This window comes from Ochlerotatus camptorhynchus, unplaced genomic scaffold (assembly GCF_037179485.1).
Source record: "Ochlerotatus camptorhynchus isolate MF236.1 unplaced genomic scaffold, CSIRO-AGI_Acam_v1.1 ptg000801l, whole genome shotgun sequence".
NCBI lineage: Eukaryota > Metazoa > Arthropoda > Insecta > Diptera > Culicidae > Ochlerotatus > Ochlerotatus camptorhynchus.
This window is the reverse complement of record NW_027041265.1, coordinates 65,631-137,719: the sequence shown is the minus strand read 5'-3', so window position 1 is coordinate 137,719 and position 72,089 is coordinate 65,631. Positions and strand designations below refer to the sequence as shown.

Genomic DNA, 72,089 nt, shown 5'->3' with positions numbered 1-72,089 from the left:
TCACACACATTTTGACAGTTCCTTATGGGGTTTTGCGTTGGAGTGAGAGAATAAGAAAAAGTCCGCCATGTTTCACACATAGACTGACAGTTGAGATTTCTCCATATGAGTAAAGAGTTATAGAGCTCTCGTCAACGCCAATAATAGAGTTCTCAACCGCCGTTAGTATTAGTGAGAAGTTTCACTAATACATGCATTTTACTGGTTGAAAATAAAAAACAAACCGCTGTCAAATCGAACACTTTGACAGCTGATTTTGTGGTTGAAAATAATAAATAAATCGATTTTACACGGCTACGCTAGCTAGGTTGTATTAGTGAGATCTTACGTCGAGAAGTCAATTGTCGCATTTACACAGCAAAAAAAGTTGTAGAATATTACATTGAAACCAAAGATGAATACTAAGATGAAACTGTCGGAAGAAAAACTTTCTATTTTAGTGTCCTCTTTCATGGTCCCTTTCATCCAATGAATACCCCCCGTATTCAAGGTAATTTTGTGGTTTTGCTGCCCCCTCGGTAGAGATGAAATTTTGCGCTCATTTTGATCAAAACAAACACACCAAAAACAGGTGTCCCATTTTTTAATTACTCAGTTAACAACTAATCGATTTTTTTTTGTTCGCTGTACTGCCATTTTTCCACCAATGAGAGTGCAGCACATGTTTGAAACGATCGGTGATGATCCTCTGGAGAAGTTAATGCTTATATCGGCATGATATAACCGATTACAAATATTTTACTTTTCGGTTCGTTAATCGATTAATCGATAATTAACCACTTCATTCGAGCAGATAAAATGACGTTTACTACCACTCGAACTTTGAAATGAAACATTATTTTGAGATTTTTTCTTCTAGAACCTCGAAAAAAGTAGCCAACATTTGTGCGTTTCACAAAAAAATAGAAATTAGTTGGTCCAGTTTTGTGAAATCGCTGGTAGAAAGTCACGCCAAAACTGCTTGACAAAGTGGTCAATTCGAATGAAAATCGGCCATCACTAGATGAATGTGAAACGTCATTTCAAATATATGGACCGTACATAAATAATGATACAATTTTAAAGGGACCGGGGCTCATCACAAATTATGTCCACACGGTAACTGAAATAAACACGAGTGTTCACCGGTTGTTTGAAACTGCTGCAACCTAAAGCCCTACAGTAAAAGTATGGACGTCTGTCAAAAGTTGTTCCAATCGAACCGTCAAAATGCAGCGCTTTGCTCGATTGGAACAGCTTTTTTTCAATTTTGTGGTGACAGTCGTCCATACTTTTACTGTAGGGCTTTACTGCAACCAGGTCAATCCATTGATTGTGTAATATCACATTGTACGATGTACATCGATTTTGCAAACAAAATTACATCCATTGATGTAATATTGTATCTGCTTTTTGCTATTACACCATTATTTCATACATCAGCTTGAAATACGTTGATCGATATTACAATTTTTTTTTTATTTTTGCTGCACAGCAAAAAAAATGTAATAGCGATCAACGTAATTCAAGCTGATGTATGAAATAATTATGTAATAGCAAAAAGCAGATACAATATTACATCAATGGATGTAATTTTGTTGGCAAAATCGATGTACATCGAACAACGTAATATTACACAACCGGCGGAATGATCTCTGTGCAGCTGTTTGGATGTAATATTCAACAACTTTTTTTCTGTGTATGTAGTCAACTGCTTGTTCCTTCTCCTGCAATCCTTCCGAAAAGTCGCTGAGAGCTGGCTTGCGGAAACCAGGGACCAAACGACAGTCAATCAGTGAGGTGAGTAAAATTAATTGAAGATTAAAGATTGAAAAGACCTCATCAGCTTTTGTAAACAAAACATCTTGCGTCATTTTCTCGAGGATCGGAGCTCACCTGTGCAAACCTGTGAAAGCTTCTCCTATCTGATAGCATTGTTGGTATGCCTCAGTTTTGTTTACAAAAGCTGATGAGGCCATTTCAACTGTTGATTCTAAATTACAAACCGGATCAAGCAAAAAACACACTGATATATTGTTTGTTGTCAGCATCCCGCGGCATCCCTACCGTTCATGTAGCAGGCATCTCCTCTGCTACCTTCCACTGCTGCAGAGTCGCGCTAAATTCAAAAAACAGAGTAGTCCTCGGAGTGGTGATTTTTCTTATCGGTGCTTAAGGGGGAACTACAAGAAACACGTCAAAAACTCGACGATCTTCGGAATTTTTTTGTTAGCAAATGAAACAACGCAAACGTTTGGGGTTTTTTGCATTAAATTGCTTAAACCTTCCTCTACATTTGAGATTTTTTTTTCATTGGTTTGTGACCTCTGTGGCTCCTTGGGGTCACATAGGAAAGAGGTCGCCTCCGGTGGGGATTAGTAATTGGCGGGCGTTCTAGAGACCTGAAAAATGGACAAAACTTACTTTTATCAATTGGACCTTATTCAGAAAAGATTTTTGTTCTATTTGAACCTCTAAAAAAAAGTGTTTTTTTTTTCATTTTAGGCAGACCTATATTATCGAGATGCAAATCGATTCCGGAGTGCAGTCGAACATCATTGATAACCAAACTTACATTTCTCGATGAACATTTCAAATGGTCCTATCTGCTTTGATCGATTCTCTTCATCGACTTTCTCTTTCGTCAATAACTCAGCTGCAAAACCTTTCCCTGTTGTATTTGACGTTTTGGACGCTAGATAAGAACCTCCTTTATCAAACTATGTGGTAGAATTAACGCGAAATCTGTTTGCATAGCAGTGGTTATGAAAAGAGAAAGTCGATTAAGAGAATCGATCAAAGCAGATAGGACCATTTGAAATGTTCATCGAGATTTATTTCCATTTCGTCAAGCCAGTGTAGACTACATACAATGATTATTACAATGTTTACTTACATACTATGCATTAATTCTATTCTGTTTTAGCTTAGTTTGTATTTGCTGCTTGGACATAGTCAGGGTTATTCTGCGTGGCGAATGAGGTGAGACGACTCGAGTCACTCGTGTCACCCGATTCCAGCTGGCGAGTGAGGTGAGAGAAGTCACTTGGGATGAACCCGGTGAACTTTCACCTTATTCTCACAGTCGTATTTCGGTGACAAAAGTCGTACTGAAGTGACGATTTTAAGTGACAAGAGTCGTAACCTCCGCTGCAGTCGACTGGAAGGAAAACCTTAGAGTTCTATAAGCTATGGTAGCGGTTTTCGGTAATTTATTACTTCTAAATTTGTTTCAAACAATTTTTTTTTGTTTCTTCGGCTTCCTCAATATGGGTATTTTTGGAATAGGAGTGACGTGTAGGAATCGGAAACCCATGTCTGAGGCCATTTTAAAATTCAATATGGCGGCTTCCGGTTTGAGAAAAATTTGGAAATTCTGCCAAATACCCCACAAAACTGGTATTTTTGGAGTCGGGATGACGTGTAGGGACCGGAAATCGATGTCTGAGGTCAATCTGAAATTCAAGATGGTGGCTTCCGGTTGGAGAAAAACTTGAAAATTCTGTCAAATACCCCTCAATATGGGTATTTTTAGAATTGGGGTGACGTATAGGGTCCGGAAATAGATGTCTGACGCCATTTTGAATTCAAGATGGCGGCTTCCGGTGGGAGAAAAACTGGGAATTATTGCCAAATTACCCACAGTAGGAGTATTTTTGGAATCTTAGTGACGTGTAGGGTTCGGAAATCGATGTCTGAGGCCATTTTGAAATTCAAGATGGCGGCTTCCGGTGGGAGAAAAACTGGGAATTATTGCCAAATTACCCACAGTATGAGTATTTTTGGAGTCTTGGTAACGTGTAGGGTCCAGAAATCGATGTCTGAGGCCGTTTTGAAATTCAAGATGGTGGCTTCCGGTTGGAGAAAAACTTGAAAATTCTGTCAAATACCCCTCAATATGGGTATTTTAAGAATTGGGGTGATGTGTAGCGACCGTAAATCGATGTCTGAGGCCATTTTGAATTCAATCTGGTGGCTTCCGATAGCTTGCTTGAGCTTGAGCTTGATTGACCGCCCACGGTTGCTACTCTGTTACTGCCAGATCAGCTGTAATTACACAGAGAACCAATAGACGATGCTTGGGACTAGCAATCATCCTCAATGTGTAAAAACTGGTGATCTTAAATTAGGCAATACCAGCGCCGGCCGCGCCCGAACACAGGTCAAGAAAGGAATGGGAAGGATTGTGTTGACATGACACTCGCTTTGATGGAAGCCGAGAACACCTCTGCACTTCCACGAGGAATCACTGGGATGTTGGATAAGAGGGTTGGGTTTGCAGCAGGGTTCGTTTTGGTAAACGATAAGCTGAATTGATGTCCTAACGATCATATAACGCGAAGGAGCTTGGGACTAAACCCACGGTCTTCTGCTCAGTAAGCAAAAACGTTTGCCACTAGGCAGACGAGCACCTTTTTAATCACCGAGTTGCTGTTATTACCATTTAGTCATATTAACAAATAAAACGATTGACGAATCTTGAATGTGGATGGGCCTGAGATTAGACTCATGATGTTCCGCTCAGTAAGCAAAAACGGTTGCTCTAAGGCCACCGAGCCCCTCATATCACATAATACCGTTGCTCAAATTTGTGTATCCATTCAAATCCGGAACCAACGACAACAACGAGTTTCGCAAAATACACGATACACAAGCGATTTTACCATAAATCTGACCTGGGACCGCGTTTTTCTGCTCAGTAAGCAGGCCACTGTAACCAACGATCTTTCAAATCCGAAAACTAAAAACTACGAAAAAGTACTTAGGCCTTCATTAAGTTCCACTTTCACGCGACGTTCAATGTTTCAATTTGCTCTTTACGTATTGTTCAGGCTATAAATAGGCCCTTTTCAAAAGTTACGCGAGAAATACGCACAATCGTCGCCTACCTCGCAAAACAATTCAATCTGGTGGCTTCCGATAGAAGACAAACTTGGAAACACTGTCAAATACACCACAATATGAATATTTTTGGAATCGGGTGACATGTAGGGTCCAGAAATCCATGTCTGATGCTATTTTGAAACTCAATATGGTGGCTTCCGGTTACAGAAAAATAGAAAAATACAGGCGGGTTTTACGTCCATACACGTCACTCCATTTCCAAAAATACCCATATTGGACAGAATTTCCAAGTTTTTTGCTAACGGAAAGCCACCATATTGAATTCAAAATGTCGTCAGCCATGCATTTCAATTTTCCTGTAACTGGAAGCCACCATCTTGAATATAAAAACCCGAATTTATCCACCTATGGTGTGAACAGACCCTTCTTACTTATTCAAGTTTATTTATTTTATTGTCATTATCAGTGACCAAGCCCCCCACCCCCGTGTCATCCAGTGACGATACGCCACTGCCTGGGGGTACCCGGAATATATCCGGGTGTAGTCTATTTGGTGAGGCTACCAATCACCTTATCATCGTATTTTAATGTGATTTAATGGGTTTTAATTCAATTCATATTCAAGCAACTCCCCCGGAGTACCCGGAACATGTCCAAGTGTGTCCAATGTGGTCTGGAACACTTAACACGACTTGCATTGATCTTATTTTTGAATTCTGTAGTAATTTGATGTGTCGCATGATGGTTTTGATACGTTTTCCGTTAAATCCAGCGTGAAGGCCCATATTCACCGGATCTTATTCCGGCCATATCTCCGGAACCGGTTCACCGATTCCAAAACCGTTCAATAGCGTTCAATGGGACCCCAAGACCTATCATTTGGCGCCGAGTTTGTCCAAATCGGTGGAGCGGTTGCTGAGAAACGTGAGCGCATTCATTTCGTTACATACACACACACATACACACATACACACATACACACACACACACAGACATGTTCCGATCTCGTCGAGCTGAGTCGAATGGTATATGACACTCGGCCCTCTGGGCCTCGGATCGATAGTGGGTTTTTCAAGTGATATCTATACCCTTCTTTGTAAGAAGGGTAAAAAGGCATTAGTTTACGGTCCCTACACGTCACCAAGATTCCTAAAATACTCATAATGTGGTGTATTTGACAATATCCCAGTTTTATTTAAACGGAAGCCGTTATCTTGGATATCAAAATGGCGCCAGGCATGGATTTCTGGTCGTCACCCCGATTCCAAAAATACCCCTAGATAAGGGGTATTTGACAAAATTTCCAATTTTTTCTCTAACTGGAAGCCACCATCTTTAATTTTAAAATGGCCGCAGACATCGATTTTAGGTCCTTACACGTTAATCCGACTCTAAAAATACAAATATTGTGAGGTATTTGAGAGAATTTACAAGTTTTTCTCTTGGCGTAAGCAGCCATCTTGAATTTCAAAACGCCAGACATCGATGTTCGGTCCCTACACGTCATCAAGACTCCAAAAATACCAATAATGTGGATAATTTGGCAGTAGTTCCCAGCTTTTCTCTAACCGAAAGCTGGCATATGGAATTCAAAATGGTATCAGACATGGGTTTCCAGTCCTTACACTTCACTAAGATTCCAAAAATACACACATTGAGAGGTATTTCACAGAATTTCCAAGTTTTTCTCGCACCGGAAGCCGCCATATTGAATTTCAAAATGGCCTCAGACATCGATTAAGGGTCCTTACACAGCACCCCGTCTACAAAAATACCCATATGGTGCGATATTTGAGAAAATTTCTAAGTTTTTCTCTAACCGGAAGCAACCATCTTGAATTCAAAATGGCTTAAGACATCGATTTCCGGTCCCTACACGTCATTCCGATTCCAAAAATACCCATATTGTGGGTAATTTGGCAGTATTTCCAAGTTTTTCTCTAACCGGAAGCCGCCATCTTGAATTTCAAAAAGGCGTCAGACATGGTTTTTTGGTCCCTACACATCACCAAGATTTCAAAAATACCCAATATTGTGGGTAATTTTGCAGTATTGCCCAGTTTTTCTCTAACCGGAAGCCACCATATTGGATTTCAAAAAAGCGTTGGACATCGATTTCCGGTCCCTAAACGTCACCCCGATTCCAAAAATACCCATATTGTGGGTAATTTCGCAGTATTGCCCAGTTTTTCTCTAACCGGAAGCCGCCATATTGGATTTCAAAAAAGCGTTAGACATCGATTTCCGGTCCCTACACGTCACCCCGATTCCAAAAATACCCATATTGTGGGTAATTTGGTAGTTTTTCCAAGTTTTTCTCTAACCGGATGCCACCATCTTGAATTTCAAAAAGGCGTCAGACATGGTTTTTTGGTCCCTACACATCACCAAGATTTCAAAAATACCCAATATTGTGGGTAATTTTGCAGTATTGCCCAGTTTTTCTCTAACCGGAAGCCACCATATTGGATTTCAAAAAAGCGTTAGACATAGATTTCCGGTCCCTAAACGTCACCCCGATTCCAAAAATACCCATATTGTGGGTAATTTGGCAGTACATATTGCCCAGTTTTTCTCTAACCGGAAGCCGCAATATTGGATTTCAAAAAAGCTTTAGTCATCGATTTCTGGTCCCTACACGTCATCAAGACTCCAAAAATACTCATATTGAGAGGTATTTCACAGAATTTCCAAGTTTTTCTCGCACCGGAAGCCGCCATATTGAATTTCAAAATGGCCTCAGACATCGATTAAGGGTCCTTACACAGCACCCCGTCTACAAAAATACCAATATGGTGAGGTATTTGACAGAATTCCCAAGTTTTCTCTAACCGGAAGCCACCATCTTGAAACTCAAAAAGGCGTCAGACATGGTTTTTTGGTCCCTACACATCACCAAGATTTCAAAAATACCCAATATTGTGGGTAATTTTGCAGTATTGCCCAGTTTTTCTCTAACCGGAAGCCACCATATTGGATTTCAAAAAAGCGTTGGACATCGATTTCCGGTCCCTAAACGTCGCCCGATTCCAAAAATACCCATATTGTGGGTAATTTTGCAGTATTGCCCAGTTTTTCTCTAACCGGAAGCCGCCATATTGGATTTCAAAAAAGCGTTAGACATCGATTTCCGGTCCCTACACGTCGCCCGATTCCAAAAATACCCATATTGTGGGTAATTTCGCAGTATTGCCCAGTTTTTCTCTAACCGGAAGCCGCCATATTGGATTTCAAAAAAGCTTTAGACTTCGATTTCCGATCCCTACACGTCACCCCGATTCCAAAAATACCCATATTGTGGGTAATTTGGCAGTATTGCCCAGTTTTTCTCTAACCGGAAGCCGCCATATTGGATTTCAAAAAAGCTTTAGACATCGATTTACGGTCCCTACACGTCATCAAGACTCCAAAAATACTCATATTGAGAGGTATTTCACAGAATTTCCAAGTTTTTCTCGCACCGGAAGCCGCCATATTGAATTTCAAAATGGCCTCAGACATCGATTTAGGGTCCGTACACAGCACCCCGTCTCCAAAAATACCAATATGGTGAGGTATTTTGCAGTATTTCCAAGTTTTTCTCTAACCGGAGGCCACCATCTTCAATTTCAAAACGGCCTCGTACATCGATGTCCGGTCCCTCCAAAAATACCAATATTGTGGGGTGTTTGACAGAATTTCCAAGTTTTTTTTCCAAGCAGAAGCCGCCATCTTGAATGTCAAAATGCCATCAGACATCGATATCCGGTACAGCATTTCACCAAGATTCAAAAAATAACAAAATTGTGGGTAATTTGGCAGTATTTCCAAGTTTTTCTCTAACCGGAAGCCACCATCTTAAATTTCAAAACGGCCTTGTACATCGCTGTCCGGTCCCTCCAAAAATACCAATATTGTGGGGTGTTTGATATCCGGTACAACATTTCACCAAGATTCCAAAAATAACAAAATTGTGGGTAATTTGGCAGTATTTCCCAGTTTTTCACTAACCGGAAGCCGCCATATTGAGTTTCAGAAGGACGTCAGACATGGTTTTCCAGTCCCTACACGTCACCCGGATTCCAAAAATACCCATATTGAGGGGTACTTGACCGAATTTCCAAGTTTTTCTTTAACCAGAATGGAATGTCAAAATGCCGTCAGACATCGATTTCCGGTCCTCAAACGTCACTCTGACTCCAAAAATACCCATATTGTGGAGTATTTGACAGAATGTACAAGTTTTTCTCGCACCGGAAGCAGCCATATTGAATTTCAAAAAGGCTTCAGACATCGATTTCCAGTCCCTACACGTCACCCGGATTCCAAAAATACCCATATTGAGGGGTACTTGACCGAATTTCCAAGTTTTTCTTTAACCAGAATGGAATGTCAAAATGCCGTCAGACATCGATTTCCGGTCCTCAAACGTCACTCTGACTCCAAAAATACCCATATTGTGGAGTATTTGACAGAATGTACAAGTTTTTCTCGCACCGGAAGCAGCCATATTGAATTTCAAAAAGGCTTCAGACATCGATTTCCAGTCCCTACACGTAACCAAGATTCCAAAAATACCCATGTTGTTGGTTATTTTGCAGTACTTCCCAGCTTTTCTCTAACCGGAAGCCGCCATATTGAAATAAAAATAACGTCAGGCGTTGATTTCCGGTCCCCGTACGTCACCCAGATACCAAAAAATACCCATTTTGTGCGGTATTCGACAAAATTTTCCAAAAACTTTTTAGGAAATAAATCGCAAATAATGTTTTTTACGTCTATTTCGATTTACGAACCGCCGGTGTGGTTCGTAAATGGAGGAATACACTGGAACCTGGACCCTAATTTAAAAAAAATAACGATTGGAAAAAAAAAAATCTTCGTCCGCAACCGAAAACAACAAACAGCCAAAACTGAAAGGGTCTAGCACAGGCCGAACATTTTCAATCCATTTAAATGATGTTTTTATGCATGATTTCGAACATGTGAACGCGGATTATGTTTAAGAAAATAATAAAATATTTCTAGATAGAGCTGGAATTAGGGCGTAACAGCCTTTGTAAACAATGACTTCTCTCGATGATTTCTACGAATTCAAGGCACGCCTACATAAAGCAACATATCCATCGAGTAGAGGAAGTCTTCCCCTAATCGCTGTGGATGTCGATTTGCAAGGGCGAGCAATGACTTTCGAGAAATCATCGAGAGAAGTCAATGTTTACAAAAGCTGTTTCGCCCTAATTCCAGCTCTATCTAGATTTAATCTATCTTGTTTGACATGAAATACGACTCGAACGCAAAATAAACCCTAGGTGCGATTAAACTGACTAATGAACCTACAAAAACTGCATGGGCCTTCTTCGGAAAACAAAGCAAACTGACATTTGGGCGAATGAACACCGAGTCACTTTGCAACTCACCTAAGAATGAACCTCTCACCTCACCCGAGTCGACTGTCGGAATAGAGTGAGAAGAGTCATGTGACTGCGAGGTGACAATTGTCGTCTCACCTCATACGCCACGCAGAATAACCCTGAGTGATGTCAATAGTTCCGCAATGCAAATTATATAGGCGCATCATTCGATTGATTGGGCTATTTTTTGCATAGTTTGTTCTGTACGATGTTTCTGAAAATAAATTCCGTGTTCTAAGATATCGACAAGGTGTGTAAAAATTTAATTGTGCGAGAATTTCTGCCGAATCTATGCGCATTGAAATAATGTCGTTGATGAAGAAAAGCATTGCAAATTGGCGGCGCTCCTTAAGTGTTTGTATATTGATGAGCATGCAGCGCGCTTCATAAGATGGTAATGGAAATGCAGTCCAATTCAATTTACGTAAAGCATATAAAAGGAATTGTTTTTGGACAGATTCTATGCGTTCTTCGTGTATGGAAATGTATGGATTCCATACTAGGTGGCAGTATTCCAGAATTGGCCTTACATATGTGATATATAATAGCTTAATAGTGTATGGGTCTTCGAAATTATGACTGAACCTTTTGATGAAGCCTAGCATTCTGTTTGCTTTACTAATGATAGTATTATAATGTTCTATAAAAGTTAGTTTGGAGTCTAGGATTACACCTAGATCTCTTACAATTTTGCTTTTTTCTACTATTTGGTTGCCTAATGATATTTGAATATGCGGTGTTTCAATTTTTCTGCTAAATGCTATTGCAGTACATTTTTTTACGTTCAGTTTAAGTAGACTTTTACTACACCAGGTGTGGAATATATTGATTTCATTCTGGAATTCTTCTGCATCGCTAGAATTACTTATTTCCATAAAGAGCTTCATGTCGTCTGCATATACAAGCAATTTTATTTTTTTTAAGTATGTAGGAAATGTCGTTTATGTACAAAATAAAAAGAAGTGGGCCTAAATGAGAACCCTGGGGTACCCCAGACGTGACTGAAATTGGTTCTGAAAGTTTATTTTGAAAGCGAACTATTTGTTTACGATGTGTTAGGTATGATTGAAGCCAATTCAAAAGTCCAGGCTCCATTCCTATTTTCTGCAATTTGAGGATTAATAATGGTATGTCGATGCGGTCAAATGCTTTACTGAAGTCGGTGTATAGCGCTTCAACGTGCTTGCCACTGTCCAACGCTTTAATAATGAAAGATACATATTCTAGAAGATTAGAGGTAGTTGAACGACCTTTAAAAAAGCCGTGCTGTTTACTTGTAATTAGATTTTTCACCTGCTGAAAAATATTGCCGTTTACGATTGATTCAAAAAGTTTTGGAATGCAAGAAATAATAGCAATTCCACGATAATTTCGAATGTCTGATTTTGCACCTGATTTGAAAATAGGTACCAAATAAGATGATTTCCAAATTTCAGGGAATTTTCCATTTTTCAGAGACATGTTGAAAAGACGCTCTAGAGGAAATGCGAGTTCTTCAGAAAGGTTTTTCAAAAATATGGGTGCGATGCCGTCAGGTCCAGACCCTTTCGACGCGTTTAAGTTTTTTAGTGCATTGAGGACTTCATGTTGAGAAAGTTGGTTGACAGAGATGTTTTTAGAAATTTCAGGAATGAATGCAAAGAAATCGCGGTCACGATCTTCTTCGGAAAATGTGGTGTATACTTCTTGGAAGAAATTTGCAAAGAGACTGCAAATTTCAGAAGAATTCTCACCTACATTTGCATCCAAATTCATTCGCGAAGGAAAATTGCTGCTTTTTAATTTCGTGTTTACATAATTAAAAAAGTTCTTAGGACATGATTTGACTTCATTTTCGACTTTGCGGTTATAGTCCTCATATGCAGAGTTGGTGGCTGTATGTAATTGGTTGCATAAGTTGTGATAGTTTCGCAAATTGGTTTCAGTTTTTTCTTTTTTGTATAGTTTATGAGCTTTCTGTTTTTTATTCTTCAAATTTTTCAGTTGTGGATTGAACCATGCGGGTAGTTTATTGTTTTGTGTTCGTCTTCTTTTTTTTTGATGGTGCAGTTTCTAAGATTAGGTTTTGTAGAATTAAGTGAAATTTTTCTACTTCAGTATCGACATTTCCTTCAATACTTATTAAATTTTGCCAATTTATTGTACATAGTCTACGTTTGGCTTCTTCGTAATTTGCTTTACGGTATTCCGGCACTTCCTCGTATTCCCAGTCGCTGGAGGAAGAAGAATTTTGTACGAAGATTGAGTATTCAATTGCTGTGTGAAACACTTCATTTTTCCATAAAGGTGCTAATGATGTATCCACACAGAAGTCTTCAGTACAATTTGTAAATAAAAGGTCTAAATATGAGTTTTGTTGATTTTTTACATGGTTTATTTCATTAAGACCAAAATAAGATATTTTGTCGAATAATAATTGTAGTGCTTCGTCTTCACCTACGACCGGGAGTAAAAATGATTCATTTTCAATGTCTGTAATAAAGTCTGCGTTTCGTAGATTGAAGTCGCCATAAATATGCAGTTTTACTTCTGGTTCCATATTTGACATTATTGTTTCAACAATTTGAAAAAATAGTTCAAAAGACTGCTTGTGGGCATGTTTAGGTGGAAAATACACAGAAGAAAAAATGTGTATTTCACCGGCAATAAGTGCTTTGACCCAGACATTTTCGAATTCCTTGTGCTTTTTTGTTATGATTTCTTCAGAAGTAAAGTCAGCATTGATGGCAATGAGCACTCCACCACCAGACTTTTTATTACAGAGTTGAAAATTCCTGTCGTGCCGGAATACATTAAAATTGTTTCCAAAAATTTCTTCGCTTCTGACGCTTTCGTCCCAGCTTGTTTCAGTTCCAAGAATTATTTGAAAAGAAGAAGATAGAATGTTCTGGTGGATTTCTTTCATTTTAGCTGGGCTTTTCATGCGATTGAAATTTTGGCAATACACCAAAATTTCAGTCGCATTCTGTTGAGGAAGTGAAGAGATTTTTGGAGGGTCAGTATTACTTACATTAGTAGGGTCTACCTCATGTAGAGTGTCGTCATTCGATAATAATAATTCCCTTGCATGGGAATAGTCGTCGTTATTTCCTTTAGTAGAGTGCGTCAGTGCCGTTGAAAATTTGGAGGACTGTAAAATTTGCGAGCGGCCTCCCTAGTTTGCTGCAGTCGTTGTGTGCGTTCACTAAGTAGGAACGCGCGGTGTGAATTCAGGTCTGCCAAAGCGTCGGTGCGTGGAATTCCGAGTTCTTCGTGAACGTCCAGGAAAATTTCGCGTAAAAGGGCTGTTTCCGTTGGTAGTCCTTCTGCTGCCAGCATTAAAGTTGCACTAGTTTTAGTGATTCCGCGAATACATACTTACTTAGAGCACTATGTTGCGGAACGGTGTGAACACTATTGGATCAATTAAGCATCCGGATAAGAAATTCAAGGCTTACGCACAGACAGAATGTCTCGAAGTACCAGCTATGTTTGATGCGGAAATTTTCATTTCAGATCAAAGTAAGCAATTGAGTAGCTAGGTTCTATGTTGTACAAGGAGGACCACAGTCTTTGTTGGGGAAAGTCATGTCGAAGGAATTGGGTGTGCTCATAGTAGGATTGCTAAGCCAGCAAGAAAGTATTCACCAGGTGAACGTGAGCAGACCATTTCCTTGTGTGCGTAACATCAAGATTCACATTCCTATTGACAAATCTGTAAAACCTGTTGCCCAGCGGTTGAGGTGTTTACCATTTGGAACACCCGACCGAGTGGAGGATAAACTCAAAGAATTGCAAGCGAAAGACATCGAGAAAGTTTCTGAACCGAGCTCATGGGTTTCCCCGTTGGTCGTGGTAGTGAAGGATACCGGAGATATTCGCGTCAACATGCGGCAAATTAATAAAGCGATATTGCGGGAGACTCATCCTTTGCCTACGATTGAGGACGTTAGATGGAAGTTAAACGGAGCTAAGTGTTTTTCTCGATTGGATATAAAAGACGCTTTCTATCAGCTTGAACTCGATGATGAGAGCAAACCGCTCACTACGTTTATTACGCATAAGGGTTAGTGTATTCTTTTGAAACAGAACAGATAAGTAAAATTTGTAATTTGGTTCCTCTGTGTTAAAGGACTCTTTCGGTATAAACGGCTTGTGTTCGGAATCTCTTGTGCACCAGAGATGTTTCAAAAGGTGTTAGAACATATTTTAGCGGGTTGCACTAATATGATCAACTTCATTGATGACATTATTGTAGCTGGAAAAACAGCTATTACAGTTATGGGTTTCATATGGTTTGAATGACTTTTATAAGTGAAAAGGAAGAAATCTTTATGAAATACATATAATTTTCATTGGGGCGCATTATGATTTTCTTTCCTGTAACCAATGCGAAAAAATCATAAAATTAATCTTATGAAAAAAAAGTATGGCGAACATTGTGTTGGACGAATTAAGGCTGATCGCAGATTTTCTTGCAGAAGCACCCGCAATTTGCTTGGATATTTTTAAAGGTAATGTTTAATAAAATAAATAAACAATTTACTTATTGCAAAATAAAATTTAATTGCAGGTGCTGGAATCAAAACCGTTCATTTATTGACGTATAGTGAGAGCGAGTTGAGTGCAGCCATCAGGGCTGGCCCTGATCCGACGCTCGAAATCGATCAATTATGGTCCTGGATAGAAGATTGGTGTAAAAGGAACGTAAGTATTCTATAATAGTATTAATAAGCTATCCTAATTAATCAAAATGAGATTTTTTATTTAATATATTTCAGGGTCTGGTTAATCTCACAATTATAAATAACGAGTTATCGGCACCAGCGGTTTCATATTCTGGAAACTGTGCCTTGGAAGACAGACAGTTGGAAGCAAGGCCGGATGCATATTTTGAACCTGAAAAATATTTCAGTCATATACCCTCGCAGCAAATAACATTGGCGGTTATCCAGTCGCAGAGGAGGAGGTCCGTCTGAAGAAGGTTTGGCCTGTATACGATTAGCATTTGTCATCGTCACAAACATAATTTTTCCAGTATTTTCAGCAGAACAAGCCACCGCCTGAGTCAACGGGACTCATCGAAAAGAAAAAACGAACTTGTGTACAAAGCGCAAGCGGTTACTGTGGTAAATCAATAACAAAGGTTGAAAATGTCAAATCAATCTTGCCAAACAATGAGATTAACGCACTATTTTGTGATTATATTTCAGAAAGCAGCCCCGGTTCAAGCAATAGTAAAGATAGAAGCCGCAGGGAGCAGTGCAAAATCAGTGTTGCATTTGCCTCCTAAAAAGCTACGAAAACTTCTGGACCAATCTGATCCCAAAGAACGAAAAGTCCGCCTTGATTCAGGATTCCGAAAGAGGACCAAGCGAGTCATCTGGACATGCTGCATCAGTCTTTGGGTATTGTGCACAATCACAACAACCAGAAGATTTTGAAGAAGACTCCAGCTGTTCTCATACAGCAAATAACACTGGCAGCTATCCAGTTGAACACGGTGAGGGTAGTATTGAAAAGGTATTTCTTGGGATCATCAAACGTAATCGCGACAAATTGTAACGTTCTCCGGCTTGTTGTAAAAATGTTGATGGATTATTTAAGTTTACTTCTACATTAGATTAAAAAATGATTATAATTTTTCATAAATATTTACATTTTTATATATAGGGTTACGGTATGTAATGTGGGTCTAGTCCTTTCATTCGGCCTATCACGCAAATAAATAATTAATTAAGGAATATTACACAAAAAATAAGGAAAATATTGATCACTGATGATTGATAAATGTGTACCACACACAAATCAATTTATATCACAACATTTCAATACATTTTCAGCTCTCGTAAGTAATAAAACTGGTTGAGAATATCACTCTGTTCGGAGTTTTTAGCCGCCATGACTTCTAAGGTTAAGATGGGAAGGTTGCACTGACGATCATCAAATGGCCTGATTATGGCATTTATTGAATGGAATTACCTGATAATACACACTAGACGTAAAACTCACAGTTACTGTTTGAATATTTTATGTTTATTTTAATTGTTTAACAACGTTTTCACAAGTAAATCATGGACCCAACTTTAGGGACACATTTCTTTTCTATGTTCCTAACTTTGGCCCATGAAATTCATTTGACAGCATATAGCAATAAGAGTAACGTCAACAATGTGGTTTGCATTTGGATGATAAGGAACGAACAGGAAGGGAGATTTTTTCTGCCAAATCTGTATAATGAACATCACAATGTTTTGATTTAGATATTCTGCGGTCGAAAGACGATAAGCGAAATTTTTAATTTTTAATTTTTAACTTGAGTGATTTAATGTAGTTTTCGTAAAATTTTCTCTAAGAAATGTTTTGAGGAATGAAGAGTATTAAGTTAACAGTGATAGTGATAAAAAAAAATACATAAGAAAACGTTACCAAGAGCGTTTTTTTTTGAGAATCAAACAGGATAGGACGAAGTTGCATCCATAAATAGACCCAATTTGGGGACAATAGACCGATATTACATACATTTCCCTGGTGAGTTTTTGTCTTAAAAAAAGTAAGTTTTTCAACTTTTTGCGGTTCCTGATAGCAAACGACATGATAAGCATATCTAAGCATACCATTTAGCAGTAGAATATCGTTTGCAGGTAAATTAATTGATGAGTTATGATTAAAAACGTAATCTATGGCTGCATATTAGACCGAGGTTAGGGACGTATACCCTATGCCAAAATTCTATAGCAGTAATTAAATTTAATGAACTGTAGATCCAGCTGCCTGATTCTCTCGCTATAAAAAGCTTATTAAATTTAGGGTAAAAGCTCTTGCGTATATTGTGTACAGATTATTAGTGTTAGGATTAAACGTAGATGGCCCACATATTTTAGAATTACGGTATACTGTGGTAATTCGTGCAATTTAATTGAATAAGTAGTTGTAAAGTCCAAGGAAAAAAAAACGATGACTATTAAATTTGAAGCTTGATAGTTGATTTTGATGATCATATAAATCATTTCAATTTCAAGTCGGCTTGTGAGCAGTAGTGAGCTCAGTGATTATAATTTATCTTTCTTTTTTTTTTGAATTTATCTTGAGGTGTGTAATTGGAAAGTGAAGCTAAAAGTAGGATCTTTGTTAAATATGCTAGAAGTGAACTAATTTCTATTGTATCTTTTGTGTTTTAATTTAATAATAGATTCCAGACTTTGTGTATCACGAAGGGTGAACACACTGCTCGCGTGAATTTTCAGTACTAAATTAAAAGGTAAATTATATTACAATTTATTTTGTGTGTACATTATTCTAATATTCTTTTCGCGTTGGACATCAGCGTCCAACGGGCGCTTTTAATATACGGCCTAAAGGCTCGTCTTTTTCCGCCATCTTTTGATTGAGTGCGCGTGACGAAGGACCGGTGTGGAGCTTCGCTTGGCCCGCCAGATTGCTGGTAGTCAAACGGGGTCGAGAAGAATCGACTGGCCTGCCTGCGTTCGGAAACGAATGATCGGGTAGAGTACCGGTCTTGCCGACATCCTCCCCCGCACCTTTAGTTCGGCCGCTGTTTGAAGAAGTATCCCCCGGCGACGCTAACGACTCGAAGCGTCCAGTTCGTTTTGGTCAGGAGACGAATTCGACCATCTCGGTGAACTCATCGCACGCCATCCGTGTGCCCCCGGCTGAAGATCACCAACTGACAGCCAACATAAATCCTGCGCAGGTATGTTCACTAAAGCCCTACAGTAAAAGTATGGACGACTGTCACCACAAAACTGAAAAAAGCTGTTCCAATCGAGCAAAGCGGTGCATTTTGACGGTTCGATTGGAACAACTTATGACAGACGTCCATACTTTTACTGTAGGGCTTTAATGTTCACCCATGGCCATGACACACAAATCAACACTCGCACTTACACATACACCGCTATGCTGAAAGAAAAAAAGAATTAATATACATGAAAATGAATTTAACATAACTTACCTTTTGTAATTCATTCCCGAACCAAGAGCCCTGTGGTGAATCAGTCCATACGGTAATTATTGCTTACCGTTCGCTTTGCAACATCTTCACTTCGAGCACATTCACTTTGCGTTCACTTTTCTTTATTTTACGTCCACCTCGGTTACCTTTATTAGGAAATTTGTGGCCATCTAGATGTGTTAGCTTCATTGAAAAAACCGTTGAGAATCCCTGGAGAATTTCGCTCATGCTCCTAGCAGTTAAGTCGGGCAACCTTATTAAACACGACCAGTGGTCTCTCGTTATCGAGAGTGGCGCATAAGCCACTGCGTTTGCAGCAGTTCTTACAGAGGACGTTCTACGATGGTTACATTGGCGCCCAACGCAAAATTGAATTACATTATTAATCTTGAACATTAAGTTTAAATTACACAACATTTCGAAATTTTTAAAATTTATTTTTAATTGGATGTACATTTTAACTCGGTTAAGTTAGAGCAATACTGGGTTTGATAATATTTTTTTTAATTTAATTTTTGTAGAATTAAGTTGAATTTATAATTGAATTTATTATTTTCTATTTTTTTTCTTCTTTGAAATCAACCACTTTTTAATTATAGCATCATATTTCTACCATAACAACATTATATTTCACATTTCTCTAGTATTAGCTTAATTTTTCTTCGTTTCTTCGGTCATTCTTGATTTTTTTTTCTTTTTGTTTATTTAGACTAGGGTTATTATATTGTTTTTTTTTTCTTTTTATTGAAATAATTTGAAGTTTGAACTGAAAATAAAAAATGGTTAGGTTTTAGATACTTCCGAATGCGGATCATTTGCAAGAGGAGGAACTAGATTTTGAATTTCGATTACGTAGCGTTGAAATAGAGCAAGACGCGAAAATTGAGGACAAGAAAAGAACATTGAGACATGCATACAAATATGAACGCCGTGAACCGAAACAATATGATTCTGGCTTTAATATTGTGAAAGAGGCTGAGGATGTAGATCAAGTAGTAAGAACATTAAGACATAGGTTGCGAGAACGGTTTGATTATGCTGTTGTCTCACGGCTTAGACATTATTTAATTAGATTGGCTTCAGCAGAAACCACTAATGATGAAGAAAAGGAGATGAAAGACGATTGCTGAAAACAGATAGAGGAGATTCTAAGGGCTTACAGACAAAGAGTAACATACGATCCAGAGCAGTCGAACGAAGAGACAGATTTAGACTTAGGAGAAGGAGCTAAAGCATTAAAAGAATCTTGGCGAAATCCGGATCCGAAAGCTATAGTTAAAGGAAAAAAAGGAGAGTCTAATAGTACAGGAACAAAACCAAAAGTAAAACAACAATCAGAGAAAAAGGGAGCTAAATCAGACAAACACTCAAAAACCCAGGGTATGGAGGAAAGTAGTGATACAGATTCAAAAACGAAAGATAAAATACTTACACCCAGAAAAAGCAGTCGTTGCAAAGACGATCACAAAAACAAACGCGGACGACATGTTTACGACAAGGAAGAAAAAAAGAATCACGATCGCAATAGACATTCAAACTACTCCACATCTGATTCTTCCGACTCTAGGGATGACTTTGCAGAAGACGAACAAAAAGTGAGGAAAAACAAGAAGTCCATAAAATCAAGAGGGAAATTTTCATCCACCTCGAGCAGCGTGAGCAGCTCAGAGCAAGAGGAACAAACAGGGCGGAACAGAAATAGGGATATTCGCAGGTCACAAACACCTATTAGACGGTATAGAGAAGATTATTATAGATCAGCACGCTCAAGAGTTGAAAATTGGGACATTAGTTTCAACGGAGACAGCAGATCAATGCAAGTGGAAGACTTTCTAAATACACGGACAGAAAATTGTTTGCATTGAACCAAAAAAAACTTTATTTGTATTTATACAAACAAATCCGGTTGAAATTTTATTGCATCTTATTTTTCGATAATACTTATTCAAATAAATTCAAAATAATATTCTTTTTGTTTTAATAAGCCACTCTTCAACTGCAACTTATTGTAAAAATAACAATATTCTTTTATTAAGCCAACAATAGTTAATTTAGCATTTATTTGTTGTGTCTGTTCCCCAGGCCATGAATGCAAAAATAACTACCAACCATTCCCTCGTTCGCGGACAAAAATGTACACAATAACACAAAACTGTTCTCGTTTGATTCAGCTCTTTTCCGCGTTCGACGTGATATTGTTTTTAATAGTGAATTTCGGGAAAAAAGTGCAAGATTTCCGAAAATCTTGAGACTTGAGGTAAGTAAGTATGCTGCAGTTGCTAAAGATAAACAGTTTTTTTTTCCTTGATTTTTTTTCGTCGATCTTGTTTTCAGTACTGAGTACCAATGCTCCCAACGCCAGGAAGGCCGCTCCCACTCCTGGACCCTACCTATCGACCCATCAACTCATGAACCGGAGAGATTTATGCATCAGAAAGGTTTTTTAAATTCAATTGTAATTCTGTTTATTACAAAAAGATAACAAAACATAAAAATAATCGCAAATTATTAAATATTGAATCAATAAACATATTTTTATTTCTACTGCGTATATTTTCAGGCTTAATAAAATAAATATGATTGAATCAACAAGAAATCTCTTTTAAAAACGAACATATTTTGTTGTTGACCAAGCTGCCAAATTTGACAGCTTACGTCAAAACCAAGAAAGCTCTTGTAAATTCGAAAAGATTTTCTTTTTGATTTAACAATCCATTTGTTTTTAGAAACAAAGATACTGGATTGTTGAAATAATAATGATTTCTTTTTGCAGCCAAAACAAAAGGAAATTCTTATTAATTTTACGTCAAATATTATTACGTTTAAAATATTTTTTTCTGCGTGTAGAATAAAAAAAATTGGCCAAACATGAAAAGGTAGGGAAAAATGAGTTATTGGACAGAATACACTATAAACTCAAAGGGGAGGCCAGTGACTGGTGGTTTACCAGAGAAAGCCACTGCACCACATGGAAGAGTTTTGAAACCGAAATATGGTTTAGGTTTGGTAACCCTAACCGTGACCGCGGCATAAGAAGTCAGTTACGGGAACTTAGGCAAAAGAGAGGTGAAACTTTCGTGGCATTTGTCACAGAAGTTGAAAAGCTTAACCTGTGCTTGAAACACCCTCACTCATCCCGACCAATTTTTGAAATAGTATGGGAGAACATGAGACCCCACTACAGGTCCAAATTAGCGACAACTCGAGTTCATAATTTGGAACATTTATTGGATCTCAATCATCGAATCGATGCCAATGATCCCAATTTATATCGGTCAAGTCAAAATGTTAGAAACGAAATGCATTACTTGGAGGCTCAAAGTAACTCTGACGATGAATATTCATCTCCGGATGAAGTAGCTATTAATGTACTTCAACGCAAGACTAAAACAGTACGGGACTCCCAAAAACCAAACCCCTCAACCAATACACAAACTTCTCAAGCATCAGATTTTTCAACAGTGAAATGCTGGAATTGTCAAAAGACAGGACACCACTGGAGATCCTGCAAGGAGCCAAAACTTATTTTTTGTTATGCTTGTGGAAACATTGGTCGAACCACAAGAACATGTGAGCGCAATCACCCCCAATCTTATCCTAACGCTAACAAACAAAATTCCACTAATTCTCAACAGCAACCGTTAAACTAGATGCGGGATGCACTGAAGGGAACCCGTCCATCTCGCAAATGTTAAAAGTGGTCCCTAAAACCAACAGCTCTGAGCAATTTAAAAAGTATCAAGAAACCTTGCATATAAAGGTCAACCCTAACGTTTGTCCAAGAATACGCGTTGCTATTTTGGACACAGATATAATCGCTTTATTAGACTCAGGCGCAAGTATTAGCGTGCTGAATTCGACAAAAATTCTCCAAAAACATGAGCTAAAATTATTTCAGGCAAACGTGTTAGTCAGCACAGCGGATGATACAGAACATGAATGCCTTGGGTACGCAAACGTACCTTACACATTTGCAGGCGTTACCAAGGTAATTCCGACCATTGTTGTCCCCCAACTTTCGAAATCATTAATATTAGGGATGGATTTCTGGAATGCCTTCGAGATAAAACCAATGATCAAAAGTGACGATCAGGTAACTGCTGTTGATCTTTTAGATATCAACGGACAACCCATGATCAATTTAATCTCCGCAGATCATAATCGACAATTGAACCCTACCGACTTAGAATCAGAAATCCGTCTAACGATATGTTCATTAGAACTAACAGAAAATGACTTAACAGTCCACGAGCGACAACAGCTCACAGAAACATTAAACTGTTTCCAATGGACTAGTGAAAACAAACTTGGTAGAATTACCCTAATAGAACATGAAATTGAGACGATAGAAGGCGCAAAAATGCGGGACTTGCCTATGTACAGATATTCGCCCAGTGTATGGGAGAGCATAGAAAAGGAACTTGAACGATACGAAAAGCTAGATGTGATCGAAGAGTGCACTAGTGAGTTTGCTAGCCCATTAGTACCGGTCAAAAAGTCGAATGGGAATATTCGAGTCTGCTTGGATTCGGGAAAAATTAATTCAATTACCAAAAAAGACGCTTACCCGATGCGCAACATGAATGAAATTTTTCATAGGCTACAAAAAGCAAAATATTTTAGCATCATTGATTTAAAGGATGCCTACTTTCAAATTCCATTAAAACAAAATTCAAGAAACTTTACAGCCTTCCGAACCCCAAAAGGACTTTTTCGATTTAAAGTTGTCCCATTTGGTCTGAGAAACACCCCGTTTACGATGGGTAGGCTAATGAATAAAGCCATGGGCTTCGATCTTGAACCCTTCGTATTCATCTACTTAGATGACATAGTGATAGCTTCAGAGTCCTTAGAAGAACATTTCCGTCTCTTGAAAGAAGTAGCAAAACGCTTAGAGAAAGCTGGTTTGACAATTTCTGTTCAAAAAAGCCGCTTTTGTAGAAGGCAAGTCAAATATCTGGGGTACCTATTAACTGAGAATGGCCTGGCAATCGACAGTACAAAGCTAGAACCAATACTTAATTACCCCCGCCCTAAGTCAATCAGGGATGTCCGACGACTTATGGGATTGATGGGATTCTACCAAAAATTTATCGAATGTTATAGCCACATAACAGCACCAATTACAGATCTTTTAAAAAAAGCAAAAAAACTCAAATGGACCGATGAAGCAGAACGTGCGCTAGCTGAATTAAAATCGGTACTAACTTCCTCACCTGTACTTGCAAACCCTCGTTACGATCTCCCATTCATAATAGAGACCGATGCATCCCAACTGGCTGTCGGAGCAGCTCTCCTACAAGTCCACCCCGAAGGGAAAAGGATAATTGCTTACTTTAGTAAAAAAAAACTCTCAAGCACGCAACGTAAATATGCAGCGACTGAGAAAGAGTGTCTTGCAGTTCTACTTGCTGTTGAAAATTTTCGACACTATATCGAGGGGACAACTTTCACAGTCATAACCGATGCCAAAAGCATCACTTGGCTGTTCACAATTACTGCGGCTAACGGAAATTCAAGACTACTTCGTTGGGCCTTAAAACTGCAATACTTTGACTTCTCAATACAGTATAGGAAGGGTAAGGACAATGTACTTGCTGATTGCTTATCAAGGATTGAAACTATTCAAATAGATGATAGTAAGTATGCCGATTTGCGTACGAAAATAAGTAGCAACCCTGATCAATTTAAAGAATTTAAACTGGTTGGTGGCAAAATTTTCAAATTTGTCCACAACACAGCAACAATTGAGGATAAAAGATTCCTTTGGAAATACTATCCTCCAGAACAAGAAAGGAGAGAGATTATAAAAGGTGTGCATGATCCAGCTCACTTAGGCTACGAAAAAACAATTGCCAAGCTAAAAGAAAAACATTATTGGCCTAGAATGGCCCTAGAAACAAGACAGTTTTGCAAAACTTGTTTGCCCTGTAAAACTTCCAAAAGTACAAACATAAATAGCACCCCACCTATGGGCACCCAGAAACAGCATTGTGACCAACCATGGCAGTTCCTAACGTTGGATTACCTGGGTCCGTTTCCACCGTCAGGTAAAACTCGAAGTACATGTCTCCTTGTGGTTACCGATGGATTCACAAAATTTGTTCTGGTTCAAGCTTTTACACAGGCAACAGCCTGTTCACTTGTTAAATTTCTTGAACAATCAATTTTTCTTTTATTTGGCGTACCAGAAATAATATTGACGGACAACGGTAGCCAATTCACATCAAAAATGTTTAAAGAACTCTTAACACACCATGGAATTACCCATTGGCTCACACCATCCTACCACCCACAAGTTAACAACTCGGAAAGAGTTAACAGGGTTATTACAGCCGCAATTAGGGCCACTATCAAATCAAGTCACAAAACGTGGGCAGACAACATACAGAGCATAGCAAATGCGATAAGAAACTCAACGCATGAGTCCACAAAACATACTCCGTATTTCTTAACATTCGGAAGAAATATGATCTCCGACGGACGAGAATATGCCTCACTTAAAGAAACTGGTGGGGATCAGCACACCATTTCAGCAAAAGAAAGAGAAATTTTGTACGCTCAAGTCCGCCAAAACTTGAAGGAAGCGTACCTAAAGCAAGCAAAATATTATAACTTAAGATCTAATTCAAAAGCACCGAAATACGAAGTAGGTGAGAAAGTTCTCAAGAAAAGTACGTTTCTGTCTGATAAGGGGAAAGATTTCTGTGCAAAATTAGCTCCCAAGTACACGGAAGCTGTAGTAACGAAAGTCCTTGGGGATAGCTATGCATTAGCTGATAATTCCGGGAAATCGCTAGGGATTTTCCATGCCACTTTTCTAAAAAAGTTCTAGTAAATGAAACACAAGGGAAAAAATGGATGCTGGTTCCACTAAAACAGCAAATTAAAGTTAGTTAACATACGGTTTTTGTAAATAAAACCTACGATATATAATGAAAACTCTGCTTCGACTAGATTAGTATACATCACTTTCACTTTTCATTCAATGTCGTATGATCATTGAGAGGGAACATATATCCATTCACAGAAGAACTGGTAGCACATTTCGGCATGTATTGTCATCGGTATAGAGTACATAGAACATATCGGTATAGAACATATCGACTCCTTAGCGAAAAAAATAGCTTTTCCATTGATCAGTTCACGAAGATTTGCCGCACTCTTCTCTCACCCGTAAGTTTTGACAGTTTTGGGTGGTTTGTTTTGACTCCCATTCGTTGCTATCTCTTTTACTCAGAAGCAAAATGATAGGGAGCAAAAAGTGAGGTTAGGGACCGTGCACTGATCTATAGCAGCATAGGTTGTTTTAGGTGAGACGATGATGCCAGCGTACACATAGTTTTACACATATCCAGTTGGTTTGGTTCACCTGAAATAAAAGTAGAATAATTAGTAACACAGTTTATATACAATTAATAGGTATACTCCCCAGGGTTAATCAACAAATGAAAAATCAATATCGAAGAAATTCAACGCGTTCCTTCCATCTTTCTCAGTGCAGTGTTTGGAAATCTGTCAACATGCCATTGAACTACCGTGTGTCAGGTTCGTAACTGGTCATGAATAGATATTCACAAATGAGTGAAGTGTCAGACACCTTTGCCGAATAAGAGTATTCAGTTTTGTAGCACCAAATGAATGAACGAAACGAAGAACGATGGTTGCACAAAAAGAAAAACGATCTCAACAGTTCACCGAATAACGCGTTCAATGATTGTATACAACTTTGAACTGCACATATCTTCTCTTCGTGTCTACCGCACAACATTGCCGTACAGATCCATACAAAGCAGTGGATGATACATAAGGAATCGCAAACGTCATCTTTCTACCGCACCAACTCTGGCAGTACCTTACGAGCGAATAAGGGAAGAAATAATCGAAGAAATGGAACGCAGATAAGTTAGTTAGTTTTGATGTATTAAGAACACGGATCACGGTCGGTTTAAAATGAATGAAACTAAATGTATATACAGTCAATAAAACTCTGATATTAAAGTTATATGAATAGATAACTTCCTGGTATCTCCGGGGAAATTGTTAACTGTCCTCCTTTTGGTACAATGTGTCTTCCAGCGGGACACCGTAACATCCGTAAAAGTGGTAAATTCATGAAATTGGAGTTAGAGTTGTGCAGTTTTTAGCGGAAGCACTTATTGGCGAGTTTAAAAAAAATTTGGGGTTTTGGTTCAAATATGAACCCTGGAGGGCTAATGCTGGCCCATTAAAAGATCCGGAACATGCGTAAAACTGTTCAATTCATTAGACTGTTTCTAGAGCTCAATTTTTTTTGCGAACACGCTTGTTGATGTGTTTTTCGAATTAATTTCATATTGTGGCCAGAATATTGATGATCCCAGACTGGTCCTCTGCACGGATAGAAATTTCCTTATACCTTTTGGCAAATTTCTATTGCTGATTATTCATAAAATGTATAAGTCAACTAATAAGCAGACGCCTTGCAAAAAGTTAATGAAGCTCATGTGTCAAATGAAATGTATAAGCGGTCACACATACCTTTTATGCACTCTTGTAGGACCTATTTGGTTTGCCTTATGGAATGTATAAGGCTGATCTTTTGGCAAAAATGTATAAGTTAAACACATGAATAAAATAATTGATTTTCGTTTCGTGTGGAAGATCCGGAACATCCGTAAAAGAGGTAAATAAATTAAACTGGTCCTAGAGCCCCATGTTTTTTTTTTTGCGCAAGCACTTGTTGATGTGTTATCTGACTGAATTTGGCATTGAGGCCAAATTATGCACACTGGAGGCCACAAACAAGTTGTCCAGATGATTCGGATTATCCATAAAATGGTCAATCACGCTTGCTACAATGTATGAAAAATCCGTGAATGGGTGTCTTCGGGAAAGTTTTCATATATTTTTTTGGACAACTTTGCAGTTAACAGTTATTTCACAGAATGCCATAATCTTGAGATATGATACATGCACAAGCTCTTACGTACGCTAGCGTACACACAGACACAGACACACAGATCTTGTGCATGTATCATACACACTTATTGTCCATCATTTGAAAGGACTTGGTTAGCTTAGCAACTATGTAGAAGACTGTATTTTTCAAGTAAGTCAGGATCTTATGATAAAGCACATATGCAATAGAGCCACGTAACAAGAGCATTTGCCACTAACCTTTTCTTCATGTAGAAGGCCTTGTCCACCGGGAAAAAAAAATTGTTGAGGACTGTATTTTCCATGAATGTCAGGTTCATGAGATATAAATAACACATAAAAAATCTCATATATACACTTACGCCACCTAGTGACTGAAATCTGAACTTATATGTCCACCATCCGAAAGATCTTAGGCACCTGTTTGCCAAACACAACAAGAGCAAATTTTCATTACGTCGAAAGTAGCAAAGGTAAACAAAGTCGAGCTATCAGTCCCCCTTATTCTGCGAGTCACGTAACTCTCTGTCACCGGTGAGGTGACAATTGTCACCTCGTGTGAGGTGACTCTCCATGTAAATCAAATGGAGAGTCACCTCACACGAGGTGACTATTGTCACCTCACCGGTGAGAGAGAGCCACGTGACTCGCAGAATAAGGGGGAGTGTCAATCGATGCTCCTGCTATTACACTATATACTGTCCGAATATAGGATCACATCCCATTTTTAAATTTATTTACCAGTAAAATTGCTTTTTGACGTAATCACCATCCGATCAAAATAGTTTTCGATGTCACTTAAGTCACCCGATTTCTATGGAGATGCCGTTTGACTTAAGTAACAGCGCTGAGAAACCCGTGAAAAGTGTACGTTCGTCGTTTCGCTTTCTCATTATTAAAGTGAATAAATCGAACTGTTTGTTGCTTAGATGATTTCGGTGGTCCTAAAATGATGAATGGGCTGCACGTAAGGATACGTAATTGATAATTCTCCCGAATATCCTGGTAAATACACTTTGACTTAAGTAACAATAGGGGCTACCAAACGACGTATAATAACTTTTGACTTAAAAACCAGTATTTTTTAACATGAAAGCTAGCGAATTGCATTTGTATGATTAGAACCCTGCTATATATGTTAAACATTGCTATCACTATGAGTTTATATGAGTTTAATTGAAAATAGGAATAACTTTTCGGTCATCAAAACAAAACTTTATTTTTCTCGGATTGGTGCGAATGTTACTTACGACATAATGAAAATTTGGTCTTGATAGTAACTTCCTATATCACCGGGATCACGGGTATTCCATTTTGGAACCAATTAAATCAAATCCCACATGATACGTGTATTAAATTTACGGGATTCACTCGTGTAATCAAAAAAAAAACTCTAGAACAACGTACTGTGGACACTAGACGAGGCGCCCACTTTTGTGGCGACGGTGCGGCATCATACAACATGTCAAAAGATCATGTGGATGTAATGTGGCGTAAGGCAAACCTCGACAAGATTTTTTACCATGCTAGCAGATGCCACTCCGCCGCCATATCAGAAACTAACTTGACTAACATCATGTTGACGTTCGGGGCTGTTCATAAACTACGTAGACAGTTTTTTTGGAATTCTTGACCCCCCTCCCCCTGCGGAGACAATTGTCCATACAATTTTTTATTTTATATGTTTGGACCGTGGATAATTGTCAACCCCCTCCCCCTATATTGTCTACGTAGTTTATGAACAGCCCCTTCGCTACATACAATGCTTCAGCATAATGTTTTGACATGCCACATCGCCGCCACAGTAGTGGGGCAGTGAGTGTCTGACATTAATCGAGGTTGCATGCATGTTTTGTGGAATGAGAGGAATGTTGTCATGATGTTTTGACATGCTAGAACATGCCACATCACCACAACAGTGGACGACGCCTTAATAAAGAAAATCCAGTCAAGAACATGAGAGGTACTAGGGATTATGTTTTGTTGGAAATCCTCTGAAAAAGTTTTCAGGAATATAGTATTTCAATGGATTTACAATAGCTAGGATATATACGCAAAATTAGAAACCAGGAAATACAAAATCTCCCCCAATAACCCGCGTAATTCGATGTGAAAAGTTAATGTTCACTTTATGCAACAGCTTTTGACCATTCATATTCAGTGTCATTACATGTTGCTGAATATGAACCATTCACCAGTGTTATACTGCGATACGCAGATGTATCATGAACAGAAACTAACGCACACAATGCATGCCGAATGGTACACACGAATATAAAGATTCTTTCGATGATACCGTCAGTAGTAAATTGTTTGTGTGAACGTATTTGATCATCGATGCAGCAAGATTTATTTTTCTCTGTTTCTTTATGTGCCATGATTCGTCGTCTCGCCGATACAAGGAAAACAGTTTAGTTTACTGACACATGGGGGTCCAACGGTTGCGGAAATACACGTGAATTATTCAGTGAACAGCGAAAACTTCAAAATTCTTTCTAAATTATGATTTGCTTTTGTCTCACTTTTAACGCTCTATCAAACGTTCTGCAGGGTTGAACTCAATGCTGTCAGTTAGTGTTGCGATGTTTTTTTGACATATCTGTCTCGTTCTAAAGATGAATAATACATAATGTTTATGCAATTTGTCAACACTGTGTTGATGTGGTAGAATGTTATGATTCATCAGTTTGTTTACCTGCAAGTGCTAGAAATTCAATGGGATTAGTCAATTTCAAGATTGATGTAGTTGATTTCATGCGATATTTGAAGCTAACGTATGATTTTACCTGTGGTCGAATATTTTCGATGTTGTAAAACATTCGTAAGGCTAGATTTCCGTTCAGAATACGTTCAGTTTTTTATTTTTATTTTTTTTTGTTCCGTCTATGCAATAGTTGGAAAAAGTCCAATGTAGTAGATGATTCGGTATCATTAACAAAAGGTGTTGATCTCAACTTTATTTTTTGAGAACGTAGCAGAGTATCGCATTTCAATTAAGTAACAATTGGACACAATTTGATATCATTTGCCATTACAATATTTTCCTTTACCTTGTCACTAAAGTTTAAAAGATCTTCGAGGGTTATGAAAATTTGATCAATCTCAAATTGATCAAATTTTCATAAAACTACGTGGTGTGATGTAACGTTCTCCGGCTTGTTGTAAAAATGTTGATGGATTATTTAAGTTTACTTCTACATTAGATTAAACAATGATTATAATTTTTCATAAATATTTACATTTTTATATATATGCCAAAATTCTAAAGCACACGGACAGAAAATTGTTTGCATTGAACCAAAAAAAATTTTAATTGTATTTAAGCAAACAATTCCAGTTGAAATTATATTGCTTTTTGTTGTTTCAATAATACTTATTCATATAAATTCAAAATAGGATTCTTTTTGTTTTAATCACCCACTTTTCAAATGCAACTAATGTAAAAATAACAATATTCTATTATTAAGCCAACAATAGTTTATTTTAATTTAGCATTTATTTGCTGTGTCCATTCTCTGGGCCATGAAAGCAAAAATAACTACCAACCATTCCCTCGTTTTCACCCGGACAAAAATTTAAACAATAAAAATACTTACGCGTTCCACGTAAGTATTGTTTTTAATTGTAAATTTCGGGAAATAAGTGCAAGATTTTCGAAAATCTTGAGACTTGAGTTAAGTAAGTATACTGCAATTCAAGCTGCAGTTGATAAATATAATCAATTTTTCTGTTTTTTTTTCCTTTATTTTTTTCCGTCGATCTTGTTTTCCGTACTGAGTACCAATGCTCCCGACGCCAGGAAGGCAGCTCCCACATCTGGACCCTAAATATCGACCCATCAACTCATGAACCGGGGGCAGAAATTCAATTACAATTTCTGCAATTTTGTTTCAAAATGAAAACGAAACATAAAAAAAATTGCCATATTATTTTTACATCAATAAACACATTTTTATTTCTACTGCGTGAATTGTCAGATTGAATCAACAAGAAATCTCTTTTAAAAACAAACATATTTTTGTTGTTGACCCAGCTGCCAAATTTGACAGCTTACGTCAAAACCATGAAAGCTCTTGTAAATTCTAAAAGATTTTCTTTTTGATTTAACAATCCATGGGTTTTTAGAAACAAAAATACTGGATTGTTGAAACAATAATGATTTCTTTTTGCAGCCAAAACAAAATGAATTTCTTATTGATTTTACGTCAAATATTATTACTTTTAAAATATTTTTTTCTGCGTGCAGTAATTAAATTTAATGAACTGTAGATCCAGCTGCCTGATTCTCTCGCTATAAAAAGCTTATTAAATTTAGGGTAAAAGCTCTTGCGTATATTGTGTACACAGAAATTCAAAACAACCCAAAATTAAGTTCTTTTCACTCATCTCCCATGTTCCGTACGATAAGCCAAATTTGGGTAAACCGGCTCAAAGTAGTTTGCATTTAAGCACGGCAAAAAAAAATACCCATCGCTAAGTTATTTTCAATTTTTTCTACCCAAAATTAAGTTCAATTAACTCAAATTTGGGTATATCGCATATTACTCAATTTTGGCTTCTCGTACGGAACTAGACGGTTGAGTCGAATCTTTCGTTCTATTTTTGACAACAATAGCGAGAGGAAATGAAACGGGCAGAGGTCAAATAACTCAAATTTGAGTTTAAAAAACTCAAGCGGTGGGTAGTTTTGTTTTTCTGTGAGATTATTAGTGTTAGGATTAAACGTAGATGGCCCACATATTTTAGAATTACGGTATACTGTGGTAATTCATGCAATTTAATTGAATAAGTAGTTGTAACAACAATCAATACGAAACTAACGATTTTAAATTGGCTCACCACTTTAGTAGCCTATTGGTCCCAAGCAAACGATTAACGTACCCTATTCTAGTTGAAATTCTATCACTACACTATGTTTGTTTTGATTCACTATGAAAGTTTGACAGATAACATCAGGGGTGTGTGGATTCATGCAGAACATGCAGGGGTGAGTGAAATAGCTTGGGACTGCTTGGGACCGTTGTTCTGGTACTGAGTGAGCCAAAAATAATAATGATTTTCTTCGGGACCCAGTGGTCTTAGAGTTACCTCTATGGTTGTAAAGTTCAAGGAAAAAAAAAAAAAACGATGACTATTAAATTTGAAGCTTGATAGCTTATGATTTTTTTTTTTTTTTATCTAGTTCGTTTATTTGGAAGGCTCAATCGCGTTAGCTTTACGGAGCCGATAATTCATTGTTCACTGTGTGTAACAAAATTCACTTAATTCTATGTCTAGTAGGAGTTGGGCCGATTACTCGCGGCTTACTCGAGGTTAGAAGGGTACATTTTCGAAGGATAGGATCAGGGGAGGAGCTTGGGGTAGGGTTTCGTTGTCTCATCAGAGCGTTGTCGCCAGTATGAACGGTAGTGCTGTTCTAGCTTCGTCCGGAGTTCAACCGGCAATGGTGGGTGACCAGTGGGCGACGATGAGACTCATCGAGACGGGGGGACAAGACAAACAAAAACTAATAAAGAGAGACAAAAGACAAAAGGAATTAAATTCTTATACTAGACATTTGAAGAAAAACATAAACGGACTGCATATAGCAGAGATCACGGGTTGCCAACACGTCTCTGATAGGAACATAGGGTTGTCTTCCTTGGGCCTCGAGGGTATTCAAAAGTCGCTCTCTGGCGGCGTCATTATCCGTACATTGCCAAACTGCGTGTTCGATGTCATCGTAACCGTTTCCACACCGACAGATGTTGCTGTCCACGAGGTTTATTCTATTGAGATGAGCATCTAGCGAGTAGTGGTTGGACATAAGTCTACTCATCACGCGAATGAAGTCACGACTTAAGCCCAAGCCTTTAAACCACGCTCTCGAAGAAACATTAGGAATAATTGAATGTAACCACCGTCCAAGATTTCCAGTGTCCCAATCGGTTTGCCAACTCGAAAAGGTACTCTGACGCACTAAATGGTAAAATTCATCGTGTGAAATTTGCCTGTCATACAATTCGCCTTCCTGCGCGCCCACCTTTGCGAGAGAGTCCGCCTTCTCATTGCCTGGGATTGAGCAATGTGAGGGGACCCATACAAAGGTAATCATATATGATCTTTCGACCAGCACACACATCTGCTCCCTTACCTTTGAAAGGAAATAAGATGAGTGCCTACCTTGTTTCATCGACCGAATAGCCTCAATCGAACTGAGACTATCCGTGAAGATGAAGTAATGGTCTGCGGGCATGTTGGAAATCATCCCCAATGCGAAGTTGATTGCTGCCAGCTCAGCAACAAAAACGGAACAAGGTTCCTGAAGTTTGCGGAAGGCGCTAGAGTTTTCATTGAAGACACCGAAGCCAGTGGATCCATTGAGACGGGACCCATCTGTAGAATATCTTTTTATGCAATTGACTTGTTGATACTTTTCAGTAAAAATACGCGGAATAATAATAGGTCGAAGTTGATCGGGAATCCCATGAGTTGCTTGTTTCATGGTCAGATCATATTCAATTGAGGAACTGCGATTGGTGAAGTGAACACGGTCTGGAGTATAACAAGGAAGACACATATCTGATGATATGTAGTGGTGGTAGATTCTCATAAATCGAGATTGTGTGTTCAGCCCAAGAATTTCTTCAAAATTAGCAATTATAAGTGTGTTCGTCACTCCGCATTTGATTAGTATTCTGAGAGAGAGCTCCCAGAAACGGTTCTGGAGGGGTGTTACTCCTGCCAGAACCTCGAGACTCATGTTATGCGTTGAGTGCATAGAGCCTAGAGCAATACGCAGACAACGATATTGAATTCGTTCCAATTTTATTAGGTGACTTTTTCTTGCCGAGAGAAAGCAGAAAGAGAATTGAGAAGAGAGAACAGAGAGAATTGTTGTTTTATAAAGCGTTATGAGGTCTCCCGGATGAGCACCCCACCATGTGCCGCAAATTGAACGGAGAAAGTTGATCCTCTGCTGACATTTTTGCTTCAAATACGTAATATGGGCATTCCAAGTGCACTTTGAATCAAACCAGACCCCAAGGTACTTGAAAGACAATGATTGGGTAATGTTTCTGCCCAAAAGATTAAGCTGCATTTGGGCTGGGTACCGCTTTCGAGTAAACACTACCAGTTCAGTTTCTGCGGCGAGAATTCGATCCCTAGATTCATAGCCCAAGAAGACAAGTTATCTAAGGAATTTTGCAATGGTCCTTGCAAGTCCGCGGCATGTGGACCTCTTACGGAAACCACACCGTCATCTGCAAGTTGTCTTAGCGTGCATTGTTCTGCCAAACAGTTGTCGATATCTTTGACGTAAAAGTTATAAAGAAGAGGGCTGAGACATGTGCCTTGGGGCAGGCCCATGTAGCTAATTCTGGAAGTTGTCAGTTGTCCAAGGGAAAAGTTCATTTGCTTTTCTGACAACAAATTGTACAAGAAATTATTTAAAATTCCAGAAAGTCCACATCTGTGCAGATTGTCTGACAGAATTTCAATGGAAACTGAATCAAAAGCCCCCTTAATGTCCAAGAATACTGAAGCCAATTGCTCCTTGTGTGCAAAGGCCAGTTGAATATCTGTGGAAAGCAGCGCTAGACAATCGTTTGTTCCTTTGCTCTTGCGGAACCCAAACTGTGTATTTGATAGCAAATTATTTGTTTCGACCCACTGATCGAGTCTCCGAAGGATCATTTTCTCCAACAATTTCCTAATGCACGAAAGCATGGCAATCGGACGGTATGAGTTATGGTCAGACGCTGGTTTGCCAGGTTTTCGAATGGCTATTACTTTGACCTGTCTCCATTCAGGCGGTATAATGTTGTTTTCTAGTAAGGAATTGAATAAGTCTAGCAAGCGTCTTTTAGCGATATCTGGGAGATTTTTCAGAAGATTGAATTTAATCATATCGCTTCCCGGTGAGGAGTTGTTCGATGAAAGAAGAGCCATAGAGAAATCCAGCATTGAGAATGGTCTATCCAGAGAGCCGCCGCTAGGAGACGCTTCTCGAAGAATATTTTGTGCTGGAACTGAGTCCGGACAGACCTTTTTAGCGAAATCGAATATCCATCGGTTGGAGTATTCTTCACTCTCATTGAAAGATGAGCGGTTACGCATGTTGCGAGCCACCCTCCACAAGGTGTTCATTGAGGTTTCTCGTGAGAGTCCCTCGACGAAATTGCGCCAATAACCGCGTTTTTTTGCTTTGATTAATTGTTTCAGCTTTGTCTCAAGCTTTGAATATTCCTCGAAGTATGTGGAGGTTTTGTGTCTACGAAAAGCTTTGAAAGCATCAGATTTTTCTACATACAATTTTGTGCATTCTTCGTCCCAACCAGGTGTGGCTGGTCTCCTTTTAAAGGGTGCACTTGGAACTTTTCTTTTTTGTGCTTCCAGTGAGCTTTTGTAAATCAAATCGGCTAGGAATCGATATTCTTCCAATGGTGGAAGCGCATCTATTGATTCGACACCGATTGTCACCGCCGTTGCATATTTCTGCCAATCTATGTTCCTTGTAAGATCAAATGGAACTCGAGATGGTTCTGCAGAGTGAGGGGCACACTTAATTGAAATGATGATTGGCAAATGATCGCTACCATGGGGATCATTGATAACCTTCCACTGACAATCCAATGATAGCGATCTTGAACACAAAGATAGGTCGAGTCGGCTTTCTCGAGCCGGAGGTTTTGCTATACGTGTCGCTTCACCAGTGTTCAAAATAGTCAAATTGAAATCGTCACATAAATCGTAAAAAATAGCCGCTCTATTGTCGTCATATAGATGGCCCCACCCAGTACCATGGGAGTTCATATCACCCAGAATTAATACTGGGGATGGAAGAATCGAAACTAGATTCCAGAGTTGACTACGGCTAATGGAGGTTCTTGGTGGAACGTATACTGAAGCTATGCAAAGATCTTTGTTCTTCACATTTATTTGGCAAGCGACGATTTCGACGCCTGATAGAGCAGGAAGGGAAATTTTGTAGAAAGGGTAGCACTTTTTGATCCCTAAAAGTACTCCTCCATAAGAATCGTCTCTATCCAGGCGAATAATGTTAAAATCGTGGAAGTTGAGTTCTTTATCGGAAGAAAGCCATGTTTCACAGAGAGCAAATATATCACAATCAGAATTGTGAAGTAAAAATTTGAACGAGTCTAGTTTAGGCACTAGACTACGGCAGTTCCACTGTAGCACAGTGATCATACCTTCAACCTCGTTCGACGAATTATCCATCGAAAGATATGATTGATGCAAGGAGGGGCCATGAAACAGTCAATTGCTTAAGATATGATTCTAATGTTGGAAGCAAGGCAGAAACTAAGCTTCTAAGAGGGTCTTGTATGTTGAACATATTTAATATGAATTCCACAATGTCCGAAAAAGCTAGCAAACCGCGTTCGGACTTGGATTTCTTTTGAGAAGTTTGAGGAGCAGCTTTTTTGTTTTTCTTTTCTTTGTTGGGTAATGGCGGAAAATCCTTACTGCAGCCAGGAAGTGGAGCAGTAGGAGCCTTCGATTTAATTTTTTCATCCCCATTATCCTGGGAATTTTGCAATCCTCTGGGAGTGACTTTAGTTTTCTTACGGCGCACTTTCGGGGAGGAGCATTTTCGTTTTGAGGATCCGTTCGTTTTCAAAGGTGCGTGTACCACCGTAGAGTCACCCTCATCGGATGAGTCAGAGTCCGATTCTTCAGCTGACAAAATCGAAAATTGATTTTCATCTTGGACGGCTGATGCAGCCTTCACCATTTGTGCATATGACTGCTTGGAGCGTCCAGAGATTGAACGCTGCACTTTATCGGAGTGCTGTTTGTACATCGGGCACTCCTGCAAGGGGTGAGGATTCTCGCCACAATAAGCGCATTTTACTGATTCTTTGTGGCAAGAATCCTCTTTGTGGTTTTCACCACATTTGCCACAACGAGTTTTGTTGCCGCAATGGCTGGCTGAGTGTCCCAGCCTTTTGCAGTTGGTACAATTATATACCCTCTGTACAAACAACCGCACCGGAAAAAAAAGCACCATCAACTTTGACAAAGTTTGGGAGAACTGAACCAGCGAAAGTCACCCGAAACGAGTCTGAATGCTGATAAATTTTCTTGCCATCTTGCAAAGATACTGAATGCAGTTGCCTGACATCCAGTATCTGTACCTGCTGACAGATTTTCGAGTTTTTGAAGCAACCCGATGCTCGTTTTAAATCCTCGACGCTCAGACTCGCGTCGGAGACCACACCTTCTATCTCCACATCTCGAGAAGGGATGTAGATGTTGTACTCAACACTAAACAGCTCATGTTCAGCAATTTTATTTGCCACATCATAAGTCGGTGCTTCTACACGCAGTTTATTGAATCTCTCTTTATGTACCAAGATTCCCGGATACTTACGCAGCAAGTCTCTCGAAATGTCGAGAGTTTTCAAAGGTTTATTTTTAGGCCGAAAAAAGACAACCCATGGTCCTTTCGAAGACGGTTGATAGTATCTAGTTCGCGCAACGTAGGTATCTGAAGACGCCATAAGTGTTGCGCAAACGCGGTGCACAACCGCTTAAAAAGGAAAAAAATACTTCAAGAAACCTTCACCAATTAATCTACTTAACTACTAGTTGTTAATATTTTGTTGCCCAGTGTATGAACAACCAAACAAAACAATAACAAAATTATCAAAAAAAAAAAAAAAAAAACTTTTTATTAGTTGCAAGAAGTTGCACCACTATAGCCCTCACAACCCTATCAGGGGAGAGGGCAAAGCCACGCGCAAAATTCAATAACAAAAGCGCGGCAATGGGCTAGAGAAGACTATTGTATAGAATACTTAACACCGGCCGGTGCCGGCTGTGTGAGCTGGTGCAGCCACTCCGTTTGCTGCTTTGTTGTTGTTGCTTGCTGCTTTGGAGTGGTGATGAGATGATGACGGTGAGATGATAGTCCACCTATAGCGTCGCTAAAGGTGGCTACTTCCTCTGCTGACTGCGGATGCCTTGGGCACTGAACTTCGTCCACGGTAGGTAAAACGCGCGATATAAAAAAACCACTATGGTGGGAAAAAAAAAACTCCACCGGCTACGAAACTAATACCCGCAACGGAGACACGAACAAACTACGTCCGGCTACTTCAAGCTATCGGCGAGGAATGAGCTTATGAATTTGATGATCATATAAATCATTTCAATTTCAAGTCGGCTTGTGAGCAGTAGTGAGCTCAGTGATTATAATTTATCTTTCTTTTTTTTTAATTTATCTTGAGGTGTGTAATTGGAAAGTGAAGCTAAAAGTAGGATCTTTGTTAAATGTGCTAGAAGTGAACTAACTTCTATTGTATCTTTTGTGTTTTAATTTAATAATAGATTCCAGACTTTGTGTATCACGAAGGGTGAACACACTGCTCGCGTGAATTTTCAGTACTAAATTAAAAGTTAAATTATATTACAATTTATTTTTTGTTTACATTATTCTAATATTCTTTTCGCGTTGGACATCAGCGTCCAACGGGCGCTTTTAATATACGGCCTAAAGGCTCGTCTTTTTCCGTCATCTTTTGATTGAGTGCGCGTGACGAAGGACCGGTGTGGAGCTTCGCTTGGCCCGCCAGATTGCTGGTAGTCAAACGGGGTCGAGAAGAATCGACTGGCCTGCCTGCGTTCGGAAACGAATGATCGGGTAGAGTACCGGTCTTGCCGACATCCTCCCCCGCACCTTTAGTTCGGCCGCTGTTTGAAGAAGTATCCCCCGGCGACGCTAACGACTCGAAGCGTCCAGTTCGTTTTGGTCAGGAGACGAATTCGACCATCTCGGTGAACTCATCGCACGCCATCCGTGTGCCCCCGGCTGAAGATCACCAACTGACAGCCAACATAAATCCTGCGCAGGTATGTTCACCCATGGCCATGACACACAAATCAACACTCACACTTACACATACACCGCTATGCTGAAAGAAAAAAAGAATTAATATACATGAAAATGAATTTAACATAACTTACCTTTTGTAATTCATTCCCGAACCAAGAGCCCTGTGGTGAATCAGTCCATACGGTAATTCTTGCTTACCGTTCGCTTTGCAACATCTTCACTTCGAGCACATTCACTTTGCGTTCACTTTTCTTTATTTTACGTCCACCTCGGTTACCTTTATTAGGAAATTTGTGGCCATCTAGATGTGTTAGCTTCATTGAAAAAACCGTTGAGAATCCCCGGAGAATTTCGCTCATGCTCCTAGCAGTTAAGTCGAGCAACCTTATTAAACACGACCAGTGGTCTCTCGTTATCGAGAGTGGCGCATAAGCCACTGCGTTTGCAGCAGTTATTACAGAGGACGTTCTACGACAGTTACAAAATAAGCACAAATTATATATTTTCAGCAGCGAAAACATCAGGCAGTTATCTCAGAGGTGGAAAAAGAGTTATGCGTACGTACATTTCTTTCCCAAGATGAAACCGACAACTTTGGTGATCTGGAAGCAGAGGTTGAACCACACGTTACTAATTATTACAAAGAGATTAGTTTAATATTCAATTTTATTGTATTATTTTATAGAAAGCAACAGTAAAAGTAGAAGCTGCAGTTACAAATAACGCCCACCGTGAGTTGGATCGTGCACAGAGTAGCATACAGTCAATGCTACTTTTGACTCCAAGAAGACTACGCAAGCTTTTAAATCGATCACCTCACGGTGAACAATCGGGGTCGGGCAGACTAGTTGCCAACGAATCTACGGGACAAACTGCATCAGACGCCGAGTACTGTTTCATAACCGAATAGACTGAAGAGTATTTGGAAGATGAAGGAGACTCCAACATCGCTCACACAGCCAATTTTGATGTAATTTATTCAGCCGAGCATCTTGAGGTCTCTCCGAATAAGGTATTTATATAGCGGACAAGCATACGAGCATACGCTGTGGTAGACTCAAATGTAACTTTCTGTATTTTCAGCAAGACAAGCCACCGCGAGTTGATACCAAATCCTGCTCAGAAACGGAACAAACAAATTATGTACATTATCAAAGTGACGCTGGCGGTCATCTAGAAACAGAGGTTGAACTAAAGCATACGATAATTGTTTATAACAAGATAAAGCTTAATACTTACTTGATACTTGATGGGCTACGAATCGCCACGTTGATTCAACGCTGAACGAAGTACTCTTCTCCATTGGACTCGGTCCTGAGCCAATCGCTTCCAGTCGCCATGAACGTTTAGCGACCTCATGTCCTCCTCAACTGCAAATAGCCAACGTGTCCGAGGTCTACCCCGGAGTCGACGACCTCTACCGGGTTCTCTGCTGAATATAATATTTGCTTGTCGTTCTTCCGGCATCCGCAGTACATGCCCAGCCCACCGTAGTCTGCCGTGTTTTATAAGCTTCACTATATCCGTACCGTTATACACTTGGTACAACTCGTGATTCATGCGACGCCGCCAGATGCCATTCTCCTGTTTACCGCCGAGTATTGTTCGCAGCACCTTACGCTCGAAGACACCAAATGCTCTCCGGTCAGACTCTTTTAACGTCCACGATTCGTGGCCGTAGAGGGCTACCGGAAGTATCAGCATCTTATACAGAGCGAATTTCGTTTTCGTTTGCAGGCTACGGGACTTCAGCTGGCTACGTAATCCGTAAAAGGCCCTGTTTGCAGCTGCAATACGTCTCTTCACCTCGCGGGTAACATCATTATCGCATGTCACTAGTGTTCCAAGATACATAAATTCTTCCACTACCTCAAATTGTTCACCATCTAACAACACCACTATTGCTCCCACGCTGTCTACCGGCTACCATGTACTTCGTTTTGGTAGAACTTATCGTGAGCCCAATCCTCGCCGTCTCCCTCTTAAAAGGCACAAACGCCTCTTCCACTGCTCTACGGTCAATTCCGATGATATCGATGTCGTCCGCAAAGGCAAGGAGCATGTACGATCGTGTGATGATGGTACCGTTCCTCTGCACACCAGCTCTCCTAATCGCTCCTTCAAGAGCAATGTTGAACAGTAAGTTTGAAAGTGCATCACCCTGCTTCAATCCATCTAAGGTCACGAACGAGGTCGAAATCTCATCTGCAACCCTTACACTTGATTTCGATCCATCTAGCGTTGCGCGAATCAGTCTAATTAGTTTCGCCGGAAAACCATGTTCTAGCATAATCTGCCAAAGCTCATTTCTCTTCACTGAATCGTATGCTGCTTTGAAATCAATAAACAGATGGTGAGTCTGCAAGTTGTACTCCCGGAATTTATCAAGGATTTGACGCAGGGTAAACATTTGATCCGTCGTTGATCGGCCCTCACGAAAACCAGCCTGGTATTCACCGACGAAGGACTCCTCAAGCGGTCTCAATCTGTTAAACAGAACGCGTGACAGTATTTTGTACGCCGAATTCAGAAGAGTTATTCCTCGATAATTGGCGCACTCGAGTCTGTGCCCTTTTTTGAATGATGGGCAAATGAGGCCATCCAACCAGCTAGCAGGCAGTTCTTCGTCCTCCCATATCTTCGTTAGAATACGGTGGATTGCTTGATGCAGCTGCTCACTTCCGTGTGTGAAAAGTTCGGCCGGGAGCTCGTCCTTCCCAGCAGCCTTATTGTTTTTCAGCTCACGTATTGCCTTTTTAACCTCGTCTAGCGTTGGAGGCTCCACATCTTGATCGTCGTCTGCGATGTTTACTCTGTTCCTCGATACTCCCTCACTATCTCCATTCAACAATGTCTCAAAATGTTCTTTCCACCTGGCAGCCACCATTGTTTTATCTGTCAGCAAATTCCCCTCAAGGTCATTGCACATGGCGGGAGATGGCGCTGTTTTACTCCGCACACCATTGACAGTCGCGTAGAACCTTCGCATATCGTTCTGTTCCATACTTTCTTGCGCCTCAGCAATCACGCGTTCTTCGTATTGCCTTTTCTTTCTGCGGTGGGTTCGTTTCTCAGCTGCCCTTGCTACCTTGTACCACTCTCTGTTCAGCCGGGTACCAGACACTAACATCCGGCTTCTGGCAACGTTCTTCTCATCCGTCAACCTCTGGCACTCCTCATCAAACCAGCCATTACGTGGTCGTCTTTGAGCTGTACCTATCACTTCTTGTGCTGTTGTGTTCACCGCTCCGTGGATTGTGTTCCACAGATTGTTGAGGTCCTCGTTCACGTTGATTTCGCTAATCCGCTCATCAAGCTTCTGGCGGTACTCTGCAGCAACACCTTCTACTGACAAGCGATGGATATTGAAACGCATCGATCTCCGGTTCGTTGAATTCGTAACGGTCGATAGACGCGTCCGAATTTTGCAGACAACAAGATAATGATCTGAGTCAATGTTAGGCCCCCTAAAAGTCCTTACATCAATGACATCTGAGAAGTGCCGGCCATCCACCAACATGTGATCGATCTGGGTGCAAGTTTCGCCATTTGGGTGTCTCCAGGTGTGCTTTCGGATATTCTTGCGTGCAAAGTAGGTGCTACTGATGGCCATACCTCTAGCAGCGGCGAAGTTTATCAGTTTCAGGCCGTTATCATTGGTTACTGTATGTAGGCTCTCTGTACCAATGATTGGACGAAAGAAATCTTCCCTACCGACCTGCGCATTTGCATCTCCGATTACAATCTTCACGTCGTGTTTTGGGCACTCATCATAAGTTTTATCGAGACTGTCATAAAACGCGTCCTTCACGTCATCGGATTTATCGTTGGTTGGCGCATAGATGTTGATCAGGCTGTAGTTGAAGAATTTGCCCCGAATCCTTAATACACAGATGCGGTCGCTTACCGGTCTCCACCGCATAACACGCTTCATCTGCTTCCCGATCACTATGAACCCTACTCCATGTTCTGCCCTATCGCCACCGCTGTGATAGATATGATACTTGAAGGAAGTGTTGGCGATGGGATCCACCGCCCGGAATTCACGTTCTCCGGATCTAGGCCACCGTACTTCCTGAATAGCAGCTACGCTCACATTCACTTTTTGCAGTTCACGAGCCAAAAGGCCCGCTCGTCCAGGTTCATTTAAGGTTCTGACATTCCAAGTACCGAGTTTCCATTCATTGTCCTTATTTCGTTGCCGGGTTGGTTGCCGAAAATTCCATTCGTTGTTTTCTCTTTCTTCGTTTTTCTGAGTAATGTTGGGGGTTTCAGTATGCTACCTTACCGGGGTCGCGATACCTACATCATGTTGGTAGGGCTGCCACCTTAGGTGTAGCTGACGTGATACAGCATTTCTTATTCAGCCGCTCGCTCCGAGACAGACGCTGTTTGAGCCGCACCTCCATGGTGAACAGTACTGCTTTATTAACTTTATTTCAGGAAACGAACGTAGTAAAAGGAACAATAGCGCATAAAACTATATGTATCCTACCAGTAGAAAGTTACAGCCACAATAAACCGGTTCAACCAGAGAGCAGCGCCCATTCGCTGCCACTTTGGACTCCAAACGGCCTACGACAACTTCTCGAGCAATTAATTTACGGCAAGCAAGTATTGCAGAACGGGGAGACGCATTTGTTATCAGATTCCGGAAGAAGACTTGTAGTGGACACTGTGGCCCGGTACCATCTAGCTCAAAATCGCAAAACTTCATGTGAGGCAGTGAGCGACCTCAGTGACGTTATCATAGAAGTTTTCCAAAAAGAAACTAAGGTAATAAATTTCATTTGTGAAAATATCACATAAACGTAACACTTTGTTCGATAATAGGAAACGTATTACATACCTAAGATAAGTCGAGCTAATCCTGGAGGAAAATTATTCAGTCGAATAAATTATATTAGACAATCCGAGCGCAAAAGGGACCGGAAGGAAACAGAACACGTGACATCAGAAACAAACAAACGGTAACGCGGCTTTGCATGAACCAGAAGTCACATCTGCAGTGGCATTGTTGGAATTAAATAAATTTCCTTGGACCGCGGTCTTGTCCCAAAGAAAATGACTAAAGTTTCTTCACTGGTAACAGGATTGCATCTTACATCACTAGACACACCGAGTAGGTCTGATCATTTTATTTTTTATACAATTAATTCAATCTGTATTTTAAAATGTATCAAGAATTTATAGAAATGGCCAGAATAAAATTTATAAATTACTTTCAACACGCAGAAAAAAATATTTTAAAAGTAATAATATTTGACGTAAAATCAATAAGAAATTCATTTTGTTTTGGCTGCAAAAAGAAATCATTATTGTTTCAACAATCCAGTATTTTTGTTTCTAAAAACCAATGGATTGTTAAATCAAAAAGAAAATCTTTTAGAATTTACAAGAGCTTTCATGGTTTTGACGTAAGCTGTCAAATTTGGCAGCTGGGTCAACAACAAAAATATGTTTGTTTTTAAAAGAGATTTCTTGTTGATTCAATCTGACAATTCACGCAGTAGAAATAAAAATGTGTTTATTGATGTAAAAATAATATGGCAATTTTTTTTTTATGTTTCGTTTTCATTTTGAAACAAAATTGCAGAAATTGTAATTGAATTTCTGCCCCCGGTTCATGAGTTGATGGGTCGATATTTAGGGTCCAGATGTGGGAGCTGCCTTCCTGGCGTCGGGAGCATTGGTACTCAGTACGGAAAACAAGATCGACGGAAAAAAATAAAGGAAAAAAAACAGAAAAATTGATTATATTTATCAACTGCAGCTCGAATTGCAGCATACTTACTTAACTCAAGTCTCAAGATTTTCGAAAATCTCGCACTTATTTCCCGAAATTTACAATTAAAAACAATACTTACGTGGAACGCGTAAGTATTTTTATTGTTTAAATTTTTGTCCGGGTGAAAACGAGGGAATGGTTGGTAGTTATTTTTGCTTTCATGGCCCAGAGAATGGACACAGCAAATAAATGCTAAATTAAAATTAACTATTGTTGGCTTAATAATAGAATATTGTTATTTTTACAATAGTTGCATTTGAAAAGTGGGTGATTAAAACAAAAAGAATCCTATTTTGAATTTATATGAATAAGTATTATTGAAACAACAAAAAGCAATATAATTTCAACTGGAATTGTTTGCTTAAATACAATTAAAATTTTTTTTGGTTCACGCAGAAAAAAATATTTTAAACGTAATAATATTTGACGTAAAATCAATAAGAAATTCATTTTGTTTTAACTGCAAAAAGAAATCATTATTGTTTCAACAATCCAGTATTTTTGTTTCTAAAAACCCATGGATTGTTAAATCAAAAAGAAAATCTTTTAGAATTTACAAGAGCTTTCATGGTTTTGACGTAAGCTGTCAAATTTGGCAGCTGGGTTAACAACAAAAATATGTTTGTTTTTAAAAGAGATTTCTTGTTGATTCAATCTGACAATTCACGCAGTAGAAATAAAAATGTGTTTATTGATGTAAAAATAATATGGCAATTTTTTTTATGTTTCGTTTTCATTTTGAAACAAAATTGCAGAAATTGTAATTGAATTTCTGCCCCCGGTTCATGAGTTGATGGGTCGATATGTAGGGTCCAGATGTGGGAGCTGCCTTCCTGGCGTCGGGAGCATTGGTACTCAGTACGGAAAACAAGATCGACGGAAAAAAATAAAGGAAAAAAAAACAAAAAAATTGATTATATTTATTACCTGCAGCTCGAATTGCAGCATACTTACTTAACTCAAGTCTCAAGATTTTCGAAAATCTTGCACTTATTTCCCGAAATTTACAATTAAAAACAATACTTACGTGGAACGCGTAAGTATTGTTATTGTTTACATTTTTGTTCGGGTGAAAACGAGGGAATGGTTGGTATTTATTTATTTTTGCTTTAATGGCCCAGAGAATGGACACAGCAAATAAATGCTAAATTAAAATTAACTATTGTTGGCTTAATAATAGAATATTGTTATTTTTACAATAGTTGAATTTGAAAAGTGGCTGATTAAAACAAAAAGAATCCTATTTTGAATTTATATGAATAAGTATTATTGAAACAACAAAAAGCAATATAATTTCAACTGGAATTGTTTGCTTAAATACAATTAAAGATTTTTTTGGTTCAATACAAACAATTTTCTGTCCGTGTTCAATGCAAACAATTTTCTGTCCGTGAATGAAAAGCTAAATGGGGAATAATGCATTTTATTATAATAAATAACGGGTTCCATATTTGCGATGGATCGAATTCTATAAAGCTGATTGTAAATTTTCATAATGCTGCCTTATGAAAAAGGTATGATATCTGTTTGATGAAATTCAGTTAAATTCATAACGCAAACTAATGAAATGCTTACCGATTTCTTGTGGCGAATAAACATAAGGCAAAACGATGAATCTCGCTAGATTTTTTACCTCAGTGTAGGTAAGTTCCAAAGTTCCAGCTCTAAAAAACCGGAGGACAACCAAACAAAAATATTCACGTTTATTTTCAACACGAATATTTTTTAAATAAACATAACATTATTTTTATTTTAAACATAAATATCACATGACTTCAAACATGGAATACGTTTGAAATTAACCTTTTTATTTTTGTGGCCAGAACAAACTGAGTTTACGTTTAAATTTACCTCAAATATTTTTGTTTCAACGATAATTTTTTCTGCGTGATATAAAACGGAGAAAAAAACGTAATTTTCGGTAAAAAGTAACGTTTAATAAAAGGTAATTTTTAACGTTTACGATTCTCTACATTCAATACCTAATTTTAGGTAACCAATTTTACCGATAATTTAGGTTTGTGCACTTTTGTTCGATTTTAGAGATGAACTAGCCTATGGCTAAAAATCTCTCAAATAAAGAAGAAAAAAAAAAACTTTTGTTCGATTAAAGGTATTTTTTTACCGACTTTTAGGTGTATACCTGGTGTATAGGTGTATACCTAGAAGTCGGTAAAAATAACGATAATCGAACAAAAGTGCACATACCTAAATAATCGGTAAACATCGATTACCTTAAATTAGGTATTGTTGTTTGAGAATCGTTAACGTTAATAATTACCTATTTTGTGACGTTACTTTTTACCGAAAATTACGTTTTAACCCTTCTTACCCTTCACTTGAAAAACCGACTATCGATCCGAGGCCCGGAGGACCGAGTGTCATATACCATTCGACTCAGCTCGACGAGATCGGAACATGTCTGTGTGTGTATGTGTACGTGTGTACGTGTGTACGTGTGTATGTGTGTATGTGTGTGTGTATATAACGAAATGAATGCACTCACGTTTCTCAGCAACCGCTCAACCGATTTGGACAAACTTGACGCCAAATGATAGGTCTTGGGGTCCCATTGAACGCTATTGAACGGTTTTAGAATCGGTGAACCAGTTCCGGAGATATGGCCGGAATAAGATCCGGTAAATATGGGCCTTCACGCTGGATTTAATGGAAAACGTATCAAAACCATCATGCGACACATCAAATTACTACAGAATTCAAAAATAAGATCAATGCAAGTCGTTTTAAGTGTTCCAGACCACATTGGACACACTTGGACATGTTCCGGGTACCCCGGGGAAGTTTCTTGAATATGAATTGAATTAAAACCCATTAAATCACATTAAAATACGATGATAAGGTGATTGGTAGCCTCACCAAATAGACTACACCCGGATATATTCCGGGTACCCCCAGGCAGTGGCGTAGCGTCACTGGATGACACGGGGGTGGGGGGCTTGGTCACTGATAATGACAATAAAATAAATAAACTTGAATAAGTAAGAAGGGTCTGATCACACCATAGGTGGATAAATTCGGGTTTTTTTTTCTGTATTATTGGTTTTTGCAATGCTATCACGAGCGCTGCAGATGCTATTTTTAAGATATTTTTCGGATTTGATGGTACATTTTGTACCCACTCAGAATTATAAAAAACACGCAAGTATATTAAAAATCGTTGCAAAATACATTTTAATTGTGATTTTTGATTGACGGTCGTTTGGTCATGAATATCACTGATCGACCACTCTGCTTTCCTGGCTGGTTTCCGCAAGCCGTCGACAACTCGAGTACCTTTCCGGAAGGATTGCAGCAGCAGGAACAGGAACAAGCACTTGAGATGCCAGCAAGAAGACACGACGGGTGCCTGCGGGATGCTGAGGTGGGATTGGCCTCTGATAGCTAGAATTGGATAATATAAGCAAAAAATTTATATTTTACCATGATTTGATAGTCTTGCGTACGAACTCTGGTTCGGACACATAAGTGAGGTTAGTTTTTGTTTGCAGCACTAGTCATTTCTTGTTATTTGCTTAGGATTATTAATAGGTTATTATACTCACTATTCGTATAAGTCGTCGTTGAAATTTAATTGAATTATTTGAATTTCGGTTTCATTCAAAAAATTCTTCACACTCGTCTTCACATAACTTTGGTAACTTTCACCGAGGTTTTACCGATATGCCCAAAAGCGTCAGAATCTCGACTTTCACTACAATTCACACAACCACTTGCCATCAGCGTTGCTGCTCGTTGCATAGTGACTAAATTTTCAGCTAATTTAAGGTAAAAAATAAAGTAAATATTTGAAAACGCTCTTTACTCATAATATAAATAAAAAGTAACGTTATTTATCGGTAAATTTTACCTATATTCTGGGTATTAGTATCAAAACCAAATTTTAGGTAATATTATCTTAGCGTGTTCTCTCGTTCCCGCATACTCTCACGCTGAAACAAGGGACCGCCCGGTGACTGCATTAACCGCAACAATACTAATAGACAGTTTAAATAAAATTAAATTTTATCGTTAAAGCCTAGTATACAGATCGAAGCGAAACGAAAATTGAAGCACGCGAAAAATCATGAAATTTCGCTAGCGAAAAAGGTTGTGAAAAAATGTTTGTGGAACATTTTCCAGTTTCCTTATTTCGCAGTTCATGTGAAACGAAATCGATCAGTTTACACCAATGAGCTACCGAGGTGAAGCAATCGGTTAAGTTTTGTGAGTAAAACCCCTGTACGATACAAGCAATTAGTGACGTCACAACTTGCGTTTACGTTGATTTTTTGGTTTACTTATACAACCATATTTCACGATCTGCATCACCTCTCTCTGTACCTCATTGAGTTTACACCTCCGGTGAAGTGAAAATCTGACAGATACGCTCTCCCGAAACGTCAACTTTTCGCTTAGTTACTGCTCTTTTCGCGAGCGCTGCATAAGGCCTGTATAGAGATCGAAGCGAAGCGAAAAATTCATACAAAATACTAAATTTTTCACCTGCGTGAAAAACGCAATTGGCAAATATTTCGCTTCGCTTCGAACTGTAAACAGATGCGATCCAGCGAAATCTTATTTTGTGGATCGTATATTTTTCGCTTAAGTGTGGTACAATCAACAATCAATACGAAACTAACGATTTTAAATTGGCTCACTACTTGACTAGCCTATTGGTCCCAAGCAAATCGATTAACGTATCCCATTGTAGTCAAAATTCTAGTACTACACAATGTTTGTTTTGATTCGCTATGAAAGTTTGACAGATAAAATGAGGGGTTGTTGGATTTTCCTATGTTTCGAGGGGTGAATCGATTAGCTTGGGACCGAAGATAGTACACAGCAAAAAAAAAAATGTAATATCGATCAATGTAATTCAAGCTGATGTATGAAACAATGATGTAATAGCAAAAAGCAGATACAATATTACATCAATGGATGTAATTTTGTTCGCAAAATCGATGTACATCGTACAACGTTATATTACACAACCGATGGATTGACCTGGTTGCAGCAGTTTGGATGTAATATTCAACAACTTTTTTTTCTGTGTACCAGAGCTGAGCCAAAACGTTGAGCACGTTTATTCGGGACCTACTAGTCTTAGAGTTACCTCTATGGTACAATCCAGTAGTAGTGGTGTTGCCATGTGGTACACTGAAAAATTGCAATAGCAGGTTAGTCACCAAAGTTTTCGAGCCGCTCCGTCTGTCACTTCGTTTGTGGTTCTACCAACAATCAATACGAAACTAACGATTTTAAATTGGCTCACCACTTTAGTAGCCTATTGGTCCCAAGCAAACGATTAACGTACCCTATTCTAGTTGAAATTCTATTACTACACTATGTTTGTTTTGATTCGCTATGAAAGTTTGACAGATAACATCAGGGGTGTGTGAATTCATGCAGAACATGCAGGGGTGAGTGAAATAGCTTGGGACTGCTTGGGACCGTTGTTCTGGTACTGAGTGAGCCAAAAATAATAATGATTTTCTTCGGGACCCAGTGGTCTTAGAGTTACCTCTATGGTTCTACCATGTCACAAAACGGTTGAAATCATGGACCCAAAGGGTAAGGACCTCCTTCACGCGATTTTTTTTTTTGGTTCACCTAGCTGTTTTTTTAGTGTACCTGGTGCACCCGGTACTAGAGCAAAAGACAGCAATTTGTACCAGAACAGGTGGCAAAAGTGACACAGACAGCACAACTGCCAGCAAAAGCGCAAGCAAAAAAAAAAGCGCGGTACCCGCTGCCGTGGCAGTCAGATTGAGGTGTGTCATATCCGTGCCATCAGTTCAATCGTGAGCGAGTGCAGTTTATAATCGATCGTTATCTCAATTCATTCTTGGAGGATCATAAGTACAACCCACGACGTGCCAAGCGATTGGCGGAGAATCTCAGCGCCGAACTCCGAGATATGGTCAAACGGTGCAGCTTTGAGCGGTATCGAGTGGTTGCCATGGTGACCGTGGGAGATAAGAATTCCCAGGACTTCAAATCGTTCATGCGTTTCGTGTGGGATGCCGAAAAGGATGGATACGTGAACTTTGTGTACGAAGCACCGACGTATTTTGTAATCGCGACCGTACTTGCAGTGTATTACGAGTAGATGTTGTAGTGGATCGAACAATAAAATTGATAGTCATATTTTCTTAGAGACGCTTCGGGCGAATTCGAGAAACCAACTCCACCACAGTTTATCCAGTAGATTCAGTAGGGAGGGGGCAATTGCAACAACATGCTGCCACCGTTACAGTTTTCTGATTGAGATCGGTTTAAAAATAATTAATGTGAAATCTAAAAATCCTGTATAAATAAAATTCAAACAAAAAAATCCGAACAAGGGCGATTTCTTTCGCCATGATGACACTCAGGAGAATTTCAACATCTTAAAGCATCTATTTTCCCCGCTCAGAACAATAGACAATAAATAAAACTGAACTATATACTGACTGCTCTACCAACCGGTGAACACTCGTGTTTATTTCAGTTACCGTGTGGACATAATTTGTGATGAGCCCCGGTCCCTTTCAAATTGTATCATTATTTATGTACGGTCCATATATTTGAAATGACGTTTCACATTCATCTAGTGATGGCCGATTTTCATTCGAATTATCGATTAATCGATTAACGAACCGAAAAGTAAAATATTTGTAATCGGTTATATCATGCCGATATAAGCATTAACTTCTCCAGAGGATCATCACCGATCGTTTCAAACATGTGCTGCACTCTCATTGGTGGAAAAATGGCAGTACAGCGAACAAAAAAAAATCGATTAGTTGTTAACTGAGTAATTAAAAAATGGGACACCTGTTTTTGGTGTGTTTGTTTTGATCAAAATGAGCGCAAAATTTCAAAATTACCTTGAATACGGGGGGTATTCATTGGATGAAAGGGACCATGAAAGAGGACACTAAAATAGAAAGTTTTTCTTCCGACAGTTTCATCTTAGTATTCATCTTTGGTTTCAATGTAATATTCTACAACTTTTTTTGCTGTGTAAATGCGACAATTGACTTCTCGACGTAAGATCTCACTAATACAACCTAGCTAGCGTAGCCGTGTAAAATCGATTTATTTATTATTTTCAACCACAAAATCAGCTGTCAAAGTGTTCGATTTGACAGCGGTTTGTTTTTTATTTTCAACCAGTAAAATGCATGTATTAGTGAAACTTCTCACTAATACTAACGGCGGTTGAGAACTCTATTATTGGCGTTGACGAGAGCTCTGTAACTCTTTACTCATATGGAGAAATCTCAACTGTCAGTCTATGTGTGAAACATGGCGGACTTTTTCTTATTCTCTCACTCCAACGCAAAACCCCATAAGGAACTGTCAAAATGTGTGTGAAGAAACGTCACTTCAGGACTGGTGTCAAGGCGAATTGCTGCTCGTTGCACAGTGACAAAATTTTCACCCAATTTTAGGTAAAAAATAAAGTAAATATTTGAACCGCACTTTACTCATAAAATTATTAAAAAATAACGTTATTTTTATATTTATATTTATCGGTAAATTTTACCTATATTCTGGGTTTTAGCAAAGATATTTCATTAACAAGATATCCCACAAATCAATTCCTCGAACAAGGCAATGGATACACTACCCTTATGTGATCGCAGTGCCATCTCGTGAGTGCACATTGAAACTGTTGGGAGTCCCCCGCCAACTTTACCACCAGGGCTCAATAAATGACATATACCAGCGTGGACGTTGATGATCAGCCGAGGGAAGAGGATGATCGATGTCATCATCATTATATTGCGATAGCAAGATTCTCACTTCGTTATGATTGCATCCATTTTCAATCATTACCACGTTATACCGTTCCGATTCAAATTTCGGACGATTCAAATTTCGGACACTTTCATTTTTAATTAAATATTACATCCAGTTAGAAACAAAGTAATAATGTTAGATGATCGTGGAGGGCACTAGTCAAAAAAATTTAAAATTTACAAGACATGTGGATCATATTCGACCGAGATAATCAACTTTTAAAAGTGTCCGAAATTCGAGTTTAAGTGTCCGAAATTTGAATCGGCACGGTACGCATCAAAAAACCTTGAGAAAACATTTTTTTTTTTCCTTTGGTTTGTTTTTTTTCGTCGATATTGTTTTCCGTGCTGAGCACCAATGCTACCGACGTGCCAGGAAGGCAGCTCCTACACCTGGACCCTACCTATCGACCCATCAACTCATGAACCGGGGACCAACGGCTTTACGCCCCGAAGGAAGGCGTGATCAGAGATGTTATGCCTCAGAACATCCCGGTGGCGCCGACTGGGAATAAACCCAGGCCAGCTGGGGTGAGAGGTAATCACGCTTACCACTACACCACCGGTGCCGTTATTGAGAAAACAATAATAAGTGCAGATTTCAAAATTTGGTCAAGGGAAAACGCGTGTAAATCGGTGAAATCGTTTATTTAAAAAATCAAATTAAATTTCTTTTTCAAGTTCAATTAGTATAAAATTCAGGAAAAATATTCAGTTAGGCTTCCGCTTTTCCAAATCCGAATTGCCGGGCCTTACGCTTGACCCCTGCCATCAGATTTTGTACAGCCACCTTGTCCACCTTCTTCGCCGCAGAAAGCCAGTTTGCCTTGAACTGCTGCTCGCCCTTAGCAGTTTTTTTGGTCTTCTTTAGGTTCCGCTTGACAATAGCCCAGTATTTCTCAATTGGGCGGAGCTCTGGCGTGTTGGGAGGGTTCTTGTCCTTGGGAACCACCTGCACGTTGTTGGCGGCGTACCACTCCATGGCCTTTTTACCGTAATGGCAAGATGCCAAATCCGGCCAAAACAGTACGGAACAACCGTGTTTCTTCAGGAAAGGCAGCAGACGTTTATTCAAACACTCTTTCACGTAAATTTCTTGGTTGACAGTCCCGGAAGCTATGAAAATGCTGCTTTTCAAGCCACAGGTACAGATGGCTTGCCAAACCAGATATTTCTTTGCGAACTTTGACAGTTTCATGTGCTTGAAAACATCTGCTACCTTTCCCCTTCCTTTTGCCGTATAAAACTCCTGTCCCGGAAGCTGCTTGTAGTCGGTTTTGACGTAGGTTTCGTCGTCCATTACCACGCAGTCAAACTCCGTCAGCATCGTCGTGTACAGCCTCCGGGATCGCGCTTTGGCCGTCGTATTTTGTTTATCATCGCGATTTGGAGTCACTACCTTCTTGTAAGTCGATAGTCCGGCTCGTTTTTTGGCTCGATACACTCAGCTTATTTGCGGCATCTCGGAGAGAGAGGTTAGGGTTTCGCTTGAAACTACCGGCAACTCTCTTTGTCGTCTCAGCGGCTTCCGGTTTTCGATTTCCCCCCGATCCAGACTTCCTGGCTGTCGACAAACGTTCCCCAAACACTTTAATTACATTTGTAACGGTTGATTTGGCAACTTTTAGCGATTTTGCCAACTTTGCGTGCGAGTAGCTCGGATTTTCGCGATGCGCGAGCAAAATTTTGATACGCTGCTCTTCTTGCTTGGACGGCATTTTGACAACTGAAGAGTGAATTCCAAAATCAAAATAGGAGCAACATTCTACACACACACACCTTCAAAATGAGGGGTGTTCAGGTTTTTTAAATGCAAAATTGAAAGAAATACGTCAAGTTGATATTGACCAAATTTTGACCGTATCACCCTTTAATATAGTTCTCTTTTCGAAAATGTATGGAGAAAACAAGAATTTTGAATGGTAATGGTTCTTAACAACCCATTATTTGTGAGGTCCGCTTTCAAAAAACAATAATACATTAGGTTAAAACTTTATCACACAAACGTTCATGTAAAGTTCCATAATCATTTCAGTTAAAGTTTAGGAGGGATTATAAACAATTTATAATTATTATCGGTAAGGTCAAGTTATGGTTCGCGTTTATGCGGGAAGCTAATCGATTCACCCCTCGAAACATAGGAAAAACGAATAACCCCTCATTTCATCTGTCAAACTTTCATATATACACGGTAACCAGCGTAAACACATTAATGTGTAAAGAAAGACACATTTTTATATTTATATGCAGCTGTCAAAAAATGTGTAAATTTGGAGATCTTAAAATGTGTAAAAATATACACATTTATCTTATTCTTATAACTAACAAATTTTTTTTTTTTAAATAGAATATCTTACAAACTAAGTCAACCCCATCATGTAACACATCAAAATACACAGAAATTCAAAGACTAGTTCAATGGAACTCAAATCTAGTTCCAAGAACCACTTTGGCCACATCCGGATACATTCCGGGTGTCCCGAGGGAAGAAGCCAACATCTGATTAGGGTCAAACCCATCATGCAACACATCAAATTACATGAGAATTCAATTTCTGGTTCAATGGAACTCAAATTTAGTTCCTTGAACCACTTTGGCCACATCTGGACATATTCCGGGTGTCCCGGGGGAAGAGGCCAACATCTGATTAGGGCCAAACCCATCATGCGACACATCAAATTACATGAGAATTCAACGACTGGTTTAATGGAACTCAAATCTAGTTCTAAGAATCACTTTGGCCACATCCGGACATATTCCGGGTGTCCCGGGGGAAGAGGCCAACATCTGATTATGGTCAAACCCATCATGCGACACATCAAAATACATCAGAATTCAATTTCTGGTTCAATGGAACTCAAACCAGTACAAGAACCACTTTGGCCACATCCGGACATATTCCGGGTGTCCCGGGGGAAACCAAATAAAAATTTACGTTTGCCCAACGTTTGATGTCTACATCAGCATCGAAATAAAATATATTCCTGGCATCAAACATTAGAAAACATTGCTATCTAGATGTAACGTGAAATAAAATTTTGCTATTCAAATGTGGTTCTGACGTCGAGAATTTTAATCGAATTTTTAGTTTTTAGATGATTTTAGACGTACAAAACGTTGAAATTTAACGTTCTTCGGGTGTTTTCAAATGTAGATGCTTCCTGATGTTGTCAAATGTACAAGACATTAAAACAAAATGATTTTCGGGTGTTTTCAATTGTACTAAGAACTTATTGTTTTCGGATGTTTTCAAATGTGCAAATCATTAGAATCTAACTTTTTCAAATGCTTTCAATCATACAACACATTAGAATTACAAACATGATTTTGTAAACAGTACACAACATTGTTGTTAGATAACGTTATAGAAATGCATACATAATAGTCATTGCTAAAGCTCCCGTTCCCCACCAGTCAGTTAACTGACCTTAGCTAACCTAATATCATTGTAGCAACTCTCTATGCGGCATTGGAACCATGCCATCAGCGCGCTAAGAGTTATTAGACTACTGACATAGGCGCCAATTCGTGGATGACGAGGCACTAGGTGACGTTACAGCGAGCTTGACGATTGTTGTAGCATTTTTTAACGAACTACCAGACAATGATGCGTAGTGATCAAGTTTCCAACTCTACTACAATCAACAATCTACAGTCAACTGGAAATCGATATCCAACGCCATTTTTAAATCAAATATGGGATATATTGTCATATGCTGTTGATACCATTGACATCGATATGGGTATTTTTGGAATCGGGGTGACGTGTAGATATAAGAAATCGATATCCGACGCTATTTTGAAATCCAAGGTGGAAGATTCCTGTTGCAGAAAAAGTGTCAAATGTCCATAAATATGGGTATTTTTAGAATCGGGGTAATGACTAAACCCTAATAAAAATTGTATGGTTAATTTTCTTAACGACGTGTTCTGGGTATCATCCAAACCATTTGTGGAATAGTTCAATGATTTGGGTTATCGTTCGTTTATGGTTATTTTTTATTAGGGAAGGTCGCTAATCAATATCCGATAAGATTTTGAAATTAAAGATGGCGGCTTCTGGTTTAAGAAAAATTGGGAATACTGTCAATTATCTATAATATGGGTATTTTTGGGATCGGGTGACGTCTAGAGATTGGAAATAGGCATCCGACGCCATTTTGAATTCCGTGATCCAAGAAGATGTGGCTTCAGGTTTCAAAAAAATTGGGAATTACTGTCCAATATCAATCAATATGGGATTTTTTTTTAAGGTTTTTGGAGGTTGTCGTCTAGAGAAAATCGATATCCGATGCCATTTTGAAATCAAATGTGGCGGCTTCCAGTTTCACAAAAAGTGAAAAATAATTTCAAAAGTCCATAAATAAGGGTATTTTTGGAATTTGGGTCACGAATAGAGGCCAAAAATCAATTTTAACATAACTTTAACCCAACATTTACTTCCCAACAAACAATTGCCTATTGAAGAAACGACTTCTTGACGATTTTATATCACTTCATGCATAATAATACTTGTACTATTTTAAATATTAACTTCTGTTCAGGCTTTGTTCAGACAAACCTGGAGAATATATTCAACTACAACATCGAAGTATTTGGTGTTGAATAAGGTATGTCGAGAAGCTTTTCTTCGACTTACAAAAATTGTAACAGAGCTTATTCGATCAAATTTTTGATTATTCAGCGTTCATTAGACATCATTACTCCTTAAACAGCGATGATATAAAGGTGTATATAGACGCTTGATTATTATGTGAAATAATGTTTCATTAGACACTATTCTACATTTATTAAACGATTATTAAATTACGGGATAATTTAACTTAAACTTAACTTAAACATAAACTTAAACTTAACTTGAACTTAACTTCCACTAAACTTTAACTTCAACTTAACTTTAACTTAACTTTAAATAAACTTTAAAATAACCTTAACTTTACTTTGACTTAATTTTAACATAACTTAAATTTAACATAACTTAAATTTAACATAACTTTATCCTAACATTAACTGAACTTTAACTTAACTTAAGCATTAACTTTAACTTTAACATAACTTTAACTTTAACATAACGTCAACGTTAACTTAACTTAAATTTATCTTAAATTTAACTTTAACTTAACTTTAACTTAACTTTAACTTAACTTTAACTTAACTTTAACATAACTTTAACTTAACTTTAAGTTAAATTTAACTTAACTTTAACTTAACTTTAACTTAACTTTAACTTAACTTTAACTTAACTTTAACATAACTTTAACTTAACTTTAAGTTAAATTTAACTTAACTTTAACTTAACTTTAACTTAACTTTAACTTAACTTTAACTTAACTTTAACTTAACTTTAACTTAACTTTAACTTAACTTTAACTTAACTTTAACTTAACTTTAACTTAACTTTAACTTAACTTTAACTTAACTTTAACTTAACTTTAACTTAACTTTAACTTAACTTTAACTTAACTTTAACTTAACTTTAACTTAACTTTAACTTAACTTTAACTTAACTTTAACTTAACTTTAACTTAACTTTAACTTAACTTTAACTTAACTTTAACTTAACTTTAACTTAACTTTAACTTAACTTTAACTTAACTTTAACTTAACTTTAACTTAACTTTAACTTAACTTTAACTTAACTTTAACTTAACTTTAACTTAACTTTAACTTAACTTTAACTTAACTTTAACTTAACTTTAACTTAACTTTAACTTAACTTTAACTTAACTTAAACTTAACTTTAACTTAACTTTAACTTAACTTTAACTTAACTTTAACTTAACTTTAACTTAACTTTAACTTAACTTTAACTTAACTTTAACTTAACTTTAACTTAACTTTAACTTAACTTTAACTTAACTTTAACTTAACTTTAACTTAACTTTAACTTAACTTTAACTTAACTTTAACTTAACTTTAACTTAACTTTAACTTAACTTTAACTTAACTTTAACTTAACTTTAACTTAACTTTAACTTAACTTTAACTTAACTTTAACTTAACTTTAACTTAACTTTAACTTAACTTTAACTTAACTTTAACTTAACTTTAACTTAACTTTAACTTAACTTTAACTTAACTTTAACTTAACTTTAACTTAACTTTAACTTAACTTTAACTTAACTTTAACTTAACTTTAACTTAACTTTAACTTAACTTTAACTTAACTTTAACTTAACTTTAACTTAACTTTAACTTAACTTTAACTTAACTTTAACTTAACTTTAACTTAACTTTAACTTAACTTTAACTTAACTTTAACTTAACTTTAACTTAACTTTAACTTAACTTTAACTTAACTTTAACTTAACTTTAACTTAACTTTAACTTAACTTTAACTTAACTTTAACTTAACTTTAACTTAACTTTAACTTAACTTTAACTTAACTTTAACTTAACTTTAACTTAACTTTAACTTAACTTTAACTTAACTTTAACTTAACTTTAACTTAACTTTAACTTAACTTTAACTTAACTTTAACTTAACTTTAACTTAACTTTAACTTAACTTTAACTTAACTTTAACTTAACTTTAACTTAATTTAACTTAACTTTAAATTTAACTTAACATTAACTTACACACCAAATTTCTTAAACCTACACGGTTAGAAAAAAGTACCCAAAATTAAGTTCTTTTCACTCATCTCGGCACTATAGTGCAGGAACCCAAAAGTAGGTAAAGCGGGTCAAAGTAAATTTCATTTACTTGTGTGCAATTCGTATGGAATTTTCCACTGGCTTTTTAACCAAAAGTAAGTTAGTTGTACCCAACAGTAGGTAAATATGATTATACTCAACGTTGGGTTCCCACACTTTACTACCCCTGTTGGGTGGTTTTGCTCCTCCGTTTTTGACAACATTAGAAGGAGAAAAGGAGACAAACTAGTCAAAAGTAGGTAAAAGTGAACTTTCCGTTGGGTACTTTTTTCTTACCGTGTAGTTCGGTACTTGTTTTTGCTGGATTCATTCTGTAAAATACAATTTTTACCGAAAGCTTTGTAAAAAATATCGTTTTACCAATTCTCCGCAATCAAAATTGCTGAATTTCCGTAATTTACTGAAATTTACCATAAACTGTAATTAAACATTACTGAATAAAACTGTAAATGGCTGAATTTCCGCAATACTGTAAAAATTGTGACGAATGAACTGTTAACCCAATATTTTACAAAAACAAACAGTAACTGCTGTACGAGAGTTTTGTAAAAATTACAGAACATTTTGTAAACTTCATAATATTAAACCCGAGATCAAACCCAACTTTTGCTGCCATTTCTTAGATGAGTTTTCTTCTGTGCTCCGTTGTTAAAAGTAAGTACTTTACTTTTTTACTACAATCCATTCGCTGAAAGCATAATTCTTTTTCATTACTGAGCCATATGCTTTCAGGTGCCATGGACATAAGGCTTGACATTTAGCGATCTAATGTCCTCCTCAATAGGAAAAAAAGCGAGTTTGTATGCGGTGTACTGACACTGAGTAGAGAGAATATTATTTTTGAACGGACGCACAATGGAAATACAAAAACAAGAATAAATGTTTATGAGCCAAATGAATCTTTTCGTTTATTTAGAGAAAGAAATAATCAATTAATCAATTAAAATCATGTTTTTATCATTCATTCAGAGAAATAATGTACAGTCATTTCGAAGAATATTCAGCAAAATTTACAGTCCAGGTCAGCAAATTTTGACAGCTCACAAAGAAAGAAAATTAACTGAACGAATTGTAAATAAAAAAATACCGAATAGATTACCGAATGTTCAGCTGTTCCATATTCGGTAAAAAATTACAGTGTACTGTAAAAAAATCTAAGTGTGTAACTTTCGCTAAACTTTAACTTAACTTTAACTTTAATATAACTTTAACTTTAACATAACTTTAACATAATTTCAACATAACTTTAACTTTCAAATAAATTTAACTTAACTTTACAATAATTTCAGCATAACGTTAACTTAATTTCAACATAAATTTAACTTAATTCTTCCAAACTTTATTCTGAATTTAATAAAACTTTAACTTTAACATTACTTTATCTTACCATTAATAAAACATTAACTTAACTTTACCTTAAACATAGCTCTAACATAAATTTAACTTTAGCATAACTTATACTTCACTTTAACCTAGTTACTAGCGACGCTTTGGTAGAGTTGCGGATCCTTCTCAAGACGCTTTTCGAGACATTTCAGACGACGCTCGGCCATCGGTCTGCTATTCGAGAATTCGATGATGTCTTGTTTCCACAGTAGTCCAGTCTCGTACTTCCCATTCGATGTTCTCACGGTCGTTTTTTCGAGGATTCGACGAGCTCGCTGATCTTCAATTCCTTCCAAATTCGGCGCCACAGAGACCCCTAGACTTTCCACAGAGAAGAATTCCCGTACGTAGTCATGCAGATCGAGTTCCGCTGGCTCCACGCATATGTGCATCTGCCGGTGTTGAAATTGATGAGCTCCCCCTCGTAGACCGCCGCAGACTACCCATCCGATACGAGTTTTCGCAGCGACTGGCTCTTGTTCTTCTCCTTCCCGCAGTTTCAACGTATTCATTAGATGAGTGTTGTTTAACCCAATCAGCACACCAGGAACGGCCCTTTGGAAACTCTTGACTGATAGGTTTCGGAAATGCTTGTACTGCTTCGCCATGCTTTCAAAGTCCAACGATTGCTCCGGTAGCCCTAAGTTCTCGACGGTGTAGACCTCCGATACATCAAATCGCTTCTTACCGCCGGGTTCTGATATTCCCAGCTTTCCCAGTTGTTTAGTGGGAATCTTTTTGTTGATCCCGCTTGTCCACTGAATGCACAAGGATTGCATTTTTCCATCAGCTCCGAGCTCTTCCGCTATTGATTTTTCTACTAGGGTAACCGATGATCCATCGTCCAGAAACGCGTAGGTATCAATGGATCCATTCTCCCCGTATAACGTCACCGGAAGTATCTTGAACAACGTCGACGAAACGGGCTGACGATGGATGGTGACAGTAGCGTTGGTGGTAACCGTGGATTGTCCTGCAGCGGGCTCGTAATGTAGTAGCTGATGATGGCGCTTTTCGCAACCGTTGACGCCGCAAACCTCACCTTCACATGGCCAGCGAGTATGCGAAATGAGACATCTACGACACAGCTTGTTCACTTTCACCACTTTCCAACGTTCATCCAACGATAGCTTCTTGAATGATGAACAATTCGCTACAACGTGATCCATCGCCTTGCACATCGGGCAGCGTTTTTCACCTTCACTTTCCTTGCTTTTACCGTCCGTTGGCATCTCTCGACGGTCACTCTTTTGTTGATTACTGGACGATACCGTACTCCTCCGGTCACACGCAGCGTGCGTATTTACGAATGCCCTTTCCTTCACTCTCGGCTTCTCCTCCTTCGGGATTCTCGCTGAGAAACACAGGTTTGTAATACCACTGGTAGCAGATGTCACCTTTTCCATGTACTCCCCAAAAGCGCTCAAATCGACAACCGGTAGATTCTCTTGGAAGAGCGCCCAGCTGAATTTGATGGTTGCTGGAAGCTTATCAACGAGCTCCTGGAGAAGAATAGGGTTGGAAAGATGGTTCTCCATTCCGACAGCCCTCAGATGCCCACATAAATTTTGGACAACTAACCCAAACTGGACTAGCGTTTCCAGTCTTTCCGCCTTTGGCGCTGGCGTCGCACGCACTTTGGCAACCATGTTATGCACGATCTGTTCAGGCCTCCCAAACAAGGTCTGCAGAGTGGTTAGAATTTGTGGCACGGTCGACGGATGAAGAAGGAAACTACTGACCGACTCTTTTGCAACCCCTTTTAGGGAACGTTGCAAGCGCAGAAGATTTTCCGAGTCCGAGTAGCCAAAGTTTCAGTAGAGTGCTTGTAGCTACTTATGAAGAGTGGCCAGTCGATTGGATCCCCAGAGAAAATTGGAAGCTCTTTTGGGATGACATGCCTGGCAGCTAGCTGGTGATGTGTTGGACCATATTGTACCGGTGGAAACTGATTATGTTGACAAGGATTCAACTCCGGAGGGTGATACGGATTGAACTGTGGATGACCCTGTGGTCCTACATAAGGCGGCCCTAACGGATTGAGCTGTGGTTGAACTTGTGGCCCTTCATAAGAAGGCCCTAACGGATTGAGCTGTGGTTGACCTTGTGGCCCTACATAAGAAGGCCCTAATTCTGGGGGTACAATAAATGTACGAGGCGTTCCTAATCTGTCTAACGAATTAGCGACACTGGGACAGGGTGTCGCAATGTTGGAGGAGTTATTTATTCCACTACGCTCCAAATCAGGGGTACGGTCCGTACTCACGCGTTGCATTGGCTGAGCCGATGGTGCCACCTGTTGCGACCCGGTTGCTTGAAATGGATGACTCTGCTCTCGTTGGCGAAGTAATTCTCGCTGCTCGGCCATTTGTTGCTCCAACGATCGAAATCTTCGTCGGTCTTCGTCTCGGTCCGCTAGCTCCTGCTGCCTTACTGCCACCAGAGTCTGATACTGCTCATGACTCATTTCAAGCTGCTTCTGCAAAGCGTCTTCAACCTTGAGCAATTTGTCCCGTTCTTCCGTATGCCGTTGTTCCAAGAGCTTCAACTTGTTGACTAGTTCCATCTCTCGTTTGCGCCTCAAATCATTCTCCTCTCGATGTTTGGTTTCCAGATCATGCTGCCTCCGCAAGCCGTCTTCCATTTCACGCAGCCGCTGCCGGTCCTTATCGCGCTGTTCTTCCGCGCGTCTGAGGTGATCTTCCAACTCACGCTCACGTTGCTCATGTCGTTTCAGTTCATCGTTATGCTGACGTTGAAGTTCAAGACTTTGCTGCTTCCTTAACTGGTTGGTTTCACGATGCCAAACTTCGTATGGAGAGGTGTTCATCATTTGCTTTGGTACGATCTTCGGGATCGTGCCAGTTTTTGATGACATCGGATTCGTTGCGATCTTCAACGGTGCAAGCCAAGAATCTTCCAGTAGGCGAGTGTACGGCTGAATGTTCACCAACTGTAGCTTTGGCGAAATCAAATGGTTTGACGGATTCCGATGTTGATTGCTTGCTGAATCTGACTCGCTTCGTGGACTTTCCCCGATGGTAATGCTATCGGCTGTAGGAGAGATGGAGATTTCGTCCCCATCGATATCCACTACTTCCTCGTTGATTCCGCTATTCATCAGCGGAGTTGACGTTCCAACGGGTGTTGGGGCTAGTTCCTGAACGGAGTTCTTGGTCTCGGTCACGATTCCTTCCACGTTGACTTGATTGTTTCCAGTGGGCTTCACATGTTGCTCAACCCATGCTTCAACCTTTTGGATGCTACTTCTGCTACTACGCCGATTTCGTGAGCTAGCTATTTCATCGTCCTGCTGACGGAGCAGCTCGTGCTTTCGAGCGATGTACTCCTTTTCTCGTTCCAATTTGTCCTTCATCGCTTTATCTACCAGTCGTAACCGTTCCTCCTCCACTTTCTCCTGTAGAAGCCTTTCTTCCTCCAATCGTTCTAGATCACGGGCTATCTGAGCTCGCCGTGAACTAGAGACACTGGACCGTCCAGCAACAGAACTAGCAGACGGAGGGGGTACCACAGTTGAACACTGCGCACAGGAAAAGTCCTTCGAACGTACCGTAACTGGATCGACATTAGCGCACGAGAAATGGTACCAACGCTTACAGCCTCCGCATTGGACCATATACAGCTCGGCATTATTGGGTCGATCACATTCTGCACACTCGCATTCATTTCCATGCTCGAGATCGATCACCGAAGGCACAAAACTATCGTCCGCTGTCGTGTCCGGATCATCAGCAATCGCACAAGCACCAGTTCCCGGCGCTTCCTGGGTGGCCTTGGCTCTAGATCGGGTCTGGCGGACGAATGATCTTTGCATTATGATAAAGATTCTTTGAGAATGTTGCGATAACTTTCTTTTCCGAGCTCTTCGAAGCAAATCGTCCTTTTTTTGTAGTGCGATAGCTCAAAGCTGCAATGTTTATTATTTAGTTAGTTTTAGGTTATTTTTGGTTTCATCATATATACTTACAATCTGTCTCGTACTTAGTATTAATTCACAACTTCAATAGCAAAATTCAAATTCATCATTATGTTAAGCAAATACCTGTAATTAAATCTAATTGTTACTAACTAATTAAGAGAAAATATAAATTTTAATTCACTTTTTACTTCTGCTTCAAAACACTATACAATGACAAATCATTATTTCTTATCTCTCTGACGTTTCACCAAAACGATCCATTGTCTCCCAATTCATCTTCCACAACATCCAAATTGTACGAGGGGTCGTTAGATGGATCCACTCGTCGGAACAATAACTTTAACCTAATTTAACATTAATATAAATTAAACGAAACTTTATCATAACTTAAACTTAACTTTACCTTTATCATAACTTAACTTTAACATAACATTCATTTTAGTTTAACTTTAACATTAATTAAACTTAACTTTAAGATACCTTTAATTTAACTTTAACAAAACTTCAGCAGACATCTAACTCAATTTTAATATAACTCTAACTTTACTTTAACATAAATTTAATTTAGCTTAACTTTAACGTAATTTTAACCTACCTTTAATTTATCTCGAACTTACCCACACGAATTGCCGGCGAAAAAGTGACGTCATTTGACATTGAGCGACTTGAAGACTGATCGTTCGCCCTTTGTCCGGGATGCGGACGAAGGGCGACTCGCCCCGCTAGAGTAATTTCATCTGCCGGGCGACCAAATGGCGCTCCGGGATGCGGACGAAGGGTGACTCGCCCCGCTAGAGTACCCACATACAGCGGGCTAGTCGCCCACGGCTCGCCCCCGGACCGCTCGGCGGACGGGGCGGACTTGGGCGGACTTGGGCGACTCGAACCTCGCGGCGCCACTTGGTGCAAATTTGGTCGCCGGCGCGCCGGGGGCGACCATATTTGCAACATTTGGGCGCCTGAGGCGAAAACGATACCTGTCAAAAAACTGATCATTTCGGCCATTTTGCCCGCCCCCAGGCGCCCCTGCACACTCACGGTTGTTCACCACCATTTTCTTTTCAAAAGGTTTTAAATTAATAAAAATAAAAACAGTTGAAGCATGAACATGACTTCATCAATAAACTTTATTTATCTTATTCTTATAACTAACATATGTTTTTTTTTTTTATTAAATAGATCTTAACCTAACAATAATATCTTACAAACTAAGTCGAACCCATCATGTAACACATCAAAATACACGGGAATTCAAAGACTAGTTCAATGGAACATGAGAATTCAATTTTTGGTTCAATGGAACTCAAATCTAGTTCCAAGAACCACTTTGACCACATCCGGACATATTCCGGGTGTCCCGGGGGAAGAGGCCAACATCTGATTAGGGTCAAACAAATCATGCGACACATCAAATTACATGAGAATTCAATTTCTGGTTCAATGGAACTCAAATCTAGTTCCAAGAACCACTTTGGCCACATCCGGACATATTCCGGGTGTCCTGGGGGAAGAGGCCAACATCTGATTAGGGTCAAACCCATCATGCGACACATCAAAATACATGAGAATTCAATTTCTGGTTCAATGGAACTCAAATCTAGTTCCTAGAACCACTTTGGCCACATCTGGACATATTCCGGGTGTCCCGGGGGAAGAGGCCAACATCTGATTAGGGCCAAACCCATCATGCGACACATCAAAATACATGAGAATTCAATGACTGGTTCAATGGAACTCAAATCTAGTTCCAAGAACCACTTTGGCCACATCCGGACATATTCCGGGTGTCCCGGGGGAAGAGGCCAACATCTGATTATGGTCAAACCCATCATGCGACACATCAAATTACATGAGAATTCAACGACTGGTTCAATGGAACTCAAATCTAGTTCCAAGAACCACTTTGGCCCCATCCGGACATATTCCGGGTGTCCCGGGGGAAGAGGCCAACATCTGATTATGGTCAAACCCATCATGCGACACATCAAAATACATCAGAATTCCATTTCTGGTTCAATGGAACTCAAACCACTACAAGAACCACTTTGGCCACACCCGGACATATTCCGGGTGTCCCGGGGGAACCCGAATAAAAATTTACGTTTGCCTAACGTTTGATGTCTACATCAGCATCGAAATAAAATATATTCCTGGCATCAAACATTAGAAAACATTGCGATTTAGATGTATTTATACAAGGTCTTAACTTATCTTTAACATAACCTTAACTTAATTTTAATAAAACTTAAATTTTAACATAACTTTAACCTAAAATTAACTTTAATTTTACTTCAAATTTTAACTGAAATTCACCATAACTTTAACATAACTTTGTCTTTAACCGAACATTAACTTAACATATCTTTAACTTAAACAAAACCTTAACGTAATTTTAACTTACATTTAACGTAACTTTATCCTAACATTAACTGAACTTTAGCTTAACTTAAGCATTTACTTTAACTTCAACATAACGTTAACTTAACTTAAACTTAACTTTAACTTAACTTTAACTTAACTTTAACTTAACTTTAACTTAACTTTAACTTAACTTTAACTTAACTTTAACTTAACTTTAACTTAACTTTAACTTAACTTTAACTTAACTTTAACTTAACTTTAACTTAACTTTAACTTAACTTTAACTTAACTTTAACTTAACTTTAACTTAACTTTAACTTAACTTTAACTTAACTTTAACTTAACTTTAACTTAACTTTAACTTAACTTTAACTTAACTTTAACTTAACTTTAACTTAACTTTAACTTAACTTTAACTTAACTTTAACTTAACTTTAACTTAACTTTAACTTAACTTTAACTTAACTTTAACTTAACTTTAACTTAACTTTAACTTAACTTTAACTTAACTTTAACTTAACTTTAACTTAACTTTAACTTAACTTTAACTTAACTTTAACTTAACTTTAACTTAACTTTAACTTAACTTTAACTTAACTTTAACTTAACTTTAACTTAACTTTAACTTAACTTTAACTTAACTTTAACTTAACTTTAACTTAACTTTAACTTAACTTTAACTTAACTTTAACTTAACTTTAACTTAACTTTAACTTAACTTTAACTTAACTTTAACTTAACTTTAACTTAACTTTAACTTAACTTTAACTTAACTTTAACTTAACTTTAACTTAACTTTAACTTAACTTTAACTTAACTTTAACTTAACTTTAACTTAACTTTAACTTAACTTTAACTTAACTTTAACTTAACTTTAACTTAACTTTAACTTAACTTTAACTTAACTTTAACTTAACTTTAACTTAACTTTAACTTAACTTTAACTTAACTTTAACTTAACTTTAACTTAACTTTAACTTAACTTTAACTTAACTTTAACTTAACTTTAACTTAACTTTAACTTAACTTAAACTTAACTTTAACTTAACTTTAACTTAACTTTAACTTAACTTTAACTTAACTTTAACTTAACTTTAACTTAACTTTAACTTAACTTTAACTTAACTTTAACTTAACTTTAACTTAACTTTAACTTAACTTTAACTTAACTTTAACTTAACTTTAACTTAACTTTAACTTAACTTTAACTTAACTTTAACTTAACTTTAACTTAACTTTAACTTAACTTTAACTTAACTTTAACTTAACTTTAACTTAACTTTAACTTAACTTTAACTTAACTTTAACTTAACTTTAACTTAACTTTAACTTAACTTTAACTTAACTTTAACTTAACTTTAACTTAACTTTAACTTAACTTTAACTTAACTTTAACTTAACTTTAACTTAACTTTAACTTAACTTTAACTTAACTTTAACTTAACTTTAACTTAACTTTAACTTACATATAGCATAACTTTAACTTAACTTTACTTGAACATAATTTTAGCAAAACTTCAACTTAAATTGAAACAATTTCGCTATAAATTTATTTTATTTTTAGCATAAGTTTAACTTTAACATAACTTTGAATTTAAATTAATTATAACTTAACATAACCATAACTTTAACGTTACTTGAACTTCAACATAAATTTAATTTAAATTTAACTTTAACATAACTTATACATCAATTTGAATAAACTTCACCTTAACATAATTTTAACTTACCATTAACTTATCGTTAACTTAAATTTTACTTAACTTTAATTTAACGTTCACTTAACTTTAACATAAATTTTAACTTACCTTTAACTTAACTTTATCTTAAACATAAATTAACTTAACTTTATCTTAACATAAACATAACTGTAACTTACCTTTAACTTAACTTAAACATAACCTTAACTTAACTCTAGCTTAATTTTAACGTAACATTAACTAAATTTTAACTTTTGTTTTAACAAATGTTTATCTTACCATTAACATAACTTTAACTTTAACATAACATGAACTTAACTTTAACTTTACTTTAACATAATTGTAGCATAAAATTAACATAACTCTAACTTAATTAGCCGAACTTTAACTTAACTTCAACATAATTTTAACTTAAATTTAGTTGTTACTTACTTAATTTAACTGAACATTGAAATACCTTTAACTTTTACTTAATTGTAATAAAAAATTAACTTAACTTTACCTTAAACATAAACATCGGGATCCGGCATCGGCATGCGTTGCATCGGTAAGGATTCCTCCAGCGGATCAGTGGAAGCAGCCGGCGTAATTAGTGGAAGCAGTCGGCTGAAAAAAAGTATTTTAAAAAATCATCAAAATTTTTCATCTGTCAATTTGTAATTAATTTCAATTTGTAATTAATTTCAATTTGTAATTAATTTCCAAAATTGATCCGCTGGAGGAATCCGGCTGAGTTATGCATCCTAACTGATGCAATGGTTTGACGGATTCCGATGTTGATTGCTTGCTGAATCTGACTCGCTTCGTGGACTTTCCCCGATGGTAATGCTATCGGCTGTAGGAGAGATGGAGATTTCGTCCCCATCGATATCCACTACTTCCTCGTTGATTCCGCTATTCATCAGCGGAGTTGACGTTCCAACGGGTGTTGGGGCTAGTTCCTGAACGGAGTTCTTGGTCTCGGTCACGATTCCTTCCACGTTGACTTGATTGTTTCCAGTGGGCTTCACATGTTGCTCAACCCATGCTTCAACCTTTTGGATGCTACTTCTGCTACTACGCCGATTTCGTGAGCTAGCTATTTCATCGTCCTGCTGACGGAGCAGCTCGTGCTTTCGAGCGATGTACTCCTTTTCTCGTTCCAATTTGTCCTTCATCGCTTTATCTACCAGCCGTAACCGTTCCTCCTCCACTTTCTCCTGTAGAAGCCTTTCTTCCTCCAATCGTTCTAGATCACGGGCTATCTGAGCTCGCCGTGAACTAGAGACACTGGACCGTCCAGCAACAGAACTAGCAGACGGAGGGGGTACCACAGTTGAACACTGCGCACAGGAAAAGTCCTTCGAACGTACCGTAACTGGATCGACATTAGCGCACGAGAAATGGTACCAACGCTTACAGCCTCCGCATTGGACCATATACAGCTCGGCATTATTGGGTCGATCACATTCTGCACACTCGCATTCATTTCCATGCTCGAGATCGATCACCGAAGGCACAAAACTATCGTCCGCTGTCGTGTCCGGATCATCAGCAATCGCACAAGCACCAGTTCCCGGCGCTTCCTGGGTGGCCTTGGCTCTAGATCGGGTCTGGCGGACGAATGATCTTTGCATTATGATAAAGATTCTTTGAGAATGTTGCGATAACTTTCTTTTCCGAGCTCTTCGAAGCAAATCGTCCTTTTTTTGTAGTGCGATAGCTCAAAGCTGCAATGTTTATTATTTAGTTAGTTTTAGGTTATTTTTGGTTTCATCATATATACTTACAATCTGTCTCGTACTTAGTATTAATTCACAACTTCAATAGCAAAATTCAAATTCATCATTATGTTAAGCAAATACCTGTAATTAAATCTAATTGTTACTAACTAATTAAGAGAAAATATAAATTTTAATTCACTTTTTACTTCTGCTTCAAAACACTATACAATGACAAATCATTATTTCTTATCTCTCTGACGTTTCACCAAAACGATCCATTGTCTCCCAATTCATCTTCCACAACATCCAAATTGTACGAGGGGTCGTTAGATGGATCCACTCGTCGGAACAATAACTTTAACCTAATTTAACATTAATATAAATTAAACGAAACTTTATCATAACTTAAACTTAACTTTACCTTTATCATAACTTAACTTTAACATAACATTCATTTTAGTTTAACTTTAACATTAATTAAACTTAACTTTAAGATACCTTTAATTTAACTTTAACAAAACTTCAGCAGACATCTAACTCAATTTTAATATAACTCTAACTTTACTTTAACATAAATTTAATTTAGCTTAACTTTAACGTAATTTTAACCTACCTTTAATTTATCTCGAACTTACCCACACGAATTGCCGGCGAAAAAGTGACGTCATTTGACATTGAGCGACTTGAAGACTGATCGTTCGCCCTTTGTCCGGGATGCGGACGAAGGGCGACTCGCCCCGCTAGAGTAATTTCATCTGCCGGGCGACCAAATGGCGCTCCGGGATGCGGACGAAGGGTGACTCGCCCCGCTAGAGTACCCACATACAGCGGGCTAGTCGCCCACGGCTCGCCCCCGGACCGCTCGGCGGACGGGGCGGACTTGGGCGGACTTGGGCGACTCGAACCTCGCGGCGCCACTTGGTGCAAATTTGGTCGCCGGCGCGCCGGGGGCGACCATATTTGCAACATTTGGGCGCCTGAGGCGAAAACGATACCTGTCAAAAAACTGATCATTTCGGCCATTTTGCCCGCCCCCAGGCGCCCCTGCACGCTCACGGTTGTTCACCACCATTTTCTTTTCAAAGGGTTTTAAATTAATAAAAATAAAAACAGTTGAAGCATGAACATGACTTCATCAATAAACTTTATTTATCTTATTCTTATAACTAACATATGTTTTTTTTTTTTATTAAATAGATCTTAACCTAACAATAATATCTTACAAACTAAGTCGAACCCATCATGTAACACATCAAAATACACGGGAATTCAAAGACTAGTTCAATGGAACATGAGAATTCAATTTTTGGTTCAATGGAACTCAAATCTAGTTCCAAGAACCACTTTGACCACATCCGGACATATTCCGGGTGTCCCGGGGGAAGAGGCCAACATCTGATTAGGGTCAAACAAATCATGCGACACATCAAATTACATGAGAATTCAATTTCTGGTTCAATGGAACTCAAATCTAGTTCCAAGAACCACTTTGGCCACATCCGGACATATTCCGGGTGTCCTGGGGGAAGAGGCCAACATCTGATTAGGGTCAAACCCATCATGCGACACATCAAAATACATGAGAATTCAATTTCTGGTTCAATGGAACTCAAATCTAGTTCCTAGAACCACTTTGGCCACATCTGGACATATTCCGGGTGTCCCGGGGGAAGAGGCCAACATCTGATTAGGGCCAAACCCATCATGCGACACATCAAAATACATGAGAATTCAATGACTGGTTCAATGGAACTCAAATCTAGTTCCAAGAACCACTTTGGCCACATCCGGACATATTCCGGGTGTCCCGGGGGAAGAGGCCAACATCTGATTAT

At 38.4% G+C, this 72,089-nt stretch overlaps 3 protein-coding genes and 1 long non-coding RNA gene across 4 annotated transcripts; 3 read left to right on the top strand and 1 right to left on the bottom strand.

Moving 5' to 3' along the window:
* The first annotated feature begins 13,784 nt into the window (after positions 1 to 13,784).
* On the top strand, positions 13,785 to 14,267 carry LOC135715088 (uncharacterized protein K02A2.6-like). Its single transcript, XM_065238501.1, has one exon. The coding sequence runs from the start codon at positions 13,785 to 13,787 to the stop codon at positions 14,265 to 14,267; it is 483 nt and encodes a 160-aa protein (XP_065094573.1).
* Positions 14,268 to 17,061: 2,794 nt separating this feature from the next.
* LOC135715089 (uncharacterized) lies at positions 17,062 to 18,203 on the top strand. Its single transcript, XR_010518930.1, has 3 exons — positions 17,062 to 17,288; positions 17,389 to 17,457; positions 17,524 to 18,203. It is a non-coding gene; the product is annotated as an uncharacterized LOC135715089 (long non-coding RNA).
* A 4,328-nt stretch (positions 18,204 to 22,531) lies between these two features.
* LOC135715087 (dynein light chain Tctex-type protein 2B-like) lies at positions 22,532 to 50,829 on the top strand. Its single transcript, XM_065238499.1, has 3 exons — positions 22,532 to 22,634; positions 38,783 to 38,949; positions 50,515 to 50,829. Exons 1-3 carry the CDS (start codon positions 22,532 to 22,534, stop codon positions 50,827 to 50,829), a joined length of 585 nt encoding a protein of 194 aa, XP_065094571.1.
* An 11,483-nt stretch (positions 50,830 to 62,312) lies between these two features.
* On the bottom strand, positions 62,313 to 64,385 carry LOC135715086 (trichohyalin-like). The gene has a single exon (XM_065238498.1). It carries the CDS (start codon positions 64,383 to 64,385, stop codon positions 62,313 to 62,315), a length of 2,073 nt encoding a protein of 690 aa, XP_065094570.1.
* Between the last annotated feature and the right edge of the window lie 7,704 nt (positions 64,386 to 72,089).

Coding starts and splice junctions, on each gene's coding strand:
- LOC135715087 (XM_065238499.1), top strand. CDS start 22,532: ATGCGGGACTTGCCTATGTACAGATATTCGCCCAGTGTATGGGAGAGC. Junction 22,635..38,782: donor TGTGATCGAAGAGTGCACTA/GTGAGTTTGCTA, acceptor CCGCACCTTTAG/TTCGGCCGCTGTTTGAAGAA. Junction 38,950..50,514: donor CCAACATAAATCCTGCGCAG/GTATGTTCACCC, acceptor CCGTGCCATCAG/TTCAATCGTGAGCGAGTGCA.
- LOC135715088 (XM_065238501.1), top strand. CDS start 13,785: ATGTCGAAGGAATTGGGTGTGCTCATAGTAGGATTGCTAAGCCAGCAA.
- LOC135715086 (XM_065238498.1), bottom strand. CDS start 64,385: ATGCAAAGATCATTCGTCCGCCAGACCCGATCTAGAGCCAAGGCCACC.